Source organism: Phaseolus vulgaris, chromosome 2 (assembly GCF_051622355.1).
Source record: "Phaseolus vulgaris cultivar YP4 chromosome 2, ASM5162235v1, whole genome shotgun sequence".
Classification (NCBI taxonomy): Eukaryota; Viridiplantae; Streptophyta; class Magnoliopsida; order Fabales; family Fabaceae; genus Phaseolus; species Phaseolus vulgaris.
The window spans coordinates 24,634,277-24,706,365 of record NC_143499.1 but is presented as its reverse complement, the minus strand read 5'-3'; the positions used below and the strand labels follow the sequence as shown (position 1 = coordinate 24,706,365).

At 35.8% G+C, this 72,089-nt stretch overlaps 5 protein-coding genes across 7 annotated transcripts; 1 reads left to right on the top strand and 4 right to left on the bottom strand.

Annotated features, from left to right (window-relative positions):
• Positions 1–10,782: 10,782 nt before the first annotated feature.
• Positions 10,783–11,217, bottom strand: LOC150029065 (uncharacterized). Its single transcript, XM_090297913.1, has one exon. It carries the CDS (start codon positions 11,215–11,217, stop codon positions 10,783–10,785), a length of 435 nt encoding a protein of 144 aa, XP_090154039.1.
• Positions 11,218–21,437: 10,220 nt separating this feature from the next.
• On the bottom strand, positions 21,438–23,340 carry LOC137809242 (uncharacterized). Its single transcript, XM_090299408.1, has 2 exons — positions 23,005–23,340; positions 21,438–22,599 (listed from the first exon to the last, which is right to left on the bottom strand). The coding sequence occupies exons 1-2, from the start codon at positions 23,306–23,308 to the stop codon at positions 21,566–21,568; spliced, it is 1,338 nt and encodes a 445-aa protein (XP_090155534.1). The 5' UTR covers positions 23,309–23,340; the 3' UTR covers positions 21,438–21,565.
• Positions 23,341–38,492: 15,152 nt separating this feature from the next.
• LOC137811023 (ubiquitin domain-containing protein DSK2a) lies at positions 38,493–45,718 on the bottom strand. 2 transcript variants are annotated; one of them, XM_068612573.1, is made up of 9 exons: positions 45,118–45,713; positions 43,864–44,589; positions 43,493–43,707; positions 43,314–43,424; positions 42,803–42,861; positions 40,142–40,170; positions 39,659–39,748; positions 39,400–39,551; positions 38,493–38,836 (listed from the first exon to the last, which is right to left on the bottom strand). In XM_068612573.1, exons 1-8 carry the CDS (start codon positions 45,353–45,355, stop codon positions 39,403–39,405), a joined length of 1,617 nt encoding a protein of 538 aa, XP_068468674.1. In that variant the 5' UTR covers positions 45,356–45,713; the 3' UTR covers positions 38,493–38,836; positions 39,400–39,402. The 2 variants fall into 2 exon arrangements, with proteins under 2 accessions (XP_068468674.1, XP_068468675.1); XM_068612574.2 differs by lacking the exon at positions 38,493–38,836 and adding an exon at positions 38,964–39,235 and having other exon boundaries at positions 45,118–45,718.
• A 5,599-nt stretch (positions 45,719–51,317) lies between these two features.
• LOC137811020 (uncharacterized) lies at positions 51,318–58,783 on the top strand. Of its 2 annotated transcripts, none has more exons than XM_068612567.2 (14): positions 51,318–51,533; positions 51,648–51,738; positions 52,024–52,134; positions 53,545–53,642; positions 53,738–53,830; positions 53,984–54,120; positions 54,332–54,404; positions 54,491–54,536; positions 54,647–54,756; positions 55,036–55,143; positions 55,229–55,288; positions 55,789–55,850; positions 56,480–56,798; positions 57,573–58,783. In XM_068612567.2, exons 1-14 carry the CDS (start codon positions 51,459–51,461, stop codon positions 58,380–58,382), a joined length of 2,193 nt encoding a protein of 730 aa, XP_068468668.1. In that variant the 5' UTR covers positions 51,318–51,458; the 3' UTR covers positions 58,383–58,783. The 2 variants fall into 2 exon arrangements, with proteins under 2 accessions (XP_068468668.1, XP_090154529.1); XM_090298403.1 differs by having other exon boundaries at positions 51,319–51,533; positions 54,388–54,404.
• A 10,953-nt stretch (positions 58,784–69,736) lies between these two features.
• LOC150029064 (uncharacterized) lies at positions 69,737–70,222 on the bottom strand. Its single transcript, XM_090297912.1, has one exon. The coding sequence runs from the start codon at positions 70,220–70,222 to the stop codon at positions 69,737–69,739; it is 486 nt and encodes a 161-aa protein (XP_090154038.1).
• Positions 70,223–72,089: the final 1,867 nt, after the last annotated feature.

Genomic DNA, 72,089 nt, shown 5'->3' with positions numbered 1-72,089 from the left:
TATATATACATAAACACATCCACATAATAATAAAAATAAAATCTATTGCTGATGGGATTTAAATTTAGCAAAAGGGAATAATCCTACATTACAAAATTGGTCTAATGTGTCTGTGACAAGATGCAGACCTGAGTTCATCCATGTGAGATGAGATAAAACATTTTTTTTGTAAATATTAACTCAATTCAACTGATTTGGACTTAGCCATTTTGCTTCTCCTTCTTGGACATTTTCACTTAACAATATTTATTTTATATAAAAATAATTACAATTGATTATTAAGATTAAATAATAAATATTAGTTCTTCTCACTGTTCTCGTACTTTCAGTTCATTTGTTTTTTAACTTAAAAATATATTAAAATAATGTAAGAGTTACTCTGAACCAAGATCCATATTAAATCCAATAACTTAACACAACATAGGTATTAGTAGATTTGATCAATATGAGAGTTTGGATTAAATCAATAAATTTGATTTAGATTTTTAATTGTATTAAATTTTACTCGAACTAAATTAATCAAACCAAAATAATTGGTTTCCCTATTGAATTTGTGATTTACGCTTAATTATATGAAAACGTGTTGTGTTTCGCACCTTTTCATATGTCAAATTATTTTGATTATTTTTGTTTTTTACAACACCTAATAAAAAAATCAAGGGAATCGGGTCTGAAGATAATAACATTCCTCAATCACATGCTTGTACTTATTACGAAAGTGGACTTTAAGCCTAAGTCAACCCCATAAAACCGACTCATAGGGTTGAGGTTTGCACCTACTTATATACTATGAAAGACTCTCATCTCTAGTCGATGTGAGATCTACAACAGTACTTTGATGCATTTTTATATGTAATCATGGTAAATTGAAAATTATCTAAAACTATAAAATAGATACTTTTGTGTTTTTCTCATTATTTCATATAAATAATTGTCAATTTTCAGCCAAATACCATTAGACGCATGACAGTTTAAGGAATTAAAGTTCCGTTTCATTAAGTGATTGAAATTAACATAAAAAAATGTATTGAATACAATTACATTTTTATCTATTTTTTTTATCAGTTTCGTATGTGTTTTCAAGATTAAAAAAACAACAACGAATGGTGAGCACCATAGGAACAACCCACACAACTATTGAATAAAAGGAAAAATGAAAGATATACAAAACCACACTTGAAGAATTTAATTTTCCAGTATCAAAATTTAATGCTTTCAGAAATTTGAATTTCGAAATTTTTATCACTTTTGATATGAAAACATGTTTCGAAAATTGAGTTCCAAAACATAGTTTTCAGAGAGTAGTGTTGTATAATTACGAAATTGTATATATTCTGAAATTTCCAACATAACTTGTAATCCAGTTTCTAGTAATTCATCTGTGAAATTGAAGAACAAAAATATCAAAAGATCGAAACTCACCGACCAATAGGGGTATGAAGTGGTGCTGCAAAACCAAGGCAACAGAGAGGGAGAGAGCAGAAAAGGGGCAAGCTTGGTGCCAATGGTGGTGAGTGAAGAGGGTAGAAGAAGAGAGAAAGAGAGGGGTGGGAAGAAGGTGAGGGATAGAGGTACCTTTTAAATAACAATGAAAAAATAGGGTGTGGTGAAAGAAAAATGGGTGTAAATAGAATAATATTTTTTATAAATTAAACAATTTGGTTTATTTAAATAAATATCCTCAGTATTTTTATGAACATTATTATGATATTTCAATTTATTAAAGTGTTAAAAAACAATATTTATTGTCTTAGATACCATAAATGTATATTAAATGTGCTGATTGACATAAACTCAAACCAATAAATCTATCAAAGTTATATATATATTTTTTTTTATCAGCAAAAAATTAAATAAATTAAAGGGGATACATCTGGGGTATCCCAACCCTTATACAAACCACCACAATCTAGCCTACAAAAGCTTTAGAAAAGCAGGGTAGAGAAAAAACACATAAGACCCTATAAAACAACTACCCAAGCATAAGCTTCTATGTGAAAAAAAAGGGGGACACAACACGTATTAAAGAGCAGAAACATATGCCCACTTTCTCACCACAGCAGCATGGAATACAACCCCACTTCTCCACAACCACCATACGGGTCGACTCTTCTCATACCTTGGCACCTTGAACCATCCCGTATTACATGAGATAGTCTCATCCTACCCCAGACATCACACCAAACCACCACCTTCAAACCATCTAGGACCAGCTGCTGCACTGCTGGTATCAAGTTTGGTACAGCTCTAAACTTCAAATACAATTCTCTCCTTTCCAATTCACTCCTTCAAGACTTCCCTGCTTCGGCACTTACCTCTTAAGATTTCACAGCTTTAAGTAGCACACAAGAATTGAAATCAGCTCCACGTACAAGCTCACTTTTCACGATAGAACCAAGGTTCAAACCAACAATTACTGAACCCAGCTTTGGCACCTCAGCAGCAAAAAATAACCAACACCGGCGACCACCGATTACACATATAGTGGACGCCGCTTCATCGATCGGCGGTCATGGCGACCACCGACTACGCACGCATGGAGAACGCCTTTTTCGACGACCATCGACTCCGCACACATGGAGATCGCCCGTTGATCGACCGGCGATCATGTTGTCCTTGTAAAACTTCAGCACCCTCCGACTAGGCGATCATGTTGATCTTTGCATACCTCCGGCGACCACCGACCACGCACATGGAGATCGACCGACGATCATGTTGTACTTGTAAAACTTCAGCACCCTCCGACTACACACATATGGAGAACGCCACTTCTTCGATCTATCAAAGTTATATATTATTCATTTTTCTTTTTTTAAGTGTTTAAGAATGTTAGTTTATACAAAGAGTCTAACCTTTAAATTTACTTAAGACTAAAGTTATGCTCTATTTCAAAGTCTCACTATAAAATATATTTTAAAATGAATTACGGTAAAGGTTGGATTATATATTTTTTAAAGTTATATTATATAAAAATATGTTAATACTGTCTCTTATAAAATCTAGTTTTCCAATTTTCACCTGTCTTATGTTTTTAATTGTAACGAATTTAATTTTATATATATATATTATAGTTTGCATAAAATTCCATTAGAATAAGTAACCTATATAAAAGTTTTAATATAAGCATTTACAACTAGACAAACAGAAGAAGTAAGAGTTTCAATTAAGTTAAGTCAAACCTTAAAAATAAGTAACGCCAAACTCAAACTTCAAAATTTTAAATTAGGTCTATCTATATAATTTTAATTTTTTTAAAGCATGTTAAACATCACTATCATCCTAGACATATAAACTAGGTTGACATCTTAAGTAATAATAATCATTTGTCATCACATGAAAAAAATATTATTAAAAAAAATTACAAAAATATGGAAGTACTAGAACAAAAACTCATATGTTAAAAAAAAAAATTATTCGAAATAAATTTTTTCCTTGATATTTATAAGAAAATCAATAAATAAATAAAAAATTTCATAAATGAAAATTAATAATAAGTTAATTTTTAAAAAGAATATATATGTAACATTTTTATTCTATATAAATTAATTTTAATTTATTAAAAAATCATATAATTCTTTTGTTTTTTCTTTTAAAATGTTTAGGTAAAAAGTATGCCCAAACATATATCCTTTAACTTATTTTTATTACTTAAAATTTGGGATATTTTCCATTTTTAATATACAATATGCACCCTTGACTTTAGATTTTAAAAATGAAAATATAATAAAAACATGATGAAAATCATTTAACTCTCTTTTAATGAGCATTGGTTATTTAGCATTTAAATAATTAAAATAAATAAATAATTAAATAAGAAAAAATTAATAATTAAATTAATGTTCAAATTTAAAATATTAAAATCAATAAAATTTTCAATGGGCAGTAATTATTTTATAATAAATTTTATTTATATATTTAAGGTATTATCCTAAATATTTACCTAACATTATATTTTTCTCCCTTGCAACATTCATCCTGATCAGGCTAACTTAGAAGAGTGCAGAAAAAATGAGGTGGACCACAATTAGGACCCAGCAACATTCATCCTAATTTATGCACAGTTCTCGTGGCTAATAAATATATATATGATTTCCTAAATAATCTTACACTAATTAGGAATAATTTATTATTTTTTTTTTCATAACTCCAATTTAATATTTTTTTCACTTAAATTAACAACAATAATGAATGTATCATTTTTTGAAACAATTTTAATAAAAATAATATCATTAGCCCAATAAATGTATTACTTTATAAGATATTTCTGCTCCTTTATTTTAATTTTCAATTCAATCTATTTAAAATTAATTGGCTTCGGTTAAATTTGGTTTTTTATTTAACAACTCAACCTTATCGTGACTAAATTTATTTAGGCTATGTGAAATGAAAATATAAATTTGATTTGATGAGGAAAGTTGATGAAGAAAAGGAAAAAATGGGTTTGCTTTAAATTCTCATGCGAACACAAATTAATATTTATTGATTAAAAAGTTATCAAATTAAGTAATTTAGAAATTATAACTTCTTATTCTATAAAGAATTCAAAATAAATATTTTTAACGTTTTTTTTTTTAATTCTTATCCGTTACAAACAACACATACATTAACAATAATTCTCAAAATATTGAAAAATTAACTTAGTCAATGAAACCATGATACGACACTAGGAAACCGTTATTATTTAGATGTAAGTACACGTAGTAAAAAAATATTTACTCGTAGAATAATATTTACCTGATAAAACAAATATTATTTTAATAATAAGATTATTGATATCTTTATTTTTATGATATATTCATTATTTAGTTAATTTCTACTGACTTTAAACTAAAAAATATATTATTCAATTTAATTTTAATTCTATTTACTCTAACATCCTATTTATGAAGCATTTGGAATCAAAGAAATGAGGTGATTTTTAAAGGAAGGATAGTAGATCGGATGAAATTCTTAGTGTAGCACAACTACAAGCTTGATCATGGATGAAGTGGAAGATAACAAATTTTAATTTTGCTTTTTCCAATTGGATTCTTTATCCTCTAAACTATTTGTATTCTATAGGTTAGTAGGAACTTCTGTATGGCTCAAAAGCTTAAAATTCTACGTGTGTTGTTGTTTTACATAATTATGTTTATGCAGTTTATGTGGAGGTTGATAAGGTTAAGTTTAAAAGAATTGACTTACTCCTTAGTCAAGGAAGGAAAATGTTCTTGTTCTATTATTGTGGACATATGGCAGTTGAGGTTGTGTTGCAGGATACTAGTATCATTGGAGGAGGCTTTGGAGAAAAAGGTTACTGTTTGGACTCTGATTTGAGTAAACCAGGTTTGAATCATGCTGAGCGGAAGATTTTTGTCATGGGAGTAAAGGAGACTAAGAGGAATAAAGAATTGCAACAAGGTGAAGATCTATTAGGTAGGTTTAAGCACAACATGGATCTTTTTGGTTATGTGGTTCATTATTCACAAATCTCTTTAAGAGAAGGAAAGAATTCATTGAGGAGTAGTAGATTGGCGCAAAAGAAGTATTAGAGGAGTAGTTTAGACTGCTTTTGATGTTAGTTGTTTTGACCTTAAGTCCGTTGAGATAGCATCACTAGGATCAATCACTGCATCTGAAGTATTATCCGCTTTGGAGTTTTTGAGTTTCGTCACGATTTTATCCTTAAAAGGCGTCTCAGTGAGTTGGAGGACAAAAAATAGTATATAAATTGTCCTTGGTCTCGACTCATGAGCGATGTGGGACTATATTGGCGGTATCAGAACAATAGTCAAGTTTTTTTTATTAAGAGGTTCCTCTTGGAAAATACTTTTTGGAAGATGTTGCAAGGCTGCTACATGAGGCCACAAAGAAAATGCATGTTTGATGATTTGAGCAAAGTGTTTCCTTTTATCAGGTCGTGTTCAAAATGGCTAGATATATTGTAGTGTTTTGAGCTTTTGGAACACTTTGTAATATTGTTTTTGAGTTTTTTTGGTATGCAGGTTTAGTATGGAGACGGTATTATGATCTTATTGTGTAAGGGTTAGAGTACTCCTAAAGTGTTTCTTTTTAATTTTATTAATTTTTTTTGAAAAAAAATGACTTATCGTGTGGATAATGACTCACTAATATGGAAATTATAATATTATAATATACTTTACATTAAAAGTTGGTTTGTCACGTCATAAAAAAATTTAACTTTTTTTTATCAGCAAGAAAGAATAAATAAATATGGATTACTTCAAGGGTGATCTAACCCTATACAAAATATCAAAACAACCAGCCAACACAAAACCAACCAAACTACCTTAAAGCCTTCCAAACTACTCTAAAACAAGTAGCCCCAACCTAACGCCAGTCGAACAAATCAACAAAGAAAGCAAGACTAACATACCACTTAAACCATAAGCCCCAACAAACAACCACCTTACATGCCTGTCAAAGTGGGCAACATCAAAAAAAGAAACAAACCAAACAACCAAACACAACAACCGACTCAAATAACAACACCCCACCACCCTAAACTCGAAACAAACAAGTTAAATCAAGTATAAACATACAAAAGGTTCAAGACACTAATCTAAATAAGAAAAACAAGCAGAGGGAATTTTAGAAGAAATCCAAGACCAAACTTTCAGTTGAGCCAAAAAGAAAATATTTGAACGATCCACCACTCCACCATTAAATATGATTTTATTCCTATGACACCAAATCTCACTAACCATTGCAATCCAAACGTTCCCCAAGACCAAGTTGATAGAAATTGGTGCATTACACAAGTTGATATGCGAGAAATGAGAATGAGGATTAAGATGGTCAACCGACTTCAACCATAACCACGCATAACAGAGATTCCACACTAATCAAGCGAATTTGCAACCAAAAAACAAATGAAATAAATTCTCCTTTTTTTTTCCTGCAAAAGCAGCATAGGATTCTTTCGACCACAACCTCACGCCTGACCAAATTGTCCTTAGTAGAAATCTTGTTTTCCAACACCATTCAGGCAACAAAGTGAGCCAAAGGTAAAGCTTTAATCCTCCAAAAGGAATTAAACAATTGCGGATGATCCCCTTCAAATTCTCCTTTTAGAATATCGTAAGTAGACTTAACCAAAAACTTTAAACACATGTCAGCTTTCCAGACCCACTTATCAACTTTTTCCAAATCAAGAAAAGAGTCATGCACCATCTCTAGAAGTTGACTAACCTGGTTCTTCTCCCAATCAAAGAGTCTTCTTCTCCAACCTAGATTCCACATCCAAACATTGTTGACCCAAGCCCCACAAAATCCAACAAAGCTTCTTTAATAACACTAAGAGAAAAAAGCCTTCAAAATTTACTCTTTAAGGCTTCATTATCCACCCACATATCCTCCCATAAATTAGTAGACTTCCCATTACCAACTTCCGACTTAAAGCGGTCTTCGAAATTCCTACCATAATCCTTCAACTTCTGAATCGCCTTTACATCTCTCCACCATAGGGAATCTTTGTTGTTTAACCCAATCTGCTTCAAACTTCTTCAACCTCTATATTTAGACTCTAAAACCTCCTTCCACAAACCACCCTTGTTTAAACCCAACGCCAAATCCATTTACTCAACAAGGCCAAATTGAAAAACTTGATATTGATCATTCCAAGCCCTCCAGCTTCGCGTGACTCACAAACTTTTTCCCAAGAGGCCCAAGCAATCTTCCTCTGAAGATCTACAACCTTTTTCAGCACAAATGAAGGCAACTTAAACATAGAAAGATAAAAATGTTAGAATATATGGCCTTAAACAAGAGGGGGGTGAATTGTTTATGAAATATTTTTGAAAACTTTGAAGGTATAATGAAAGTCAATGAAGAATCACAGAGAAAGAAACTAAGGAAAGCAAAGCACAAAGCTGTTTTAGTTGATTTCCTAAAAATCAACCGATTGTTTTTGCGATTCAACCGATTGTTTTTATCATCAGTTAATAAAAACAAATTAAAACAGATATATGTAAGATCAGGGAAAGAGAGAATCACACAAATAGATTTATACTGGTTAACTCTTACCCCAAGAGCTGCATCCAGTCCCCAGAAATCACTGGGTAATCCACTATGCAATCAAAACCAGATTACAAACACCACACACCAAAGTAGTGACCTTGAACCCCTCAAGAAACACACTACCTTTGGCAAACCGCACCAAGAGTGTTGATCTTGAACACCTCAAGAACACACAACACTCCTTGGCAACGCAACTACAGAAATACAAAAAGATTGAGAAAGGATTACACCTGATCAAAGCACAAATGAAAAGTATACAATTGCAATCCTATTCCACTCTCACTTGAAAATCCAAAGCTTGATGTGAATCTTGAAAACTTGAGATCAAATTTGCCAAACTGAATTCTCAAAATTGTTTCTTACCTTCCAGGAGAGTATAACAAACTATATATACTTCCAAATGTTGGTTAAAAACATTTAAAGCATGAGCGTATTCAGTTAGAAATCATTTAAGACAGATTCATCAATCAAAACTGAATTCTGTTAGGATTTACAAAGACTCAATCGGTTGAAATCACGAAACAACCGATTGATTTCGTTTGACAACGTCAAACAAATTTCAACCTTTTTCAAAACACTCTAAGAGCAAAACAACCGATTGATTCGACAAAACAACAGGTTGTTTTTCACTTGGTTAGAAAAACATCCATTTTCAAAAAGGTTTTAATTCACATCAGTTTTAGATTCAACAAGGGAGTGAGTTACACTTTAATCTACCCAGATCCTACCCACAGACAACAGCAACTCCAGTCTTTCATCAAACACCTTGAATTTGGATTCTTCAAAGCTCTTGATCACTCTTGATCAACAATCTCCCCCTATTTGATGAAGACAAATCCCTTGTTGCTTGTGTTGATATCTTTGAATCTGAACATGTACATGAAAAACAGAAACTATGCAAACACAAAGCATATATAGAGGCAAGTTATCAAGGCACACTCACTAGTTTTCTGCATAATCAAAACAACAGAAAAACCAGTCCAAAAAGTGCCAAAAATAGTGAATTTAAAGTGAGTGTAGCTGCAACAATGCAGCAGAATTAATCTTCAAATCAGAGTTTGTAGTAGCAGCATACACAACAGATAAACCAACACCTCCTCCCTCTACTTGTCTTCACAAATATAATGAAGAAAGGGATAAAAAACAGAATTAAGAAAGAGTTTGTGAATCAAGAATACCTAACCCATTTCTTAAAAAGAAAAACCTGTCTTTTGGCAAAGGTTTTGTGAATATATCAACAAGTTGCAATCTTGTTTTAATGAATTTCATCTCACAATCTCCATTGTTCACATGATCCCTTATGAAGTGATGACGGATCTCAATGTGCTTTGTTATTGAATGCTGAATCTGATTTTTGGTGAGATTTATAGCACTTGTATTGTCACAAAGCAAAGGCACCTTGCTAATCTTTAAGCCAAAATCTTCTAGTTGTTGTTTGATCAAAAGAATTTGTGCACAACAACTTCCAGCAACAATGTATTCAGCCTCTGCAGTGGAAAGAGGCACACAAGCTTGTTTCTTGCTATGCCAAGAAATAAGACTTGATCCAAGAAGATGACAAGTGCCACTTGTGCTTTTTCGGTCCAGCTTACACCCTGCAAAATCAGAATCAGAATATCCAATTAAGTGTATAGGTGAGTGAGAAGGATATCAGAAACCAACATTGGTTGTCCCTTTGAGATATTTGAGAATTCGTTTTACATCCTTGAGATGAGATTCCTTTGGATTTGCTTGGAATCTTACACAAAGACACACGAAAAACATGATATCCGGTCTACTTGCTATGAGATAGAGTAAGGAACCAATAAATCCTCTATATTTGGTTTGGTCTACCTCTTTTCCAACCACATCAACATCCATATAACAACTTGATGGCATAGGTGTGCTAGCTTCTTTGCAACTTTCCATTTCAAACTTCTTGAGAATTTCTTTGCAATACTTTGATTGACATAGGAAAATTCCATCTTTGGATTTCTTGACCTACAGTCCAAGAAAGAATGAAAGTTCCCCCATCATAGACATTTCAAACTCACCTTGCATGGCAACCACAAATTCTTCACATAAACTATCTTTGGTAGCACAAAAAATGATGTCATAAACATAGATTTGGACCAAGATAATTTCAAAATTTGACTTCTTGATAAAGTGAGTCTTGTCAATCATCCCTCTCTCATAACCATTGGATAAAAGAAAGTTACTAAGCCTCTCATACCACTACCTTGGAGCTTGCTTAAGCCCATACAAGGCCTTTTTCATCTTGTATACATGGTTAGGATGTTGATGATCTTCAAAGCCCGGTAGTTGTTCAACATAGACTTCTTCATTGATGATTCCATTGAGGAAAACACTCTTAACATCCATTTGAAACAATTTGAATCCACTCATACAAGCAAAGGCCAACAGTAACCTTACAACTTCTAATTTTGCAACTGGAGTAAAGGTTTCACCATAATCTATGCCCTCTTCTTGATTATAACCTTTAGCCACAAGCCTTGCCTTATTCCTTATAATTACTCCAGATTCATCCAACTTGTTTCTGAAAACCCATTTGCATCCAATGATGTTCATCTGGTGTGAATTGATGCAGTTCCTCATGCATGGCAGCAACCCATTTATCATCCATGGGAGCTTCCTCAATTGACTTAGGTTCAACTTGTGAGCCAAAAGCTATATGCTTGCAGTAATTAGATACAACACTACGTGTAGAAACACCCTTTTGATCTGGCCAACAATGTTTTCCACTGAAAGATCCCTTGGAATTCTCTATTCCTTTGGCATCTCTTCCTGTTGCAGAATTTCAACAGGTGATAGCCATGACTCATCATGTTTGGAAAGAAGACAACCTATAGATGTAGGAGAAGAGATATCTAAAAGATAAACATTGTTGATCCTTTTACCAATCAACACTACTTCCTTTGAATTGGGTAGACATATCTCACAAGAGTTTGGCTTGAAGGTTACTTGGTAACACTTGTCACATAGCTGGCTAATGCTAAGAAGACTGTGCTTGAGACCTTCCACATAAAGGACATCATGAACCAAGAAGTTGTTCTTGTTTCCAATGGTGCCTCTTCCAAGAATCTTTCCTTTATTATTGTCTCCATAAGTCACATGACCTTCTTGCTTGAAATTGATGTTCACAAACTTAGATTTATCTCCAGTCATGTGTTTGGAACAACCACTGTCCAGGTAACACATTTCCATATTTTTCATCAAGCTTACCTACAAAATAGAGAATCAAGCAACAAGATTTGGTCCCCTTACAAATGTGGGTCCTTTGACATTAACTTTATTATGAGGAACCTCTGAATTCTTGGGAATCCATCTCATAATACCTTTAGGAACAAAATATTTCCTAATATTGCAGAATCTAATAGAGTGACCTCTTTTCATCCAATAAAAACATGTAACAACTAGTTGTTTCGATTTTTCAATCGGTTGTTTTTCTAGCAGTTTTGAAAAAGAATTTGAAAACTCATTTTTCTTGCTCTGTGGATTAAAACCTAAACCTGCTTTTCCAAAAACACAATTTTGAGATGCCAAGAAATTCTCAAAGTTGGATTTACCCTTTGAAAGCTTATCCACAGTTTTCACAAGGTAGTGAACCTTCTTTTCAAGAGATTCACAATTTTCAAAAACAAGTGAATCACACTTGCAAGAAGAGTTCTTGTAAAGCATTTCTAGATTTTCAAAATCAGTTTTTGAATCCTCCAACTCTTCTTCTAGTGCCTTGACTCTATTTTCAAGCCAATTATTCAACCCTTTCAATCGGTTGTTTAAGAGTGCCAAACGATTAGCTTTCTCATATGTTTCTTTAAAAGCTTGAAGAAGTTGACTATAATTTTCAGCATTTAAAGAAGAACACGAACTTACACTACTTGCATCATCCTCTTCCTTGGCCATCAAACACATATTAGCTTATTCGTCTTCACTTGATGAGGAGTTGGATGAAGAGACATCATTTTCATCCCAAACAATGTAGGCTCTTTTTTATTTTTCTTTCTTTTCCTTCTTGCTTGACTTCTTCTCTTTATTTGGGCATTCAGCCTTTATGTGCCCCTGCTCTCCACAACCATAACAAGTATAATTGTTAGCATTAAAATCACTAGTTTTCTTGTTGCCATACCTTTCTTTATTGGAGTTGCGGTTCTTTTTCAAGAACTTGCTCAACTTTTTGGACAACAAACTAAGAGTTTCTCCCTCACTCTCATCACTTGGAGCTTGATTCTTCTTGTGCTTGGCAACTTTTAAGACAATTTTTCTCACATGCTTATCTTCACTCTCTTGAATGTTGACTTTATTCATCTTCAAACTCATGCTCCCTAAGTTTTCCAAACAAGGAGGTTGTAGTCAAAGATGTCAAGTCCATTGATTCTGAGATAGCTGTGACTTTAGGTATCAAGACATTTGAGAATCTTGATATTCAACTCTTCTTTGTCAAAGACCTTTCCAAGACTCATGAGATGATTGACAATGTGAGTGAACGGCTTTTGCACATCTGCAATTGATTCTCCCTTAAGCATTCTAAACATCTCATACTCTTGGACTAGAGTATGTTTCCTTGCTCTCTTTACACCGTTTGTTCCTTCATGAGTTACCTCTAGATCATCCCATATCTCCTTAGAAGATCCGCATTGAGAGACCCTGAAAAACTCATTAGAATTTAAGGCAGAGGTAATAATATTTTTTGCAATGCAATCAAACTTTGCTCTTTTATTTTATGCATCAGTCCATTGGGACCAAGGTTTTTCAATAGAAACACCATCCTTTTCAAGTTTAGGAATAAAAAGGGCCATTTTCAATTGCATCTCATATTCCTTTATCAAGAGATTCAACAAAGATCTTCATACGTACCTTCCAAAATTGGTAATTCAAACCACAGAATAAAAGTGGTTTGTTTATTGATGCACCCTCCCCAAAGGGTAATTTTTCAGCCATAAGAAAAAGAGTTTTAGGATCAAACTTGAGTATTTTTCAAGTACCAAGCTCTTGATGCCAATTGTTAGAATATATGGCCTTAAACAAGAGGGGAGGTGAATTGTTTATGGAAGATTTTTGCAAACTTTAAAAGTATAATGAAAGTTAATGAAGAATCACAGAGAAAGAAACTAAGGAAAGCAAAACACAAAGTTGTTTTAATTGATTTTCAGAAAATCAACCGGTTGTTTTTGCGATTCAACCGTTTGTTTTTATCAGTAGTTAATAAAAACAACTTAAAACAAATATATGTAAGATCAGGGAAAGAGAGAATCACACAAACAAATTTATACTAGTTCACTCTTACACGAAGAGCTACCTCCAGTCCCCAGAAACCACTGGGTAATCCACTATGCAATCAAAACCAGATTACAAACACCACACACCAAAGTAGTGACCTTGAACCCCTCAAGAAACACACTACCTTTGGAAAACCACACCAAGAGTATTGAATGTATGACTTTAAATTAGAGAGGGTTTGAATGGTTTAAAGGGGTTTTCGCAAACTTTTTAGGATAGAATGAAATTCTTTGCAAGAAACCAGATTAAGGAATTCAGTTTTCCAAGAACAAAGCTCAAAACAGAAAAGCAACAAAAAAACAATCGGTTGTTTATATCAGTAAAATAACAACAACTGAAATTAAAGAGTTTAAGGGAGAGAGAATTGCACAAACAGTTTATACTGGTTCACTCTTAACCCAAGAGCTACATCAAGTTTCCCAGAAACCACTGAGGAATCCACTAGGTAATCAAATCCAGATTACATACACACACCACCAAAAAAGTAACCTTGATCCCCTCAAGACACACACTTCCTTTGGCTCAGCACATACACCACCAAGAATGTTGATCTTGACAACCTCAAGAGCACACAACCCTTCTTGCCTTTACAACACCAAAATGTACACAAATCTTAGAACGAATTACACTGTTACAAAATGAACTGAAATCAATACAGAGTAATCCTATTCCACTTCTCTCTTGAATAACCAAAGCTCAAGTTCAAACACAAAATGCTTTCAAAACTCCAATTTTTTTTTTGTCTTGTTGTTTGTTATAAAACATTAACATACTATTTATTGTATTCAAATCTTGGTCAAAGCATTTAAAGCAGGAGCGCATTCAGTTATGAAATCAGTTAAAGCTCTTTTAACAAACAAAACTGTTTTTCTGTTAGGATTCCAAACAAATAATCGGTTGAAATAGCAAATCAATCGGTTGTTTGGGTTTGACAGCAAGTCAACCATCCAAAACAGTTTTCAAACTTTTTCAAAAACACCTAAGTATAAAACAATCGGTTGTTTCGATAAAACAACAAGTTGTTTTTCACTTAGTTTGAAAAACACTTTAAACTTAAAAGATTTGAAAACACTTAAGCTTTAGATTCAACAAAGAGTGGATTACAAATATAATCTACCCCAGATCCTATTCTAAAGCACCTCACTTGGTTAGAAAAACATCCATTTTCAAAAGGTTTTTAATTCACATCAGTTTTAGATTCAACAAGGGAGTGAATTACACTTTAATCTACCCAGATCCTATCCACACACAACAGCAACTCCAGCCTTTCATCAAACACCTCTGATTTGGATTCTTCAAAGATCTTGATCACTCTTGATCAACAAAAACAACATGATATACAACAAAATTGACTTGATCAAGCAAATCCTCCCAGCCATAGAAATACTCTACCTTTCCATCTCCCCAATCTAGATTTAATTCTTTCAACCACACCAACTCAAAAAGTTTCCCTCTTATGGCACCCCCTACCGGCATTCCCAAGTATTTGAAAGGTGTTTTCTTCACATCACAATTAAGGATAACCGCAAAACCCCGAATCGTAAACGGATCAACCCCCACTCCTCTAATACTGTTCTTCAAAAAGTTCACCTTTAAACCAGATACCAACTCAAAACAACTTAAAATAACCTTAATGATAAACACACTTTTAGTGTTCGCTTGAAAAAAAAAATGTATCATTTGCATAGTGAAGCATATTAACCCTAACCTTTTTACTCCCAATCTCTAAACTTTCTAAACAGTCAATCTCGTCAGCTTTCTTAGAGACTCCAGCCAAGCCTTCGGCCGCTATAAGAAACAAAAGCGAGGCAAAAGGGCCACCTTGCCTTAAACCCTTCAGTGGAGAAAATTCCTTAGTCAGACTCTCATTAATAAGGACAAAAACCGAAATAGATTCCAATACAAGATTTAATCCAAAAAATCCACTTAGCACAGAATCTCGACCTACCTAACATATAATAGATAAACTCCCACTTCACATAATCATAGGATTTCTCATAGTCCACCTTGAAAAAGATACAAGTTTTCTTCTTCCTTTTTACTTCCTCTACCACCTCATTGGCTATAAGGATGCTATCCATTAACCCCATCCTTCAAGAAAAGTTGATTGCCTTGAGTCTATGACTTTACTGGTCACTTTTTCCAACCTTAAAGACAACAACTTTGAAATAATTTTTGTACATGCACCCAACCAGAGAGATGAGTCTGAAATCACCAAGTAGTTGTGGATTATCAGGCTTAGGAACCAAGCAGATAAAAGAAGCATTTGTCCCCCTGGGCTACTTACCATAGTGAGAAAAATCATTCACAGGCAAAATAATATCCTTCTTTATAACATCCCAACTAAATTTAATGAAACCAAAGTTAAAACCATTCGGACCAGGACTTTTCGAGCTATGACAACTCAAAACCGCATTCTTAACTTCCTCTTCCGAAAAAGATTCTACCAACATATCGTTATCAGCTTCAGAAATAGAGTTAAAGTGTACATTATCCAACCTTACATGAGGCCCAACAACTCTGTCAAATCTGGTCTTGAAAAAATCTCTAACCTTATCCTTAACCACTTCCTTGTCCTTGCACTAGAGACCATTAACAAAGATTCCATTAAAGCTATTTCTCACCCTTCTCCACTTTACAACTGAATGGCAGTACTTTGTGTTAAGATCGTCTTGTTTTAGCCATTTGAGACGTGCTTTCTGATGGAAAACAACTTCTTGTTTAAAAAAGATTCATATTTTTTTCCGCTAATAGGGTTCTCCTCTCCTCCCTACTTGCCGCATCTAAAGCACCCTCATCATCATGTGCATCCAAATCTTGAATTTTCTTTTGTAACGCTTCCTCTAAAAGGTTTACATTCCCAAAAATATCTATATTCCATATTTTTAAGTCCGATTTTAACCTTTTCAATTTTTCCTTTTGAACAAACAACCCTTTGCCTTGCACCTCATAACTGAGCCATTTATCATGTACAAAATCACAAAATCTATCGCCGCTTTCTAAATGATTTCGGCTCCCAATCATACATGTGTCTTTTAACAGACCCGTTAAGTTTATACCAGGTAAATTTTCTACCAATCATCAGAATATCCAACAGGTTTGATTTCTCAATAAAATTATTAAACCCACTTATTTCTCTATAGTTTTTTTTCCGTCAACGAGTCAGAGCAATAAACATTCACAATTGTAACTTGTATCCCACCACCAATCTTTCATTCCCCTTCAATAACAGAAAAACTACTCCCATTGTACGATCTAGATAATTTAAAACAATTCCTTCTCCACATCATAATAATCTCTCTTACATTATTGCTACAGTCATTAACTATCCATTCTATATCATTAGAATTCCATAATTAAAAACAATTTTCCACACCTAACTCGTAACATTTTGATTCTTGAACACAAATCATTTTTATATTACAAATATGTCGATTGTTTAAAATTTTAAATAGAAATAAACTAATTTTGTATGGAAGAAATAACATATTTAACTCAAAATAATTATATTAGAATTGTAAGTTTTGGAAGAACACAATCAAGTCATTTGAAATATAAACTATTTATTTTATTTATTTTCAGTATATATATTAATTATGAATATTCTTGTAGTGAAAGATTAACAAGTTTTAAAACCTGAACTTTAGATTATAAAAACAATCAGTAGTGTTATATCTTCCATTATATCTTAAATTGCTTTCCAACAAAAGATATATGAAATTGTAAACTTTTTTCCAATGAACAAATTTTATTCTAAAATGTCCTTGTTCTATTGTCTTAAGATGAGATATTAATTTTTAGTATGTTTGATTTTTTTTTCAAGTGATGTAATTTTTTAAAAATTTAAATTAGTTTATGTATAAGTTAAAATATTACTTTTATATAAGTTACTATGGGTTTTTTACATATTAATATTTTTTTATCAGCATTTTACATATATGCTATAGTTAATTTAATTTTGAAAAAAAATGTATCCCATAAGTTCGAAATTAAAGTTGATCTAACACGCGCTAACCTTTTTTATACATCATCTAAACATTTTCTAAAGAAAATATTTGAATACATCAAATTATTTTAAACATACAGTAATTTTCATTTTTCCTTATCAACAGTAAAATTATTTACCGTCAAGAATATGTATGAGCAAAAATAGTTAGCTTGCTGGAGATCACGCAGAAGAATTGCTCGGACAATTTCGGTAAAATAGAAAAATAATTAGATATATAAAATGTGTTTTTATAGGAAAAGAGAATAGTATTTTTAAAAATATGAACCAAGACATAAAATGTCAGTAAAGCAGTTTCAAAAAGTTTGCAACAGTATTACACAGAAATAATTACAATCATATATTGAAAATCTTAAATTTTTTATATAACTATATTACAACTCTTAATATTTTAAATTTGATATATAAATTTTAAAATTGTCAAACTATTATTTTTTATACAAACATTTTTGTTTTTGGAAACCGTGAAACTCGATCCTAGCATGGGTTCAGATCTATGATTGTATACATATTTTTCGTCAAGGTGTGTTTTTTTATGAGCAATGAATAAATTAAAATAAAAAGGATATTTTAGGGTATACCAAAACCTGTTTCTCCATCCACAATTACAAATATTTTCCTAGTTATCATAAAACTTACTTTTATCTTTGCATATAACTAGCCCATGCAAGATCCTCCAACCTTTCTCTGTATATATGGCTTATGGATTCTATTAGGTTAAACTACGTACCAATCAGAATATATGAAAATTTTACCTTAAAAAAATTGTTAACAATTCAATAGACTTTAACTTGTGCAACAATGAATTCTGCATGCACTTGGTCATTTTTAAAGATAACGTTATTTTTTATTTCATATATTTTATATAATGACTACCCATACACATCTTCATATCCTATTCCCCTCTTTGTCTAAAGTGACCATGCTAAAATTTTGCAACTGATCTATTGCTTAGCAATGAAAATATTATCCACTTCTATCCAAGCTTTACACATATTTCATACTTGGTTAGTCATCATACATGTGAAGAATATGTGACTTACAGTTCCCTTGACACATGTTACATGTTGTCGTGCCTTATAGGATATTTTATTTATTTAGGTTATCTTTTGTTGAAACTTTATTTATAATTACTCTTCATGCTAATAATAGTGTTGAGGGAAATTCTTTAATCTTCCAAAAAAACAATTGTACACCTTATTGTTTTCCCTAAAGTGATATTTTGTAACTTTCTTAAAATTGATCTGACTGTATAAAGATGTGTTATGTCCAACCATACACATTTATTCTTCCTCTCCTTAAATGTACTTGAATTTTTTCTCATTCAAACAAATTCATTCTCCACTCTAGTTTCCATTCCCATTTTTTATTTCTCCATTCTCCTGTTTATTTATGTTTCTGTTTTGAGAAAGAATCTTTGTATCCAATCTAGGATATGAAAGATTTATCCTCACTCCACTTATCCTCAAAGAACTTGATACCTTTCTCATCTCCCAATTTTCATCTTGTGCTTTCTTCAAATTATAACTCCCTTCCATATGTTCTCCACACACCTTATTCAAATCTCTCCGCCATGTTAATTTTGTCCCTGGACGAGTTTTTTTATGTCAAACTCCTTTCATAGTCCTCATTTCTCCATCCCTAACCTCCATTGTGTTATGTTAATCTATGTCTTCAACCTTAAGGCCACCTGCTTCTATTGTTTTGCATAGTCTTTCTCATTTCACTCATACTATGTTTTTGCCTTCGTTACTCCATTCCCATAATAATTCTTTTTGTATTCTCGTTATTTCACTTCCTACCTTAATTGGTATTTTGAAAACAAGAGATATAATACAGTGGCAAGAGAGTCATAACTGATTTAAGTAGACATAGTCTTCTAGCATATGATAGCTTCCTACCTTTCTATTTTGAGAGTTTTCTCTAGTTTCCTCATGACTAGTTGTCAAAAGTTATATTTTCTTATATTTTCTCTGGTACCTAAGTAAGTAAAAGGTATATATTGTGTTTTAATTAAGTATTAAAGAATTTCTTTGTATTTCTTAGGTATGTAAGCTCACTCCTTATATTTCACTTACTTTTATGTTTACTAGTTCAAAGCATCAAATAATGTTTTTGATAATAACAATGTTTTGTGTTTTGGCTTCAATCATTGTATAGCATTTATAAACACCTTTTTACTACCTACTTTAATTCTTTCTATTAAAATTTTTTTTATCAACAAAAAATAAAATAAATTAAACGGAACATTTCAGAGTGTTCCAACCTTTATACAATACAACAACATACATATAAAATACCCAAAACAGTACAACCAGAAAAGTTGGTCTATGATGATTATTACATAAGAAAAACAAGATGCAGGGTCTACCACACAAACACCCAAGAGTTGCAGACAAAATACAATTGAATCCTGGGCTTAAACAGTAAAAAAAACAAGTGAAAAAGAATGTTTATTGACGTAGCTGTTTGAGTTGGGGGAGTTGGCTTAAACTGGAAGTGGCCATCCTGGGCAGTGTGCGGCTGCTGCAAGCTGATAGCTTAGTGCTTTGCAAGATTGCAGCAGTAACCATGTCATGAATGAAGAAGGCAGAAGCAAGAGGGGATGGAATTTGTCTAGTAGTAGAGGTGGGGGCTGGTTTTTTGGCACTTAGGATGCTCAAAGAAGTAGACAGCTTTCCAGCTTAAGTCCTATAGTGTTAATGTTATTCGCTTAACTGTAGAGTGGTCTTATAAAAGGGTTAAGACACCCTTATGTGACTTTATTTATTCTATTAATTTATTGTTGATAAAAAAAAAATAATTGACACCTCATATAAAAACGGCTGAGAGAGACTTTACAAATGTTATGAGATTGACACCTCGCTCCTTCATTTGCAAAGGACAATTTTTTTTGTTAATGCTTGCCTTATGATTCCTCTTAATCCTTCATCAACAATTAGGTTCCCTTGCTTTGTTCCCCTTGTCTTGATTCTTTATTATGTTTTAATTTTTTAATTTGACTTCCATTAATAAAACTTTATATATATATATATATATTCTTTCTATAGATATAACATTAATCAGACTCAATGATTTAAATTTTAAAATTTAGTGGATAAAATTTGGTTACAAGATTAAAAATAAAATGTTTGAGTCAAAACAAAAAAAAAAAGTTCTTAACTAAATATATCTTATGATAAATACTGATTTTGAATTATTTAAAATCCAGAAATATAAATATTCAATAAATTAGATTAATTTAAAATCTAAAAAACAAATTTTGATATGAAATTAATTCATTTAAATGCACTTAAAATAATTTAGTTCAGTATGATAACAGAGTGAAATTCAATATTTGGATTCTTTTTGGCACCTTAATTGTAAGCCTAAAGCGATATATGGATATACCATTCACACACAATAAATTATCCAAGAATTAATCATGCCACCATTTACATAAAAAAAATCTCTTTAACCCTCTTTTATTAAAAAAAAAAAAAACAGCATTTACTTTTAGAGCATGCACACATAATTATTTTTCTTATTTAGTTGACTGAAATATATCTAATGTACAAGAATTCAATATTTGAGAGCAATATATAACCAATTAATAAGAGTCCAGTTTGTACCTAATGTAAAACTGCACACAATCTTATCCTTGATTCGATGAAAATATCTCTAGATTAATTAATTATCTGGGTTAATGATGTTTATATTATTGTTTTGATGTTCAAACTGTTCTATGGATTAAAACAACTCATGTATTTCATATAATATATATATATATATATATATATATATACTTGTTCATGATAAAAACAAAAGGTAAAGTCACTCTATTTTTATCATTTTATATTTAGTTTTTAAAATAACTTCTAAAGACAACCATTTTATGAATTTTGAGACATATTTTAATTTAAAAATAACCATAACTGTGCTTGACAAGAACATCCTCAACATCTCAAAACAAGAACATATGTATAAATCATATCCCAAAAACAATCTATGTAAATAACTAGTCAATATATACTACTTCTTATTGCTTGTAAAAGAAATAAACACAAACCCCAAGGGTTCATTGTGCTTTCTTTGGAAACCAAAACCACTTTTGAAAATGAACTGTTTTTTTTTTCAATTAAAAATACAACACCATCTAGAATTATTGTTTCTCTATGTCTCTAAACTAGCTTTTAGAACCTCTTCTACGAATAAAAAGTTTTAAAAACTAAAATACAAAAAACTGAATCAGTTCACCCATAGTTGATTGCTCAGGTCTATTTTCTAATCCTCCTCCATGGAAGGAAGTTCATTCAGGTCAAGATCAAAATCCAGTGGGCCACGCAATAACCCTACTTTCACTGGAGAAGATGTCTCCACTTCCTTTTCTCCTGTGGTTGAAGACCCCGCTTCATGTTCATGTTTCTCTGTGCAAGCCTGAGCTCCCACTTTCTCAGCAGCATCAACCTCCATTTCTTTATTTTTCTTCTTCTCCGGATCCACAGAGTGAGGCACAACTTCAACTTTCTCAGCAGCATCAGCTTCCACTTCTTCATTCTTCTTCTCTGGAGCCACATCATAAGGCTCAACTTCCATTTCCTCAGCAGCATCACCCTCAACCTCCACTTCATTATTCTTGTCTGCAGCATGAGTCTCAGCAGGCACAGCAGAACTCTTGGATTCCACTTCAGTATCAGAAAAAGAGTCGCATTCTTTGTTCAATTCGCAGTTAAGCTCCACTTCAATTTCATCCATGGAGGAAGGAGGCTCCACTTGTTTGTTCTCAGAAAGTGCCTCTTCTGTGTTCTCAACAACAGCAGAATGCTCCCCTTCAATTTTCTCTATTGCAGAAGGCACAACTTCCTCGTTTTCTGCAACATAGGGCACAACTTCTTTGCTTTCTACAGAATCAATCTCCAGTTGTGTTTCTTTTTCAACTTCAGTGCTAGAGTTCACTGTTCCTTCTCCTTGGCTTGTGTCCATCTTCGAAAGCCCTCCATGAGGTATGCCCTCGTCTTCTTCAGGGTTCTCCGTATCACTATCACCACTCTCCACTTTATCTTTTTCCTGATCACTGTTTGTGTCAACCACTCCCTCTTGGTTTAGGTCAAAATCCGAATGTGCTCCATGAAGCATGATGCCCTTCTTGCCTTCAGGCTTCACTTCAATGTTGACCTTAGCAACAGTTTCCACTTTTTCTTTGAACACATCATCATAAAGATAGGAATCTATTTCTTCTGGGCCTTGGTTCAGGTCTAACAAAATCCCTCTCTGAGGCATGTTGTTGTCACCTTCCACTTTCTCATTCTCTCCACCTTCTCAAAACACAATCATCTATGTAAATACCCATCCAATATTTTCCTAAACAAATTAAATTAACAATTTAACACCTCTCTATATCTAACACAGACGCCACTCATTGAATAACGAAATCTATAAAATTGACTAGTTTGTAACGAAATTCAATTCAAAAGGGTGTGCTTCGGAATGTATTACCAGCATTTCTCACAAGTACATAGATCCGACTCAATGAATAATAACAATTGAGATCTACAAAATTTAATAGCCTCTAACAAAATTCAGAAAAAGATTAACAAGTATTCAAAAGGTTCAGTTCTTCTAGAGCGTATACATTATCAGCATTTATCAGAAAACCAACTACTCATTACAAAATGGTATATTAGATCAATAAATTCATATATGACACTGGTTTTTGTTTATACCTTGAGGCACCATTTCAGCATGGTGTGCAACAGTTGGGGATGAAACAGAATCAGGAGAGTTGACACAATGAGGATCGATCTCTGATGAAGCCTTCCTCTTGTGACCAACCACAGCGAAGGGTTCCGGATCCAGTGAATCCGCTTCAGTGACGTCATCAGCGCCACCCTTAAGCTCCATTGTTTGTAAGGAACAAACAATTCCCTTTTCTCCGTCTCCATGAGACCCTTCTGTAGCTTGAATTGGAGTAGCAGCAGTGGTCATGGTGGTGGTGGCCTCCATCTTCACTGACTCAGAGTTCTGCATGGTTAAGGAACTGAAAATGAGAGCAATGTTAAATAAACTACGAAAACAACGGAGAAAACAAACACACAATATTAATAGCTTTATGTTGTGGGTAGGGTTCTTACACTGGAAAAAGGTTCTTGTATATATAGACTACGTAAGTTGACAATGTTTTAGGTGGCGAAAATTGTATGAAGAAAACGGCGCCGTATTCCACGCCATATTTTCCTGTAAGTATTTATTCTATTTTCTTATTTTTTTTAAATATTTTCAGGACAAAAAAAAATTAATAATCCTCCCTAAATTTACTTAAAATGAATCTCTCTATCTATTGTTTCAGATCTGAAAGTGGATTGTGAAATTTACTTCAATGAAAATCTAACACCGTGTTTGGTTGTTCAGATTGCGAGCCCCAAATTTACACATCACAGAAAAAAACTATACATTACTCATGGGTGTTGATAATTGACACCGTACATATTAATAAACTCATAATTCAATAAATTGATATTTTAATTATATTTAATTTTTTTAATTTAAAATATTATTATATCATTATAATGGATTGTGAATTATGAAAAATATACATGGATAACTTTGTTCCAATATACAACTCTAATTATTTTTTTAAATAAAATGATAAAAATATCCTTTTTATATCATCAATTGTAAGTTATCCATATATAAATATATGTTTGTAAAAAAATATTTTTACTCATTTTTAAACTCAATATTTTTCTAAACGCACTTAAACACTTTAAGCGAAACGCAGAGAACGTACTTTTAACGTGTGTTTTAGTTTCTTCCTTTAACGTATCTTTTTTTTGTTCTTTGTATGTGCTCAGTGCCAGCTAAGAGAATATACGTAATGCAAACACAAAAATGTAAATATTAATTCATAAAATATATTTTTTATTCCTATCCTTTTTTTCCTCCATCATTTATTGCATTTTTAATATATCGTAGAACTGGTATTTCTCATAAAAATATTTATGATGCCTTTAATGACACAATTAAAGATAATCATTTTAAATATATTGAAGAAATTAATGTTTATGTATTTTTCTGGTTTTGTAATAACTATTGCTAAAAGTCAAATGTCTTTTTAGTGAAATTTAAATTTCAAACACGCGCTAAAAGATATCTGTCTAAAAATATTGAAGTATTTTTTTTTTTCATTTTTAACCGATGTCTAATAAATTAAATTTAAAATGCTACTTCCATCTCCCACGTTAATTATAAATTTCAAACTGTTCTTAATTTTCCATAAAAAAAATTAAATATTTTTAAGTTCTTAAATTTATGTCAAAGTTTACTTTAGCTCCTTAAATATAAAAGTTATTGTTTTAGTCCCTTTTTAAATTATTTTTCTAGTCTCTTAAATTTATAAATATTTGTTATAGTCCTCTAATTAAAATTTGTTTTTTTTAGCAACTATAATTTAAATGTGATGTTTTAATCCCGTTAAATTTGTATATGAATTTTTAGTGTTTCAATTGAAAATGACTTATTACAGTTGACAAAGTTTTCGTTGTTAAAAGTTTCAACTTACTTTACGAACAATATATTTTCTAACAATTTTCGAAATAAGATTAATACTATTTTAAGCTTCCAAAATTTAGATTACCCATAATTTTTAATATAAGTTAATTCCTGGTTTTAAAGAACCAAAATCTAGTAAACTGAAAATGGAATAGTGTAAATCACTATATTTTAATAGAAAAAACTAAATAAGATAAAAGAAAAAAAAAACTTCAAAAACCCTATGCTAATAAAATCGCATTTTTAAAATTAAATCATATGCTAATTAAGTCAACAAACTTTTCGATAACATAGATTTTGAAAATCTAAGTAAATTATTTTTATATTGAAAGATTAAAAGGAAAACGTTTATATTTAAGGACTAAATTTTATTAAAAATTTAGAAAAATAAAACTATTTTTAAATTTGAGAGACTAAAATAACCATTATAAATTCAAAGAACTAAAAAATTCCTTTTAAATTTTGGATATCTAAAATAAAATTTGACACAAATCTAAGAACAATTATAAAGATTTATGGCAAAAAAATGTAAAATAGATTTTAGCATTAATTATTTTAGTTACACTTATCATTACTAACATACATTGAGAATAAATGTCACAATTATTTACTAAAGATAAAAAAAAAATCTTCAGAATTTAGGGGAAAACAGTTTTCAGTTAAAATGATTAAAATCGTAAAATCTCAAACCAAATTGGATTGAAAAATTACAAATGGCAACCATATCAATTTTAACCTCCACTATCATTTTTCAAAATTTCCAAAATTATCTTTTATACTCGATTTGAAAATTTGAAGTTTAATAAATAAAATTCAAAAGTGAAAATTACATTGTGAAAAAAAAATCTGAAAATGCATTTTGAATAAAAAATTTCAAAACTAAAAAATGTATTCTGAAATCCAAATCCAAAATATTTTCAGAAAAAGAATTTTGGAAATAATTTTTTATTCACACCCTTTTTTTATTTAAGATTATTTTCGTTATTTTATAGAAATTGGGTTATTTTCGTTATTTCATTATTTTCGTTTTCAATAAGAAATTGGATGCATGTTGAAATTCATACGAGAGGACCAACGATAAAAAAAAATACTCTAACACAATTAAAAAAAAAAATAGGATGAGAGATTTATTTAGAATCATCATTCACTTACTCCGTTTGGTATACATATTAATACAAAATTTAAAATCTTCCTTTTTACATGTCTTATTATATATATCAACCTATATTGTAGTTATTATATATATATATATATATATATATTTTATAATTATTCCAGCAATTTAATATTTGGTTTTATCACCCCAAAAAAGAAAAGAATAAGTAATATTACTCTAAATAAACTTTAATGCAAAACATGTATACATATTTCATTAAAAAAACCCAAAGATTTTAGTAGGGTTCTAATCCCATAAACAACTCTGAAATCGTGATATGTATTTACTTGTTTACCTAATATGTATTATTGTATGTCATTACATAGAGAACAAATACAAAAATAAGACCTTAAAACTATAATAATAGTACAGATCTTATGATAATTTATTTTAACACACTCATAAAATATAAAGTACAATTTATCATATTTTTATATGTATACATTACATACAAATATATCTATCGAATCACAAATGGATCCACATTTCTATAATATTCTCTAAAAGAATATCTACTCTTACAAGTGAAGAACAAATAATTTATATTTTCATCGAATTCACACAAACTACACAATATGCTACAAAAGTTAACACAGATTATCTTGTGATCAATTTCTCCTAAAATGACTCTCTATGCAAAATATATTGCCATATTCAATATATATTAGGTTTATTAGATAAGATGAAAAAACACATAAGCAATTAAATAATATAATAATATAAACATAGAATACACTCATTTTACGTAAGATCCATACAACATATTTATCCAAGGTAATATCTTTTATATTATTTATCTAAAAATATATTTTATTATAGATCATGATACACGCCCAATACAAAACCAATTATAACTGTTTGAGTTAAAAGTAGATAAATTTTAATCATTTGTAACCCTTTGTGTGGCTTTTTCCCACTCTTGTAAACTCTGTAGTTTTCAGAGTAAAATGATATTATAACTTATATGAAGTGATGTTTTGAAGTTAAAAGATCTGTAGTGTGTCAGTATTTCGTTGGAATTTCTAACTAGGTATTCGCTTGTATGAGTTTATCTCAACTTACACATAGATATGAAGCATGACAAATGAGATTACAATGATACCAAGTGTGACTAGTAAGTAGGATGCAAACAAATAAATAATGAGCGAGTTAAATATATTTTTATTTATGTATTATAATACAAAATTAGTTTTTATTTTTATTCAAATTTTGTGTACCGACCAGTCTTCGGGTATCGTTGACCGCTAGTAGTTAGGGGCTACGTAAGCTGGGTCCCACAAACGGCATGGGTCAGTGTCTTGCAAGGCACGTGCGCTAAGGTACCGAAGAGTGGTCAGACATCGATCACGAGGATGTGCTGATGTGTCCTCGACAATGCAGAGAGGTCGGACATCAGTGACTCGAACAGCAGAGCTGGGCCACGAGAGGTGGATCCCAGGCCACACACCAGTTGCCAGTTGGGGAGAAAAGCCTAGATCACGAGGGGTCCATGCATGTGGTGTGGATGACGCGTTCAAGCGTAACACAAGCAAAGAGCCACTGGAAAAGATACGACTTGTGAGGGTCACTTTCCGGGGGTGAAACTGCATGCATGACACGTGAACAGCTAGGGCACTCCCAGGAGGAATGGCCCCAGAGATTAGGTGCACAAGTTGGTACCCAGGTGATCATCCCGTCAGAGGTGCACTTCAGTAAGGGAACCTTACGCGCTAGATTGCCCTGAGAGTGGGTGATAGCGGCGCTAAGGTACACCCTCAGTAACCGTAATTGTGATTAGCGGAAACCGCGAAAACCCTAGAGTATATAAAGGGTAGAGTTAAACCTAATAAGATACGCATCATTTACGCGAATACTCACACAGATTACACAGAGAGCTTTTTACAACTTACTTTCGGTGTTTCCTAGCCTTACACTAACTTAAGCGTCGGAGTGCAAACGGCCTCTAGGACGCCCTTTTGTCCTTGTGATTTCAAGTGCTTGATCGAAGAAGGGTACGAACGAAAGCAGGGATTTTTGGGTGTGGGATCGTAGTAGGTGCGCAAAGAGAATCGAGTCAACCGGCAGAATCAAGGGGGGGAACATGATATGGAGGATCAAGAAGCCACGACACCACCCAGGGAATTCCCAATGCCATTTTCGCAGACGATCATGGACGTCGTGATATCAGCCACGTTTGTGGGGCCTAAAGCCACCTTCACGGGTGTAGAGGACTCAGAGGCTCACCTCACGGCCTTCCATACGCAGATGATGTTGGTTACGGGTTCTGACGCGGTGTAATGCAAGTTGTTCATGAGCACTCTGGTGGGAACGACGATGGATTGGTTCATCAGCCTCCTGATGGCCATATAACGTCGTTCGTGCAATTGTCCAAGTTGTTCAGGGAGCAGTACTCCCCCACCCATTTCTTATGATCTCTTTGACGTAAGACAGTACCAGGGAGAGTCCCTAAAGGAATTCCTCAACTGTTTTGGGGCATAGGTGAGGAGGTTAAACACCAAGGATGAAACAATGATGGTGCACGCGTTCAGAAAGGGCATCGTCCAGGGCCTTTCAGCGAATCACTCATCAGAAACCGCCCCAAAACTTTCGGCGAGATAAGGCGTCGGGCGGTGGCTCACATTGCTGCAGAGGGAGAAGTCAACGAGAAGTGCACGTGCGTTGCTCCCACGCGCCCATGTGGAGGTGCGTGGGCACTTGGAGCTGGACCACCTTCACAGATGGTGTTACATCTCGTACGGGGAACATCAGGTACCTCGTCGTCAATGTCTCCTTCGCTTATAACATACTTCGAGGTAGACCTACGTTGAACAGGATGAGGGCGGTGGCGTCGACGAGGCACATGAAGATGAAGCTGCCCGACTTGGGAGGAAAGGTGATTACCATCAAGTCGGATCAAAAGGAGGCTAAGAGGTTTTATGAGAACAAACTCAAGATGAAGAGAGGGGTGTTCATGGTTACCACCAGGGCACCATTTGAAGAAGGGGTCGCCCCATCAGAGATCACTCGGGAGAGACGACCCGAACCAGCAGGGGAAGTCTTGGAGAGCAAGATTAGAGGTAAGACGTTCAAGCTTGGAAAGTCGCTAGACCAAGCAGCAGAGGACCAGATCGCCGAGGTCATAGCACGGCATCTGGATGCCTTCACATAGTCTGTCTCGGACATGCTAGGCATAGACCCAGACTTCCTGTGCCACCACCTCATCATGGACCCCAAGGTCAGGCCCATCCGCCAAAGAAGAAGGAAGTTCAACGAAGAGAAGCGGCAGGTCATAAAAGAAGAGACGAAGAAGCTTTTGGGCGCTGACCACATAAAGGAGATCCAGTATCCTAAGTGGTTGGCCAACGTGGTCTTGGTGAAGAAGGCCAACGGGAAGTGGAGGATGTGTATCGACTTCACCGACCTCAAAAAAGCATGCCCAAAAGACTCCTATCCTCTACCAAACATAGACGCTTTGGTAGACAGTGCCTCGGGCTGCAAGATGCTCAGCTTCCTGGATGCTTTTTCCGGGTACAACCAAATCAACATGCACCCCAAGGATGAGTGCAAGACAAAATTCATGATCGGGCTGTCTTGCTACTGTAAAACAGTGATGCCCTTCGGGCTAAAGAACGTGGGCTCCACCTACCAGAGGTTAATGGACAAAGTGCTTGCGCCCATGATATGGCGAAATGTGCAAGCCTAAGTGGATGACATGGTGGTGACCTCGTAGGTGAAAGATCAGCATGTGGTGGACTTGGAAGAGCTATTTACGATAATAGCTAAGTATAGACTGAATCTGAACCCCAAGACGTGCGTGTTCGGGGTGGAAGTAGGTAAATTCTTGGGTTTCTTACTCACCGAGCGTGGGATAGAGGCGAACCCCGAGAAGTGTGCTGCAATCCTTGCGATGAGAAGCCAAATCTCAGTGAAGGAGGTGCAACAGTTAACAGGGCGGATGACCGCTCTGTCCAGATTTGTATCAACTGGAGGAGACAAGGGTCACCCTTACTTCCAGTGTCTGAGGAGGAACAACAGGTTCATCTGGACCAGAGAATGCGAAGAGGCGTTTCACAAGTTGAAAGAGTACTTGGCCAGTCCCCAAGTGCTTGTGCAAGCCACAGTTAAGTACTCCACTTCGCCTGTACTTCGCTGTGACGGAGCGGGCAATTAGTTCGGTCCTCGTGCAAGAGCAGGATCAAGTGCAGAAACCCATATACTTTGTAAGCAAAGTATTGCAAGGGCCCGAAATAAGATACCAGGCCCTGAAAAAGGCGGCTTTAGCAGTGGTATTCTCAGCGAGGAGACTTCGCCATTATTTCCAAAGTTTTACAGTGGTGGTGATGACAGACCTGCCTATTCGTAAGGTTCTACAAAAACCAAATGTAGCGGGAAGAATAGTACGATGGGCAGTGGAACTATCAGAGTTCGATGTCCATTACGAGCCCTGAAGTCTTATCAAAGGCCAAGTTTACGCAGATTTTGTGGTAAAGCTCTCCTCGACAGATGCACACCAAGAGGAAGCCAACTTTTGGTGGGTGCTCTCTGTAAACAGGTCCTCCAACAAGGCAATGGGGCAGGTGTCATCTTGGAGGGACCAAACGGGCTTTTGATTAAGCAGGCTCTACGGTTCGCCTTCAAGGCCAACAACAATCAGGCGAAGTACAAGGCCTTAATCGCTGGCATGATGTTGGCGAAGGAGATGGGAGCATAGAGTCTGTTGCCAAATAGCGAGTCCCTATTAGTCACGGGTCAGGTGACTGGAGATTACCAGGCCAAGGACCCTCAAATGGTCGCATACCTAGGATATGTCTAGATTCTGATTCTGAAGGGATCACTCGCGGTGTTCGAGTTGGTGCATGTCCCAAGAGAGCAAAATGCTCGAGATGACTTGTTGGATAAGCTCGCCAGTTCAGGCAAGGGGGACAAGTAGAGGACGGTCATATAGGAAACCCTGAAGACACCTCGAACATTTACCGCAGATAACTGGGTGGGGGCGCACCAGGTCAGCACGACAAGAGGAGGGGCGATGAGTCATCAGTCATTGACCCAGGAGACACTGCAGACCCCAAAGATAAGCATATATCCAATCCTGGGAAAGGAGTCAATGCAGGTTTGCCTAGTCGAAGGAGGAGAAACCTGGATGACGCCCTATAAGCGCTACCTGGCTGATGGGATACTTCCATTGGAATCCGCAGAGGCCAGGAAAATCAAGAAAAATTCTGCCAAGTATACTCTCATTGATAGAGAGTTGTTCAGACACGGGTTCATCCACCCAATCTTGGTATGTGTAAGCGGAGACCAATGCGCATGTATAATGGCGGAACTCCACAAAGGGATATGTGGGAGTCACATTTGTGGACGATCTCTAGCATCAAAGGTCATTCGTGCGGGATATTATTGGTCAACCGTAAGGGAAGACTGCACGAGGTATGCACAGCAGTGCAAGAAGTGTCAACAACACGTTGACTGGCACAAGGCACCGCCAGAGGAGCTCAGGTCAATTTATAGCCCTTGGCCATTTCAAACATAGGGGATCGACATCCTGGGACCCTTTCCTTTGGCGATAAGGCAGATGAAGTACCTCGTGGTCGCCATAGAGTACTTCATGAAGTGGATCGAGGTCGAGCCAATGGCGCAGATGACGGCCCACAAGATCACGCACTTCGTGTGAAAGAATATAGTGTGTCGTTTCGGGGTACCGAAGCGCTTGGTGTCTGACAACGGCACACAGTTTGCAAGCCAACAGTTGGGTAAGCTATGCTCAGAGGTTGGAATAAAATAAGTGTTTGCGTCAGTCGAGCACCCTCAGACGAATGGGCAGGTCGAGTCTGCCAACATAGTCCTGCTCAAAGGTCTGAAGAGAAGGCTTGAGAAGGCCAAAGGGACCTAGGCAGAGGAGGTTCCTAGAATTGTGTGGGCATACCACACCACTCCCTAGTCCACCACCAGAGAGACACCCTTCAGCTTGGTGTATGGGTCGAATGCGATGATTCCAATGGAGATCCAAGAGAGCTCCCCATGCTTCCAGAACTTCGTGACTGAAGAGTCCAACGAAAAAAGGAAGGTGAACCTGTACCTACTGGACGAGGTCAGGGAGGAAGCAAGAATTAAAGCTGAAGCATTGAAAAGAAGGGTGGAGTACAAGTATAGCTCGAAGCTGAAGCCTCACCAATTCCAGGTCGTCGACCTGGTGATGCGGAAGGCCCACCCATATTAGCTAGAGAACAAGCTATCCCCCAAGTGGATTGGTCCTTTCAGAGTGATAGAGGCCCTTGGGAATGGAGCATACAGGCTTGAGACACTAGAGGGAGGTGCGGTTCCTCGTACATGGAATGCGACCAACCTCAAGTTTTATTTCAGTTGAACAGTAACATTGTACATTGTTCTTAGGGGACGCTCTTTTTCCCTTATAAGGATTTTTTTAACGAGGTCGCCCAATAAATTTCGAATGAAGTATATTCACGAATTTTTGTACAATTCAATTACGAACTATTCACCTTGTGTTAGAGGTCTCGAGAGAGGAAAAGGTAGGTTTGTAGAGAACACCTCCCCCCTCGAGTGAGAACGCCAAGGTTGAACGAAATAGTTCACCAGTTAAATCTTCCTCGCCTTTGAGCGAAGACGAGGTCAGTTACGAACTGTTTACCTTGCGTTAGAGGTCTCGAGAGAAGGAAAGGTAGGTTCGTAGAGAACACCTCCCCCATCAAGTGAGAACGCCAAGGTTGAACGAAATAGTTCAGCAGTTAAATCATCCTCGCCTTTGAGCGAAGACGAGGTCAATTACGAACTGTTCACCTTACATTAGAGGTCTCGAGAGAGGAAAAGGTAGGTTCGTAGATAACACCTCCCCCCTCGAGTGAGAATGCCAAGGTTGAGCGAAATGGTTCACTAGTTAAATCCTCCTCGTCTTTGAGCGAAGACGAGATCAGTTTCGAACTAGTTCCCTTGCGTTAGAGGTCTCGGGAGCGGGAAAGGTATGTTCGCAGAGAACACCTCCCCCTCGAGTGAGAACGCCTAGGTCGAACGAAACAGTTCACTAGATAAATCCTATTCCGCCTTGAGTGGATTTGAGGTCAGTTATATGTTGTCCCTTGAGTTGGAAGTCTCGAGAGTGGGAAAGATAGGTTCTCAGAGAACACTTCCTCCCTCGAGTGAGAACGCCAAGGCTGAACAACCCAGTTCACAGCTAAATCCTCCCCTGACTTTGAGCAAGGGCAAGGTCAGATAGAGGGGTCAGGGTGAGTAAGCGTGCTACCTAAGATTCATGTATTGTCAAAGGCGTTGTTAAAAGCGTCAGCGCGAGGTCCAACAGTTAATAGTCGAAGACAAGGAGCACAAGTTAAAACAAGTTATGCGCAGAGTTTGAGCAGGTCAAGATTGAGGAAGTTAAAGCACTTGAAGATTTAAAGCAGGTAAACAGCTCAGAAAAACAAAGCATTCATAAATAAGAGAATAATTGTTTGCTTGAAGACCAAGTACAAGCTAGGATGGTGGAGCCCTTGGCACAATCTGCCCATCCACAACGTGGTTAGACGTTGTGAAGGGTGAGGCGTCCATCTCAGGATGCGTGCAGGAAACCTGAGCAAGGGCGTCCTCGAACCCTGTGGCATACGTGTCGGCAGCATCGTGAATAAGTTCAACCTCCTCGGATTTCTTGAATTTCTCAGCCTATTGAGTGAGTTCAGCCTCCACGCGACAAAGTTGCACTTCTTGGTTGGTGACTCTTTCTTCCAGCTTGCCCATCTTAGCTTTGGTCTCCACAGCCTCCTTCTCCAGCTCCACCGCCCAAGTGCGCAAGGACAAGACCTTTGACTCGAGATCAGTGTATTCTTGACCTTTGTCGTAGAGCTGTTTCTTGATCTCTTTCTCAGTCTGGCGGAGATTGCTTTTCTCTTGATCCAAGGCAGTTTCCCAATTGGTAAAGATCAAGACCAGCTAGGCTAGTTCCTTCTTCTTTTTCTCCTCTGCCAGTACCATGTCCTCTTTAGCCTTTTTCAGCTCGTCTATAGCTTTGGCCAATTCTTCCTCAGCCTTGGCCTCCACCAGGGCCACTTGCTCCTTGACCCTCACCATAGTCCTGCTTATGAGGCGTTGGATTGGGCGAGAAGCTCGCCGAAGCTGAGACCCAGCCTTGCCCTCGCGGCGTCTTCATCCAGGTCTTCTGCCACCCCTCTTTGGAAGCCCTTGAGGGTGTGCTGAAGGACAGCAGGCAGTTCGGGCGGACAAGGGGTGTGCTCGGAAGCAAGGGCGCTTTCGCCGCCACCTTCGAGCACAAGGAGGCCGTGGGGAGATAAGGCGCTTGGTGTCCGTGGGTCGAAGAGTGGGAAGGCGTCACCACGAGTTTCCTTCTCCTCTTGAAGACCACCCCTTCCTCGGTGTCCTCATCGTCATCAGACTCTATTACCACCACACTCATGGCAAGATGAGCTGGCGTAGGCGAAGCTTGGGCACAGGCAGGGGAAGCGACGATAGTGGGAGGAGTAGGGGTTGGAGTGGATGAGGCAGGGACCACGGCAAGGGGAACCGTGGCAGTAGGGGCGGGGGGTTTGAGCACCCAGCGTTGCAAAGAGCCCCTTGGGGACGAGCAAGGACATCAGCCAGCCTTGCCCTCTTTTCCGCGTTAAGTACCATGCCTGCGCCAAAATCAAAGTACAAGAGATCAACAAGGCAGTACGATCAAAATACAAGTAAACACCCAAGCATGAAAAGGCAGAATATACAAGGCATAATAGCATGGGAACCGGCATGACAAAGTAAGACAAGAGAAGACCGGTACCAATGTAGCCCTTGAGGGCCCCAACGTCGTACTCATGCTTGACTAGTTGAGTAGTGTTCATCCCAAGCTCGCAAAGACTTAGCACACCTCGCGATCGTGGGGGGGAAATTCCTCAAGGGACTTGGGCTTTTTGAGCTTCAACTTCCCCACCCAGTACAGGGGAGCCCATCCAGCAGGGCGGGGTCGTAGTCGTTACAACACACTTTGAAGAACTTCCCTTTGAAGCCCTTATACGATTGTTGAAACAGGGTGAAGAGAACTCTCCCTGCCACCCCGTTAAAGCTTACCCAAAGCTTCTTCCCTGGACTCTTAGCCTCGAAGAAGTAGAGGAAGACGTCCATAGAGGGGGGGTGCTCGAAGTGGTTGCGGAGGATACCAAACGCCCTCACGAAGGCCAGCTGTTGGGATGCAGTTGTGCAAGGGCCACGTTGATCTCAGTCAGTAAAGCCCGCTCGAACCCCGTGAGCGGCAAACGAAGTTTGATCCGTTTGAAGATGGTGGCATAAAGAAAGAAGAAGGGTTCCCCGTTGTTTGCGTGTTCATCAGCGCACACGGGTTCGCCCACAGCGCAGGGTTGGACGGATACGTAAGCATCGCACTCTCGCCCGAACACACGAAGCATATGGGCAACCTCATCCTCCCTATGTTTCATCACATCCTTACTGGAGGTGAGAGCGGAGGTCTCAGCAAGGAGGTCCTCGGAGGCCCAAAGGTAGAGGGCTCTGTAATCTACTTGGGGAGGAGGGTTGGATGTTGTTTTCGTTCGAGCCATCTCGAAGAAAGCTAAAAAGCAAGAAAAAGAAAGAAGAAAACAAGGGTTTAGAAGAGGGTGATGGTGTAACACAAGAAAACTAGGAAAACCCCACACTCGAAGAAAACCCAGAAAAATAGAGGAACGGAGAAAAAGCAAGGAAAGCTTAAAATGCAAGAATTTAAACAGGCCCAGACAGTTATCAAGCAACAAAATCGAAGAACAAGGGCGATCAACGGATAAAAATCATACCTTTAATCGACGAGAGTTGAAAGTTCTGATTTTTTTGCAAAGGGAACTGAGAATGCTTGAAGAAGAAGAAGGTAAAGTGTGCAAGAGGTTTCTGATAATGGAACAGTGAATGGGAACGCGCATTTTCGAATGCTTAACGTAAACTAAGAAGCACAAGCGACGTTAAGTCCTAGTCGTTGGATTAAGACACATATACGCAGGTTAAAACGAGCACAGAGAAGCGTCACTTCGGTGCATTGTTCACGTCCTGTCACACAGAGCCACACAGGTCGCCAAGGCGAGGACTTAATCTCTTCGCTGAACAAGTTACAGCTCGAGACTAGGGGACTTTTGTACCAACCAGTCCTCGGGTATCATTGACCGCTAGTTGTCAGGGGCCACATAAGCTGGGTCCCACGAGCGGCATGGGTCAGTGTCTTGCAAGGCACGTGCGCCAAGGTACCAAAGAGTAGTCAGACATCGATCACCAGGATGTGTTGATGTGTCCTCGACAATGCAGAGAGGTCGGACATCGGTGACTCGAACAGCAGAGCTGGGCCACGAGAGGTGGATCCTAGACACATACCAGTTGCCAGTTGGGGAGAAGCTTAGATCACGAGGGGTCCATGCATGTGGTTTGGATGACGCGTTCAAGCGTAACACAAGCAAAGAGCCACTAGAAAAGATACGACTTGTGAGGGTCACGTTCCGGGGGTGAAACTGCATGCATAGCACGTGAACAGCTAGGGCACTCCCAGGACACAGAGATTAGGTGCACAAGTTGGTACCCAGGTGATCATCCCGTCAGAGGTGCACTTCAGTAAGGGAACCTTACGCGCTAGATTGCCTTGAGAGTGGGTGATAGCGGCGCTAAGATACACCCTCAGTAACCATAATTGTGATTAGCGGAAATAGCGGAAACCCTAGAGTATATAAAGGGTAGAGTTAAACCTAATAAGGTACGAATCATTTACGTGAATACACACAGAGAGCTTCTTACAACTTACTTTCGGTGTTTCCTAGCCCTACATTGACTTGAGCGTCGGAGTGCAAACGATCTTTAGGACGCCCTTTTGTCCTTGTGATTTCAGGTGCTTGATCGAAGAAGAGTACGAACGAAAGCAAAGATTTTTGGGCATGGGATCGTAGTAGGCGCGCGAAGAGAATCGAGTCAACCGACAGGAACATTTTATATCATCTAAGTACTTATAATATATAAATTATTGAAATAAGTTTTTTTTATGTAAAATAAATTTTAATTTTACTTAAAAATTGTTAATTTTTAAAAAAAATTATTGTTATTTTGATTTCAAATTAATATCCATTTTAACTACTTCGAATAAATTAATGAAATGAAACGTGAACCAATTTCATATTAAAAAAGACTTATTTCAATAATCTTCCTAGAAGTACCTTGGTACCTGGATGGATAACCCATTGGTGAAAAACATAGTTAAATACCTTCTAAATTTTCACCATGTAAAAACATTTAATTATACACCACTTAAAATTTAATTTAATTCTATGACTAAGCACTTTTTTATTCTTAAAACCGGTTAGACCGATAATAGTTACAATGAGTAGAATATCATTAAATATTAAAATACTTTAAAGTCTTATAAAATTCACATTTTTTATAATTTTTTAGTTACACTTTAACTTTTTACAATTTAAAAGTTAATTTAATTATATAATTAAATACTGTTTTTAAGACCATATCTTTATATAAGACTAAGGTATCTTTATATTATATTTTATAAAACTCAAATTTTAAATTTCATATTTTAACCAAAATTTTCCATTTAAAATGTTCTAAAGTTTTTAATAACAATAATTAAATTAGTATATAAGAATAGCATTCAAATATTTCCCCTCCTTGGTAAATAAAATAGTTAACGAAGAAAATTAGTAACAGGAACCAAAATTAATTTTTTAATAAAAAAAAAATCAAAAAAATAGTCAACCCGTAATCTTAAATACAATTTGTTGTTGTTTTACAATTGGATCAAAGAATCCTACCAATTTAATTGTAAATTAATACTCCTTCCATGTTTTTTATGTGTTTTAAGGCTATTTTGCAAAGTAATAAATTTCTTTTATTGAAATAAATTGGTAATATAATTTCTTAAATTTATCCAACTCTCTTTTATCTAACATAATAAATATATGTATAAATCATCGAAAAATTATTATAAAAGTAAAAGTATAATAAGAAAAAAATATAACTAAAATCGATTGAGAACAGCTATATTTCCCAATTGAAACAAATAAAAAGAACGCAGAAATTAAATTTTAGTGAATCAATATGCATATTTATATTTAAATTTTTAACATCCCTCAAAATCAAACAAGGGTTTTATTTGCCGTTTTAACAAAATGAAATAGCTAGCCATCAATTTATTTATTAAAAAGTATCAACATTTTTTAACTTAAATATTTTCATATACATACATATAGTAAGTGTCGTTTACTTGAAAAAACCAACAGGTCCGATTGAGCTTAAACGGTTGTTTAACAAATATGAAACGCCCTTAAAAAAGCATCACTGATTGCGAGGTAATTACAACTATAAATCACAAAACACCAAAGAACACATCTTGCACAGCTTTCTTTTTCCTTTCAAAAGAGTCGCTCATACAAATATTGTACTTCCAAAATTTTAAAAACCTTATGATCAACATACATTTTGAAAAAAGATTTATCTGTAACTCTTTCGCCACTTTAGTCATTAATATCACTACGGGATTTACAGCAGGATTAACAACTAAAATGACAAACAGAAGTTCATAATTATATATTTAAATTCATGTTCCAATATAAATCCCTTCTTTGGAGAGTACCTATGAACCCAACCCTTGCAAACAGGCAAGTTAGAATTACATGTATATGGTACAAAATGCCTTGTACTTTCTTGTAGCTGAAGGTATAATAATTAATCATTGGACACTGGAGTATTGGATTTAATACTAAATTCTGGATATCATGTAAACGAAAAAAAAATCAACAGATTTGTTTAAACATAATTCCATGCGAAAATCGAAGCTAAATGGACAAATATCTCACACCAGATTCTAGCGTTTGGGATTTAATTGCTAGTCCTGTGTCGCTTACCACCTGCCAAATCAGTAATAAGTTATTAAAGTGAGAAAAAAAAAACTACACTAACATTGTAAAATAAATTTATACTATCACTCAAGCATGAATCACCAGCTATGACATGTTTATTAGCATTTACACAAAGTGCCTTCAAAGTCACACCAATGATGATTTATGATTTAATGACAACGTAAAATTGTATTACATAGTCACATTAAACTGTTAGTCCAGATACTCGTATAACCAAAAGAATATTAATACAGTACATCAACAGTATTGAAATAAATTCAGTTGAAAATATTTAAGCAATGCTGCCACGTGTCTGACACTAGTTTTGATATATGTACATGAAGAAAATAACAGCCATTAGAACTCGAAAGGAGATAATTGATGATCAGAGTTGGTCGAACGAATAACCTACATCACCATGTCAGGACAAAGTTCAGACCATTTTAATTTGGACAGATTTCTGATCTTATTTAAATACCAAACAAGGTGCTTGAAAACAACAGAATTCGAAGGGACCAAACTCAGCAGTACACACAGAAGGACCTCCATGAAACCAAATTAACCAACATTACCTGCTACTGTCCAGAGTTCCCCAAAAGCCGCTCAACTGCTGCATGAACGTTCCCTGATGTAGCAATAAGAGCTCTTATGTTCTCTTGAGTGTCAAAGAAACCCATCTCTTGAAGCTGAGAAAGTTGGGTGGCATACAATTGCTCTGGTGGCTCTGGTTAACAACAAAGTCACACAAGTTAGGGAGGACGTATAAAAACTATTTGGGCAGAAAACAACAACGTTAAAATCTATTTAGAAAATTATGAAACTATGTCTAACCATTTGATCTGTTAGGAACAGCAAGGCTACCAGCTCCAAGTCCACCAAACATGCTCGATAACATCTCCAGTCCCATGTTGTTCATCGGTCCTACCATTAAAACAATTCAATAGCAATTATTTATAATATACATTAACTTCTGCATGCAATCAAATGGCAATTGCATCACCCAGCAGCCACCCTAGAACCTAAAAGTTCCCTTTTCATCGCTATTCTATAGATGCATGGGGCCCTTAAAGAGATTGCAAAGAACAAGTACAAAGAGGACACCTGATCACATATTGTTCCACCAATTCAAAAATACTATAATTCAAACTAAATCAAGTACTAGCAGGCAGCATATGATATTAATGATAGACAAGAAATTTGAATTCCCAATGCAAAACCACAGCCACAAAAAAATTAAAAAAACCTACTTACAGAGCATAGTTTCTAGATCTAAACAGAAACAAAAAAAAAAAAATGCAGAGTTCTCTTACATACCAGTGCCTACACCTGTTTGACCTGGTTCCCTGAAAACGCATCCAGTTTAGAAGATTAGACTAGCAACAAACATGAAACAATAAAGTAAATAAAATTCAAAAGCAATAACTACTCATTTTGCCCCCAAGAAAACTTCCAATTCAAGGGCATTGAACACACCAAGAGAAAGTTTAAGGTGAAGGAAGGCTCTCCACAACTCAAATCACCAATCTCAGCAATGATATTCATGTGGATTCAAATTCTATTTGGCAGAACTCTGGACTCAAACCTGAGTCATGCAATTGTTATGAACAAAAGGTCAACCATGTGGGCTAAACCCCAACTGGCTGTATTGTATGCAGATTTTGTTAGATACTATACTTGTATAAAAATTATGACTGCTTAGTAAGAAAAATTGCATCTATTAAATGGAAATAAAGCAATTAGTTAGGATAATTTAATTGAATAATTAGTTGGATGGTTAGCTAAAATTAGAGAGAAGATGATTCATTCTGTTTTGAGATATGAAAACTGAGCATTAGCTCTGTTGTAAGACAGGTAAAACCTTCCATGACGGGGAACTAATTGAAAGGAGGATTCTCTCCTCAGATTCTTTATAATTCAAAGAACATTATCAAAGCCCTAAAGGGCACTTGCTTTGGTACGGAAAGTTTAGATTAGGAGAAGGTTGTCCCGTTCTCATGAGTGCTATTTGACAGAAATCCCAGAATCTTATATTTCAAGCATAGCATCAGACAATAATGATTAGCAAAAGCAAAAACAAACACATTAAAATAGTCCTCTTTAAAAGATTGTAATTGGACAAAAGCTAGCTTGGGAGACAAGCACAAGTTTCCACAGAAAGACATTTAATCCATGGATACATTAATTTTAAAATAAGTGGATAAGATTTTTTATTTTTTCTTATTTTTTAAAATGTGCTCCTCGATAATCCCTTTCTCTCTTTCACAACACAACCGGCGGCAAGGAAGCTTCCACTCCCTCCAGCTACAACACTAAAGCCACATTCACCCTCATTTTCAGTCCTTCTTGTCTCTGGCATACACAAATATTCCAAAGCCCCTCTCTTTATTTCAATGCCTCAAAACCCCATAGTAAAAGAACACATCACCACTTGTTGCATACAGAAGATTCAAGAGGAGATCTACAAAAATTGATAAAAATTCATCCAAAACACCTACAAATCATTATTCATATCCATTCTTCTAGTTTGAACATGTGCAACAATGGAGAGAACAGCAGTAGTGGTGATGCCACGAAAGAAGGCAAGGAAAATCTGGTAGTTGAAGAGTTCTCCTGACCACTACAGCAGTGGAGCCACACTGCCACATTCTACCCTTCCTCCCCCTCTATTATTTCTCCCTCAAACATTTTCTCTCACCATTGTCTCGGACTCCTCAATCATTAACTGAGACAACCTCTCAAAGCTTCTCCCACATTTCACACTTGTTGGTGATGAAGGAGGAAAAGTAGCATCAGATGTGGATCAAGGGAGGAGGTAACATCGTGAGGTTTTGGGCATGTGGGGGAATAGGAGGAGCCTAAGAAAAATTGGGAAAGTGACCGAAAAATAAACAAAAAGCATATCTACCACACTACAACTGTTTCCCATGGTGGAGACATCTCAGTTCTCCCACCCTAAGGATCTTGTTATTGGACAGGAATAAAAAATCTGGTATTTCAAGCATAGCTTCTGCCAATAGTGATCAGCAAAAGTACAAAACAACAACAATTACTACAGATCCATAATGATAGGACAGTTAGGCCATGAAGGAGGAAAAGTAGCATCAGATGTGGATCAAGGGAGGAGGTGACATCGTGAGGTTTTGGGCATGTGGGGGAATAGGAGGAGCCTAAGAAAAATTGGGAAAGTGACCGAAAAATAAACAAAAAGCATATCTACCACACTACAACTGTTTCCCATGGTGGAGACATCTCGGTTCTCCCACCCTAAGGATCTTGTTATTGGACAGGAATAAAAAATCTGGTATTTCAAGCATAGCTTCTGCCAATAGTGATCAGCAAAAGTAAAAAACAACAATTACTACATTTCCATAATGATAGGACAGTTAGGCCAAAGCATCTTCCAATAATGATGAACAAAAAATAAAAAAGTAACAACAATGACTATATATGGAAAATTATAGGTCAGTTCTATGAACATTATGGCAGTTATGTGTGCTTGATTAGTCATTTATAGGGCAGTTTTGTTCTTTAGAAACCGTTCTACAGTCATGCATGTCACTCATATGCGTATGGTGTGTCAGGGACATTGTATTTTGGGACTCTCTGCTAAGGCTGGGCCTGTGTATTGTGTATTAAGAGTGGTTACATTGAGGAACTCTTTCCTTTCCTCTTCTTTTGCTGTCTGATATCAGTTGTAACTTTCTTCTGATTCAATTCACAAAAAATATAAATAACATTACCAGAATTTTGTGTATAATTCTCAAGTCAGATTCTGTCTAGGCCTAAGCTCAGTTGCAATAGGTGTACTAGGGATAAACAAATAACACTATTTCATCAAGCTATAGGATTGAAGCATTGGCACAATATAGTACAAATCCAGTTAGCAGTACTAAGAGGATGCTATCATTTTTATTCATTGAGTAAAAAACAGAAGGTATGTAAAAATAGAAATGCAATGATTGCTTCATTTCTTACTGTGTTGATTGTTGCTGACCAAGCTGAGACATGAGAGCTTGCTGGAAAGACAAGAGTTGCTGCCATTGCAAATAAGACCATGTCATTGTGAGAAAATTACTTAAAACAAGCATCAATTATATAGGCAAATATAATTATATAATAATAAAACCTCTTTCACATATTAAAACACGTTTTGTATAATCTAAATTTTCAATGCAAAAAAAAAGCATACTTAATCGTGGATGTCAAACTCAATTTTTTCCCCAAATCCTTAGCTAGGAGAACATCATGCAATTCTCAGTCAAGTTAGATCAGATGCTCGTTATTATAATTTACCACAGAAGTGACAAAGAAAATAACCGTCACAAACATTCATAGTTGTCATTATTCATACACTGTATATAAGCATGGTTAAAGGTTCTAATATTCAAACACATAATGCGCACAAAGACATGTATGCAACAGTACAATTGAGGATATTGGATCAATAAAAAAGTATCAAGAGATGCGAAACTTTGAATCTGTCTACCTGCAGTGTCTCAGGTGAGGAGAACAGTCGTAAAAACTCTGGGTTTTGCATCACCTCCCTTAGAGAATTCATATCAGGCATGCCACGCTGCTCAGAGTTGACCCCAAGAATCTAAAAAAAAAATGTTAAGAGATAATTTCAATGACAAGAACTCATTGGCACAGGCAATGAGTAATTACCTGATTCATAGTCTGTGGATTGGAAAGGATACTTTGCATCATTTGTGAAATAGCTGGATTTTGCATTAACTGGGTCAGCATAGCAGCATCCGGCATTCCACCCAACATGCCTTCAAGATCAGGCAGTCCAAGCCCTCCTAAGCCAGTGGGTGCCTGCTGTCGAGCATCCCCACCAGTAGCAGTTGGCCTTCTGGTGTTATTTTGGCCACCTCCAGCTGCAATATACAACATCAATCAGACCAGCAAAAATCACAAGCCAGTAAACAATATAGCTAACCGCTAAAGAATAGACCAAAATATTAGAAGTGAAAATAAATTAAAAGAGGCATTCAGTCACTATCTGAGGAGAAAATTATGGAAAGAAAACTTACTTCCAGTAGTAGCGGACCATGGATTAGGAAGTGGGTTCGTATTGGGTACAGGAGAAGTTGCTTCAGAATTAGCAGTTGAGGGATTAGTTGAGTTCCTAACCGCTGCACCATCATTTCCGGCATTACCAGCCATTGTAGTGGCATTTAAAAATGGTTCTTGAACATTTTCATACATGCGTCTCAGCATGTTGAATCCCTCAGGAGAAGATTCAATGTTGCTCATTGCTCTGTCTGTATTCCTCATCATTTCGCGCATGATCTCAGGGTTCCTCGTAGCTTCAAGAGTCTGACGAAGAGTGCTGGGATCATTAAGTATGTGTGCCAGCTCAGGGTTTCTATCCATTAACTCTTGCATCTGTGGATTATTCATTATAAGATTCCGCACGATCTCCGGATTATTTATTAAATTCTGCATAGCAGGTGTGTTCATTATATCTCTCACTAAATTGGGGTTTGACAAAAGCGGTTGCTGCATTTGTTCAAGATCCGGAAAGCCCGCTCCAAATAAGCCATTGAGGCCACCGCCCCCCATCCCATTGTTACCACCAAGTCCGGGAAACAGTGAAGCCCCAAATCCTGGCCCTCCCAAACCCCCACCCTCATTAGCACCAGCACTCCTCGTGGTATTGGCTGTTGTGGTATTGGCACCACCAACATTAGTCCCACCAGTGTTGTTAGAAGGAGCAAAGCCACGAACCAAATGGACAGTGTGATCAGCCTCCAAACCTATGAATACAAAATGGCAAATCAGTCACATTCAATCAATTAAAAGAACTACTCTACAAAACACCATATAGTCTTCAAGTAAAGAAATATTGACTGCGTTAAAAATTATTTTCCATTCCCAATTAAGATGTAATGTCCTCACTTGAGGATAACTAAGCCATGCAACATACAAAATTCCTGTAACGCCTTCCATAAACACGACCCGCCCCTGCACAAAAACTCCACAAATTTCTCAACAAACTAACCCTACATTACGGCTAACATTAAGCCACACAAATGCAAATAACAGCGTCCCATTCATTACTTTCGCAAAAATCCCTGGAGCAAATGAATAAATTATAAGAGACTTGAGTACATGAAATTCACAAAATCATGGCAAATTAAAAAGTAAAAAATCAGCAGACCAATATAAAAACACACAATAGACATATTTCACAGGAAGAAAACCAGGATCCAAAATTTGCTGCAAAAAAATAAAAGTCAATACGAAGGGAAAATACAGGAATAATAACAAGATCAGGAGAATACCGTAGCTTTGGAGGGTTTGATCATCCTTGAGGATCCGACCCTTATAAATCAATCGCTGTTGATCAGCGGGGATGTCACAGTTGCGAGCCACAACGTCTTTGAAAGATCTGACCAGGGAATCCAGACTAATCTGGACGGAAAACTTTGAGCCATTGGAGCAACGAATGTTGATGTTGACTCCGGCGGCGGTGTTGGACTCTGATGTGGCAGTCTCAGCGGTGGTAGCGTCACCTCCCATGGCGTCCTCCGTCCAAAGCACGACGGGAGGGGAATCAGGTGTGCCGCACTCCTTGATAATAATTAAATCGAGGGAGAAAGGATCGAAACCCTAACCCTAGAACGATTGAAGCGAAATCCGAATTAGGGAGAAAGAGGAAGGTGAGGATTGGAGAGATAACAGAAAAATCGTGAAGAAAAAAATAATTAGGAAAAAAATGAAAAGTGGCGACTGTTGTTGTTGGGCTAATGCTATGGCTATGAAATCGGAAAATAAAAATAAAAAAGAAAATGAGAATGAGAATTAAAATAAATAAATAAATATAAATAAAAAAGGGAGAGAGAAAAGCAAGAGAGACCCTACGCTTCTTAACCCACCTAAGCCGGAAAAGAATTGATGTTGCTCTTTTTTCGTAAACTTGGATCCACGTGCTCTGCCCCCGCGTGACTAAAGATGGCAACCGCCTCTCTGCACTGTTATCCTTTCCCCATCTCTATACAACCTTATTTAAACCCACACGCTCTTTAACAAGCGCGTCACCGTTTTTAAATAGCCTTCAATACCCACCTCATCAATTTTTTAGATTACGCTCAAATAATACCAGAATACAACAATTTTCTTATTTAATTTACGCTATACTTGTTAACATAAGACTATAGAAGTTTCATATGATAAATGTGATTAATAACAAAATTTAATCAATAAAATTATAATATTACATTTTTGCCTGATTAAAGCATCATTAGGTCTATCAAGTTAGTTTAATGCAAAATTATTGGAAATAAATTTCAATAAAATTGAATAGATATAATTATAAAAATTTAAATAAAATTGTAAATTTTATAAATTTAATAATAAAAATTCAACATCAAATAAAAATTAAATATAAAATAATATAATAATTAAAAAAAAGAGTTAAATTATAATAACAATCATATCATGAGAGCAATCTAATATTGACAATAAATCTAAAAATATAAAAAAAAAATATCTTCGTAAAATTAAAATTAAATTATTATTAATCACATTTTTATTTAATAAATTTATTTTGACTATTTTATAATTTATTATTATAATTGTTATTTTTATATATTATTGTTTTAAAAAATTATTTTGATTATTACTATAGTTTTTAATATTGTTATTATATTTATTATTTTATTATTTTTTACATATTATTATTGTTTTATATTTTATAAACTAATTTTAAATATTATTATTTTATATTATTTAATATTTATATTCTTAATTTAATTTTTTATATAAATATATTTATATTAGTATTATATTATATAATTATAATTGATTATTTATAGTATAATCGGTTTTGGATCCCCTTCAAGGAATGTCTCACCACCTTGATTGAGCTCCAATATGCATGTTATTGCTCCTCATTAAATTAGAGTAGCAATTTCCTTATTACAGTTCTGAAAAATCTCCTCCTGAACTGGTTATTGTTTGATACGGACGCACATCATTAGTTAATCTATCTTTGTGTAGTTCTATTTTTGTTTTCTTTTTTTTCTTTTTTTTTTGCCTCTTTTGCTTTTACATCTTTCATCCACCCAAAATATTTACAACAAGTTTTAATTGTAGCATTTGATACTATTAATACACTACTTATTGAGATATAGTAAATACAATTAAATATAATAATATATTCAGTTTAAAATTATTAAACTCTCTCTATCTTATGATAATTTTGTGTATGCTTTAATTTTCTCATACTTAGATAAATTAAAATTTAATTTGTGAATTTTATAAAGTGATTGCATAATTTATTTTGTTTTGTTGAGTGGCGAAAGATTGATTTATACCAACTTTTTGAAATGTTATGATTGTTCTTGTATGTTTTATTTGAAAGAAAAGAGTTTAAATGTGTAGTTGTTCGTTGTTGATGGTTTTCAGTAGTGATGATGGAGACAAAGTTTAACTCTGATGAAGTACGATTGAGGTTGTGGTGATGTTTAGAAGGAGGTAAAAAACGATGATTAAATATGATTTGTGGAGTTGAATGATAAAGAGATAACTTTTTGAAATTGTCTTCCTCATAAACCTTTTGGAATAAGCAAACCAAAAGTTATTATAGTGTATTGTGTAATGGAATTCCTCATTGCATCATAAATTTCTTTACGAAAAACAAATTTCATAATTAAAAAGCCACAAACTCACTTTTCTTTCTTCCTTGACAAAAGCAACCACCAAACATCGAAGAAACATGGACAACAAATGCAAATGGACCTAAAAAGCACTCACGTCTTTCACAAAACACTAAAAGCAATAAAAAAAATGCACAAAGAAAAAATGAAACAAAAAATCAAATCCTTAAATATACTTAAAAAATGACTTAGGGTATTTTTGCTATTTTTATTATAGTGCAGGTCATAAAATGATATAGTAGTATTTTTGAAGACTTCAACATCCTCAATATAAAGCAACACAAAAGACTTTCCTTTCAATCAATCTTGTGAATATGTTTCTAGTTCGTTGTTCATATAAAGTAATTATGGTGAGGATTAACATGTTTCCTTATGTGTTAAATGCACATCGTAAGGTCGCAGTAGATTTGAGAATGGTTAACACCTCTCAAGTCATGTTTGTAAGGACATAAAAATATAAGTTAGTTTACTTTCCATTAATTTAAAACGAAAAACCTAGCTGACTTGATGTAAATTTCGAGATTTTCTGATGGATTGTGCCTTCATGACCGAATTGATTTCTTGAATTTTTGGAGGATTTGTGGAAGCTTCAATGGAGGAAACGTGCAAGGATGGCTCTCATGGAGCTATGGATTCCTTGAAGGTGCATGATAGGTAGGAAGAGTGATTGGTTGGGCCATATCACTTAAGTTAGGTGAAGAAGAAGATTAAAGTGTTTATTCTAGAGAGGCAAGACAAGAGAGTGAGATGGCTAGCAATTTTGGCAGCAATTCACTCATTCATTAATCTTACAAAATGAGAGCCAAGCACCTCAATTTATAGGACAGAGGGTTGAACATTTTGGAGCCAAAATTTTAAAATTCAAAATAAAACTCTCCAATGAGAAGGTGTCATGTGGAGTCATGCTTTCCATGTTTAGCTCACACCTTCCATGCTAAATCCTCTCCACTCCTAGGTTGCCATGTGGACGTCCATGTGCTCCATGCCAAGGTGATTTTCGTCCTCCAATATACCCTAGATGTTTTAAGGTTACATTGGGCTCGAAGAAGCCTAACTTTTTACCCTAACTAGTCACTTTTAACCCTAATCTATAGCTATTTTACTATTGGCCTAAATATAAGCCCAAAAACATAGCTACTTTGCCCAAATATTTGGTCCAATTATTTTATGCTACTAGGCCCAATACATGGCCCATGAATTCCTAAACAACTTTATACAATTTATTTAAGCTAAAGCTTGACCTACAAATAATGTTAACTAGTCAACAGAAACTCAGTCTTCTCGTGTTCTTGTGGCCAAAACTCTAGTTTATGTTTTGATGATTGGAGGTCTTCTTGGATATGTTTGAACATTCCTTCACTCTAGAATTGTTCTCTTGATTGGGCCTACAAAAATAAACAAAAGCTCAATTAGACCCATATTTGCAATTAAATCAATAAACAACCTCTAAGTCTTCATCCTCCATATTATGGGGTTGTGTGTGGCTAGACGGTTTTCATCATTTTATTTCAAATATTTATCAAACTCTAATATGCAATCATATTTACACGCAATTACTTGTAAATAAAAACTCATGTCATCGGAATCATCATTTTCATTATCTACTTGTGATTCTTGTTGCTACTCAGTGAACACTCTTCAATACCTAAGTATTGTTCATAAAGTCCTTTAAAAGATGACAAGAATCTTGACTTCAGTTGACTAGTCTGATCAAGTTTAAATATATTATCAATGAATTAGTTAATATAATTAAACTTGTTCCCAAGATAAAATACAACAAAAATCAATAACACCAACATTTCTTCCATATTTATTATATTTATCCTTTGTATTCAATGTCATTCGATTTATACTTTCATCATTAATTTTAAAATAATTTTTTTCCAATGCTAAATACTTCATTCATACTTATGACTAGTCACACAATAAAAGTGTAAATACCCACTGTCAGTCGTGAAACATCTTTAAAAATGATAGGATTAACTTGGCACAATTCCAATAGTTTTTGTTGTAAAATTAATCTCAAGTTTGGATATTAAAATGTTTAAGACAAACATCACAATAAAATTTAAAAACAACAATAAAGAGTGAGAAGGAAAGAATAATGTTAATGAATTCTAATCTATATCGACAAATTCACTAAGAACAAAATTTTCTCACTTGGAGATTTACAAAAGAACTTCAACTATTACAATTCAAACATATAAACAAACTAAAAAACGGTGGACACAATTGTATATATAAGACGACCTTCCACCAAATGAGTGTACATAATGTTCTTCACTAGATGGGTGTACATGATAATCTTTCATTAGATAAGTGTACAAGACGACTTTCATCAAAAAGATGTATCAAACGATCTTCACAAAATGAGTGCATCAAATTATATTTACAAAACATGTGTATAAGATATTCTTCACTCCGTCAATAAGACAATCATTCAATGGACGACCCACAAAAAGTGGATGACCATGTATTATTAGATGATGTTGTTCAACTAACAAATTTTGAACATATTTTTATTAACCGATCTCTACAATTTTTATTAGCATAATGTTATTATTTTTTGACAATTCAAAACCAAAAATTTAATCTTGCATATTTAACAAATTAAAGTCACATTTCAACTTCAAGGTTGTTCTAACATTAGGTGAATTGATGAAAAATGATATTTGAAAGAATTTTGTTATTACTTTACACATGTCTTGGACTTAGTGAGTTGAACTTTGATGTTGAGGAAAACATGATTTTTTTAAGAATTTTATTATTACTCTACACATACATTGGACTTAGTCAAACTTGTAAGAGAGAGTTTCACATTTTTATTTACTCTTTTAAATTCTAAAGACTAAACTATTAATATTTTTTTAACACATCCTTCTTAACCAACCATGTGTAACACATGAATTTATTTTCATTTCAAGGTAAGACAATTATACATTAATACTATTCTTTTTACGAATTAAATCCAACATTATTTCAAGTAGCATTATGGACATTGAGGCTAAGAACTCACTTCAGGTCTATAAGTTTTGCAACAATTTATCATGTATGTCTTAATATTTAAGTCAAATTCAAAATTTTGTTTTTGAAGTTGTAATCATTATTAAAAAAACATGTCATGAAACTCACATAGTTCATATTTTGAATTGAGGATCATGTCCTTCTCATCAAACTAATCCTCTCAATATAATGTTTTGATAAATTATTTTTCAATTTCCTTTTTTCTTTCTTATAAATTTTTAAAATTATCTGCTCAATTTAGTTTATGATGGGACATGGATTTTGACAAAAAGAACTATATAAGTTTAGAAAAGTACTTATCACATGGTAACAAACATTTTAATATTCATATTCATTTTTTATTTATTATTGATGTTATCATTTATTGAATTGACTTCAAATAAAATTGTTCAAGATTGTAGTTCATCAAATAATTTAAAGCCAATTTAATTTCATTTAAAATAAAAATTCTCAAACTTATGAAGGACAATAAATAATGAGCAAGTGGACGTGTGACGCACTAATTTTAATTACAATATAATTTATATATTTAGAAAGTATATTTGCACTGAAACACATTGGCTTATACGTAATGTATGTCACATTTCTATTAAAAGAATATAATTTTAAAGATATAATAAATATATAAAAAATAGCAAAAACTGAACAGTTATTTTTAGTTGAAGAGTTATTTAGTTATTCTTTAGTAAAGATAATGTAATTATTTATTTTATTGTGTAATACAATTATTTTAATCTAATAAAGAGTAAAATTATTTTATTGGAATTATATATAAACGATAGCTGCATAAGACAAACCTTTATTATGGGAGATGAGGGTAAAAACACGAGTTAGTAAGGTATAGAACCGCGACCGTGACAGAAAACTTGAAAGATACTGTGGCGGTCGAAATGAAGGAAGGTGGGTTTCAGTGAGAGGTGAAGTGGTTGATTCATGCTCTAATGGCGGTTACTTTCAGAATGAACAACAACAAACATGGCGTGCTCGCTCGTTTGAAGACTCTCGTCAACTCTCAGGTGCACAAACACAACACCACTCTTTTCCTTTGGTTGAGGCATTTTCTCAAACACATTGCGACACGTGACATCTCTCTCTAAACCCATTGATTTTTCTTTAATTCTTTGGTTTAGAACTTTCACTCCGCTGATCCCAAACTGGCCAAACAACCAAAGCAAGACAGTCCGTCTCCAAAAGGAGACTTGGACTACTCTATTTGCCGAGGTAAAATTACTTCTTTGTTTTTTACCTTGCTCAGCTTAGCACGGTTATTGGAAGATTTGTGCCCTACTTCTGCTATGGCTTTCATATTATCTGAATTTGTTTTCTCGTTGAGCCACTATGATAACATCAAACAGAATGCACGTAAAAACATATGAAAGTCTCTATACTAAGTGCAAGTGGTCACCTAAAATCAGTTTCAGACCTTCTTTTGTATATGTAGAAACCCATAAAAGACTTTGATTACTTGCATTTGAGACATCGTTACACATTGAAGCTATTATTCAGATCGCATAGGCATCTCAGAAGGGAAGACTTTGGATGCAAAGGAGTTTGGTGTAACTAGTTCTATGATTTCACACTCATCTATGTTTGTCCTGAAACTTCTTCGGAGCAAAGGTGAGAATTTTCTAATTCCTCGTGACACCTTAATATTCTTGTGTGCCACTGAAAGGCTGGTAAAATTTGGTATGCCCAAATAATGGCCAAAGAAGAGCATTGCCTTCCTTGCCAGCTTATTTTCTTTGTATCTTGATTTTGAAAGTTCGATCTTAGTATTTAGTTATTGAGTATCCTTTCTGGTTACTCCTAATACTGTAGATACCCGAAGGATAATTTACAGGGGAGCATTCTTGCAGCTTTGAGCTGGTGGAAGTGCTAGTCAACAAGGTTAAAGGATAATTCTATTGAATTACAGTGCATTGGTAAGGATTAGAGTGAAAGAATAATCAATATGAGAAGTTTATATTGATGTGATAGGTAAAATGATACAAATACTGACATAGCGCTCCCATGTATGCTAGTAATTAGGTACTATGGTAGTGCTAACAGTAAAAGCACAAACCATCAATACAATAAGAAGAGTAACCCTATTTATGCAAAGATATGGGAGAGGGCCATTGTGTAGTCTTGCCATTGCAATGGTAAGAAGTTTTTGGATTTGAACCCATGACCCACCAGTTACCAAGGCACAACTTTACCATTGTGGCATCGTATGCAACCTTACTTTGCACATGCAAGAGGCTGTTTTTGGATTCAAACCCATGATCAACCGGTCATCATGACACAACTTTGTCAATGTGCCAGGACTCACTCTCAAATAAGAGAGCAAAGCATAAAATAATAAACAGGAGGCAACTAAAGGCTTTATGAGATATTACAAATATAATATTATGAAGATAGCTAATTCATTTTATAACACTCTCAACTCAAGACAATTTGAGATATACTCCGTGGTTTCTTTGAAAAGGATGCTCAGTTGTATGACACCTTATTTGTTTGGGTAGGAATGAAGTGGAAATAAATATGATGGAAATACTACATTTCTATTGTTTACCAGAAAATACTTTCCCTCCCCTAAATAAAACTGGCATGGAATGGGAAGGAAACGATCTCCCTTTTTTTGTTTTGTTTTTATATCTTAACAATTAAATATTTTTTATAACAATTTTTAAAATAACAAATAAGACTATTTTAAGAAAGAAAATTGGAGAAAAAATATTTTTTAATTGGTATGAAAATATTTTTCATATAATTTCTTTATTTATTTCAACTCTATTTTGCACTCATCCAAACAAAAACAAAGATAAATTCTTGTACTTTTTTCTTTCTTATTTCCATCCATGCAAACAACACATATTTTCCACTTTATTTCTATCATTCCTAGTTCTTTCGTTTATATTTCACACCTAATCCAAATAAATATTAATGCATTTCTACTATACCTGTTTATATATATATTAATGAATTTCGTTATACCCATATTTTCTTTTATAATAACTATATTCTTTCATCTGTTATGAATTGCAGGATTTGAGTCCTACTTAGTAGGGGGGTGCGTGAGAGATCTAATACTGAATAGAACCCCAAAAGATTTTGATGTCATCACCACAGCAAAGCTTATGGAGGTTTTGTGACAATGACTCAATCTATGAACTATAATAGAAGCATATGATACTAGTCAGTTTTTAATACACTTTTTTTCTTCAATGATATCTAACAGGTGAGAAAGCAGCTTCGTCGTTCAGCTCATGCTGAAGTTGTTGGACGTCGTTTTCCAATATGCTTGGTTCATATAAAAGGTTCTGTAGTTGAGGTTTGTCCATTCAGTAGTTATACAAGATTACCTTTGCCTTTATTTTTCAATCTACAAAGTACATGTATGATTAATCTACACTCATTTGGAGGTTCTACTTTCAATAATGTAATATCAAAATATTAATCAACCTATATATTTATATTGTGTCAGGTAACTAGTTTTGAGACAGTGGCACAAACTTCCAATGGGAAGGAACAATTTTTGTACTCTCTGTTGCCCAAATGCAGTAACAAAAAAGACTTGTTTCGCTGCAAAAACTCCTTGCGCAGAGACTTTACAATTAATAGGTATTGTTGGAGTTGTTTTTTTCTTCAATTTTTTTATAGCTTGTAGCGATCTATTTGTTTTTGCACATAGTTTATGTTTTTACTTGCTCTTTAAAACGGGATTTTGGATTATATGTTGCAATGTAGGAAGTTGCAGTAACAAGTATCAGTTTTAATCTTTGATATTTAATTTTTATTTGTGTCATTAATTCGTTTCTGATTCTGGAATCAGTTTATTTTATGACCCCTTTGCCAATAAAATCTACGATTATACCAATGGAATGGCAGATTTGAAGACCTTAAAGGTAACTCTCTATTCAATGTGTTACTGCATTTTTACAACCCCAAGTATGAGTGCAACTTGTAATTACGCTTGGTGATGTGGATTCAGCTAGAAACTGTTATCCCTGCACAGCTGTCCTTCAAAGAGGATCCTGGTAGGTAGCATCATACTTTCATCAGCATCTTGAAATAAGGCATTCTGAATCACATTTATTTGCATTTACTATGAAAATGAAGTCACATGTAAGAATTTGTCTGTATGTAGGAAGAATTTTGCGTGGCTTCAGAATTACAGCTCGGCTAGGTTTATCAATATCAAGGGAGATTGAGGCTGCAATCTGGACATATTCTTCACTAGTTAAGACTTTGGACAAGGTACATTCAATTGAAATTTTATGATGGTGGTGTGCTGCTCTGATTTTGGCATAAGAGCTTTCTATCATCTTCTAGTTTTAATGATAATTCTGCTTGTCATATCTGTTGTCCATGGGTTATATAGAAATGCTCCTTTTTTTGTTGCACTTCATTGTTGACATTTGGAAAAAGTATATTGGTTCATTACACAACATACTCATACGTTTTTATTTTTTGGATATCAAATTAATTATAGTTTTAGTCTCATTATTCATTTTGCCTTTTCAATATATATTTCAGAGTAGAATTATGATTGAATTGAAGTATATGCTGTCTTATGGAGCTGCTGAACCATCTCTGCGTCTACTTTGGAAATTCAAATTGCTTGAGTTTTTACTTCCTGTACATGTAAGTGAATCTGAGTTACCGATTTTAGTCTTTTAATAATTTGCCTATCAGCCAAATACAGTTGTTACTAATTGATTGGTTACAGGCAGCATATCTAGATGAACAGGCTATTGAAGAAGATGCTCAGGCTTCCAATATGTTGTTAGTAAGTTAGCTTTGCAAATAATATGATTGACCAGTGAACTTGTTGGAGTAATCGTAAATTATTTGCACACATATCTAACTGAAATTCCATGTGAAAGTCACGAATCCTAAGGACAGAAGAATATTGTTACTATCTACTCTTCTGATGATAAGATTTTTCTTTTTATGACTAAAAACAAACTGGACAGTAGGTTAGATAAGGTTAACATAAATTTAAAAAAAGCAGTATGACTATGAAGAGATTTACATATTTTGATGTGTGCTTGTGTGAGTAAGCAAAAAATTGGATATGTATAGACACAATAATATGTACATGAAAGGGATATATAAAAGATGTCAAGGTATAAGGTATTTAGTGTGCAAGTACTTATTCCTTTTTGCTCCTCATCTCCACCTTCTTGAACGAGTGTGGCCTTAATCACAATCACAATCATAAAAGTGTACATTTGTTATCAAACTTGTATGCTTTCACTTCTTATGGTTCTGTTTTTACTTTTGCAGAAGTTATTCTTCCATCTGGATAAGTTGGTTGCATGTGATCGGCCTTGTGATTGCACTCTGTGGTGAGTGATTGTAAGTTTTGTTTGTTACAAGAGTCCTCTCTCCAATAAAGAAAACAATGTTATCCCTAGAATTTAGGTATAGTTTTCTGTCAACCAGGTTTTAGGATCAATTTTAGGGTGTAGTTTTGAGTGCGAACAAATATCTAATAGCACATTTATGCTTGTATAAATAAGTAGAGCTATCTTCTGAAACTTTGCTCTCAGATTGAGGGAATTGAAAAATTATTATTGAATCTAAGTTTCAAATATTAGATGCTTGTGTAAACTGAGTTTTAAGTGTTTAATACCATATATGTTATTGAAACTATTTGAGTTACATATATCATGTCATTTTTAGTCAACTATTTAGCTGAGCTGACCTGTTTTCTGATATGGCAAATCAAGATCCGTATGAATAAGTACTTTTCAAATAAAGCTATCTACTTTGGCAAATAAAAAACCAGCATAATGGTGGACTTATTTTTCAAGTTTTTATGGGCGGAAGTGGTGAGGAGGGAGAATTATTGGTTTATTTTCTGCTGTAGCTGGAATTTACTTGGCTAAGGTTTGGATGGATGTTGTTTGTGAATTTATATTGTCTAAGTGATGTGTTTGTGTTTGACACCATTCTAAATTTGTTTATGTTACAGGATTGGATTGCTTGCATTTCACCTGGCATTAGTAAATAATCCTCAAGATGCTATAGTGGTGTGGGCTTTTGCATCTGTTCTATATCATGGAGAGTGGAAAGAAGGTGTTAAATTTGCTAAAGAACAGGCCAGGATGAGTGTTAATTTTGTACCTGAAATAAGAAAATCTAATTTATACAAATCAGATGAAGAAATTGCAATAGCAGTTACTAAATTGGCATCTTTGGTGATACACTCGATATCTCCGTTGGTTGAGAAAAATAGTCTTCGTCAGTTCCTGAGCATTTCTAGATACCCATCTTTTCCACAATCTGGCATGGTAAGTAAATCTATTTCATAAAGTTGCAACAGGATCAGGTTCTATTCTAATTGATTAGGCTATTCAAACATGCCGTAGTTAGGGTTTATGATACTTCCTTTGTTCTACATAGACCTTGTCAACTATTATAATTATTTTGGGATCTCAAATTGAAGTACCTCTGCTATCATGTAAAGAAACTGTTTTTAATTAGGATTTTTAGAATCTGGACTTGAGCCTAACAAAATCCCTCAAAACTGACTTATAAAGTTATTGGCCTGGAGCGTGGCAAATGGATTTAGGATTGACTCTAATACTATTTTAAAATTTGGGCTTAACCCCAAAAACTAGATTAAAAGGTGAATATTACCTCACTTATTTTGACTTTATTACTAATCAGTGTAGAATCTCTAACATCCCATTTCTGCTAATGACCAGATATTTTGACAATATTATACACATGCACTTTTAATCATTCAACCAGTTATCCATTTTCCAGGACTCCCTCTAAGATGAACACCAATCCGAATTTTAAATAGTTGGTCAATAGACTTCATGAGGCTTACTGGAAATTGAAACATATCAGTGGATCATTTTGTATTTTTACTGGGATGTTTATCCTTTCTGCCCTTGTACCAAACTGGTATAGTACCTGATTATAAAGTTATCCCATAGGTTTAGTCAAGCCATCTTTTATCCCTTGTAATTTGTAAATAGATCATTGTGTCCATTTGAAGATGTTATTTTGTGGTAACTCATAAGGCTCCAATTCAATTGAATGATTGCGGATTTCAGGTATTTGTATCCAGGAAAGCAGGGAATCTTGCTCATGCAATTTTCAAAAAGCTGGCCAGTGATGGTAAATTTTACAAGAGTGGGAGAAGAACAGATTTGAAGATAAATTATGACATGCTTGGGAAGGGTCAACTTTCAGAGACTGGATTTGTTTTGGGCAAAATTGTACTTGAAACTATGAGTAGTGGAATTGTTGGGGATGGGAAGGATCCTGAAGCTGGACAATGTCACCTAAAGACTAAGGGCACTGAAGAAATTGGTCCATCGCAACATCCAGATCTGGTAAACCATCAAGTGGCGTCAATGGATGGTGAAGGACAACTTTTATCAATACCAAATTCAGCATGTGGGCAAGAAAAAAACAAGAAACGGAAACTGGTTGAGAATAGGTGTGTTGCAAGGAAGAAAATGGGCTCAGGGAACCATGAATTGTCTGAGAAATTTAAATGCAAGGAAAATAAAAAAGAGCAGCAGAAGCTAGTTAAGATAAACCAGAAGGTTGATCAGTCCATGAAGAAGGACTCCGCAAAAAGGAAAATTGATCACAGAAAACAGCTGATAAATGATAAGAAGAAAATAACCAGTGCCAATACAAGTTCTCTAGACCAAGCTATGCTAATGAAGACGGAACACAGCACATGTACGGCATCACAATCTGCAGTATCTGAAAATCATCGGGTGATAGCTTACAACTTGGACATGGATGCAAAAACAACAAATAACAACTTGGACGTGGATGCAAAAACACCAAATGAGTCAGACATGAAGAAGAAGAAAATGCGTGTATCACTGGTCGAACTCTTTAAGTGAACTAAGACTGAAACCGCACAAAACACAAGCGAAGTCTCCACTCAGTCTCTTCAAGCGATGAATAAAATTTGTTGGCAGCAGCAGATGTTTTCTTTCCTCCTGCCTGTCCAGCATAGTTCAGAGACAAAAAATCAAGCAGATAATTCTAGCTATGCTTTTGGCCAGAAAGAGTTAGCTTCCTACTTCTCTTTTCCCCTTAAATCTTGGTGGTTTAAAACTGCATTGAGTTCCTCTATGCTTATATTTTTTAGGCTCTATTGGGTCTATATTTTGTCACCATTGGAGATATCCCTTCCCTCCACTTTTTATTGTGGCAAAGAAGCGAGGGAAGCTTGGTTTGTTAGGTATCTTTATGAGATACAACGCTTTAGGATGGGAATTTAACAAAACATTACTGTATAGTTGATCAGAAGATTCATTAATAACTTAACTCCAAAGGATGCAAACCTAAGGAAATGACGAATGAAAATCATAAACAATTGTATAGAATTAGGTATCAAATATTTAAGTTTTTTAAGATAAAAATTTCTGACCCAAACAAATATTATGAATGTAAAATGCCTAACACAACTAGCATTAGTTCTTGTTGAGCTTAATAATTAACTTGATATGTATATATAAAGTAAAATTCTCAATGAATTTGAACCTAAAATGTAATCGAAAGCATTTTTTTTGGAAAATATAAATATTACGAATTCAGCTCTAAAGGAATAGCTTCAAACTTCAAATTGTCACGTAATTTTTTGTATAACTAAATAAAAGTTAAGCAAAAATATTTACATAGGAAAACTAGGAAGAGATACCTTTCAATATTCTCTCAATAAATTATTTAGTCTTTTGTTCTTTAACAAATAAAGCATAAGTTGGATTTCACAATACATTTTGTTATTAGAAGAATATTTAAAGTTTAGTGTTAAAAAAAACCGTTTTTATCAAAAATTGTTTCTAATGAATATATACTGATACCAAAAAGTGGTTGGTACGAATATTTAAGCTCTCTAAGAATTTGTTCAAACTTGAGTTTTGTGAATAGAAAAACCAAAGTTGAGATGACCACTAAAGGTTCTTCTAACAAAAACTTTATAATCGTCTGCACTTATTTACAAAAAAATTCATACAACTTGTCTTGTTTGTTATATATTTTTTAAGTTAACTATCAAACTATTTGTGGAAACAAATAATTTGTTCAAACTTGAGTTTTGTGGATAGAAAAACCAAAGTTGAGATGACCACTAAAGGTTCTTCTAACAAAAACTTTATAATCGTTTGCACTTATTTACAAAAAAATTCATACAACTTGTCTTGTTTGTTATATATTTTTTAAGTTAACTATCAAACTATTTGTGGAAACAAATAATTTGTTCAAACTTGAGTTTTGTGGATAGAAAAACCAAAGTTGAGATGACCACTAAAGGTTCTTCTAACAAAAACTTTATAATTGTTTGCACTTATTTACAAAAAAATTCATACAACTTGTCTTGTTTGTTATATATTTTTTAAGTTAACTATCAAACTATTTGTAAAAACAAATAATTCTCATATATATATATATATATATGATCAAGAAATAAAAAAAAATGAATTATTACAGTGTAAAACATGAAATTGTACATGAACCGTTATTTTAACTTATACAACAAGTATGGTATTTCGTGAGGGTTTAATTTTGTTAGGGTGGATATTTATTCTACCCATAATATTTATTTACATCAAAATATCTATAAAATACTTTAGGTATAATTACCTTATTCGTCCCTACATTTTGGACCAATAATCAATTTAATGTAGTGGTTTTAAAAAAAATCAATTTGGTCCTTATGTTTTTTAAAATGTATCCAAATTGGTCATTTTCGTTAAGTCTCAGCTTACGACATTAAGTGATGCTTATGTGGCAGAGAGAAGTGCTTATGTGGGAGAGAGAGGTGCTTTTGGTTAAAAGCTTCAGCAGCAGGCCCACTCCATCCTCCTCGATTGTTAGCTTCCCGTACTGCTGGTTGTCGCTTGCTGCGAAGGGCCTTACACCGGCGTGTTCTGATTGACGGTGGTGTTGGCTCAACTTTTCCTTCATTTCCTCACACATGGCCAAATGGTCTTTGAGGGTGCAGATGCAATTGTAGACATGGCCGTGAACAATGATCCAAGCTGAATCGGGGTTGTTGTGTCTTCTGACTTCGGAGAGGGAATAAGATTTGGTGGTGGTGTTCATGAATGGGGAGGAGACACTCTTCTTATCAAATCCCAACCATAAAAACCCATTCATTACTATTCCTGCCGGTTGACTCGAGGGCCTTCGTACGTCTCACGATACTCCCACGCCCGATTCTCTATGCCTTTGTTCGTGCCTTTCTTTCGATCAAACACCTGAAAGCACAAAGCAAAGAGCACTCTAGAGGCCGTTTGCACTCCGACGCTCAAGTTAGTGTAGGGTTAGGAAACACCAGAAACTGTTAAGCGTAAAGCTCTGTCGACTGTGTGTGTAGCGGCGCAAATAAATAGCGTACCTTACTAAGTTTGTTACTTCCCTTTATATAGCCTAGGGTTTCCACTGTTTCCGTTACCCAAAATAGGCTTCCTGAGGGGTGGGCCCCAACACCAATGTTACCCACTCTTAGGATAACCTAGCGCGCGGGGTTCCCTAACTAGAGTGCAACCTCTGACAGGATGACCACCTGGATGCCTCCTCGTGCACCTGATCTCTGGGGTCACCCGTCTGGGGAGCGCCCCAGCTGTTCACGTGCCATGCATGCAACTCACCGCTGGAACGTGACCCTCAAAGGTCGTATCCTTTCTAGTGGCTTTATATTTGTGTTACGCTTGAACGCGTCATCCACTCCACACGCATGGACTCTCGTGACCTAGGCTTCTCCCTTACTGATAACTGGTGTGTGGTATGGGATCCACCTCTCGTGGCCCAGCTCTGTTGTTTGAGTCCCCGATGTCCGACCTCTCTACACTACCTAGTGGCACGTCGGTCCATCCTGATGACCGATGTCTGACCACTTTTTGGTACCTTGGTGCACATGCCTCGCGAGACACTGACCCACGCCGCTCGTGGGACCCCACTTACATGACCCCAACATTACTAATGGTCAACGACGCCCGAGGACTGGTCGGTACAATTATGTTTTTAGGGAGAAGAGAAGAATCTGATCCAATTCCAAGGCCATTTCATTTTCATATTGCTCCTTCATTTAACCTCAATAATAGCAACTTCTTTTTCTTTTTCAAGCTGAGTTGTAACTTCATCATTAAGTCTCTTCCGTTCTTCTTCAAAACGCCTTTGAATCTCCACCTAAACTGTACTGGTACGACCGGGCGACTCAGTGAGTCAGTCAGAATCCCGAACCATCTGGCCACTCGACCACGATAAGAAGGTCACGTGACAACATGTGGCCGACCGACCCATGACGACGAGTCATGGGTTGACCAAGTCAGCAGGGCTAACCCATAATTAAGAGTTGCTTAGCGCAACCCTAAACACAAACCAACCTCCTAATCCAGCCCACCAACAAAGGCCCATTAAGGTAATATAAATAGCGCAAATTCCAAGAACCAGGTACGTCATTATCTACAGTACTCTGACAATTGAGTGCCGACACCCTGACTGATCTGATCGTCGGAGTACCTTCTGGAGGCATCATCCTAGCATGTTCTGCCAGACGACCGATAGGAGGAAGGTGAAGCAGGAAACTAAGAGAGGTAACGATCGACCAAGTGGAGGAGCAAGGCAATCGTTCTCTAGGCCCCAACACCTGTTCGAGAACAATTGGCGCCCATTGTGGGCCGAAAGGATAAGTGTGAAGAAACGTTGGTAGATGGTATCAACCCGAAGCATGACAAGTGAGAGGATGTCGGAAGCAGATGCTGATGGCCCTACTGAAAGACTTGGTCGAGATGAAGAGGATGCACGAAGAAACCACCAAAAGGAACGAGGACGGGATCAGGAACCTCAGAAAGAAGAATCAGGAAATGAAGAAGCTCGTAGATGGAAGACCGTCTGTGGACTCGACCAATCAGATCGGTAGGTCCTTCGCCATCTCTGCCGGTCCCCAGACTGAGAGAGAATCGAAGAATAAGGTTCTTACCTTGGAGATGGATGGTGAATCCCACCCTAATAAGTCGTTGAACATGATCGGAACTGCAATGACCGGTCGTCGCCACCCTTTCACTGATTTTGTCATGGAAGCTCCCTTACCGGACAAGTGGAAATGGTTCAACAGGGATCGTTACGATGGGACGACTGACCCAGACGAGCACATGGATGCGTATACCACTCTCATGAGTCTGTATACCACTGATAACGCGGTCCTATGCCGGGTCTTCTCCACTTCTCTGAAAGAAGGTGCTTTGAGTTGGTTCACGAAGCTCCCTCCTAATTATGTTGACAGTTTCGAGACGATGGTGGCTAAGTTTGACGTCCAGTTCACAACTAGTTGGCCCTATCACCTTACGTCCATCGCCCTGGTTGGCATCCGCTAGGAGAAGGAAGAATCACTGAGGAAATTCATCGACCGGTTCGGGAAGGTTGCCATGAGCATCCAAAATCTCAGTCCTAATGTGGCGATGCACCACATGCTCACGATCCTCCGACCGGGTCCTTTTGTAGATAGTTTGTGCATGTAACCTGCTGCAAGCTTGGACGAACTTAGGCGCTAAGCCACTAAGTTCATGCAGCTAGAAGAACTGCGCAAGTTCAGAAACCAAGCTCGGGCATAGGCAGGTGGTGAAAAGAAGGATTATAAGGAGTGATAAGGGAAGTCTGGGTCTAGAAGAGGAGACCCTAAGCAGGATAATTGCGGCCCCCGATTGTCACGGTATACACCTCTCAATGCCGATAGTGGGAAGATTCTGCAAGAAGCCCTTAGTGTAGAATTGATGCCACCACCCAGAAGGGCCCTAAGTCCTGATAATGCGGATTGCAGCAAGAAATGTCGGTATCATCAAAATACCGGTCATTCGACTGAAGAGTGCCAGGCCCCGAAAGACAAGATAGAAGAGTTGACACAGGTCGGGCACTTGCGCTGCTTCGTGCAAGGCGATCGTACTACGAGGCATTCCCCGCGTAGGGAAGAAACATCCAAAAAGAGAGACCACACACCCCCGAGGACGAGCGAGGACGATCGATAATAGGAACGCCGCACGAGGAGGGACAACCCTCCAAAAGATGACCGAAGAAGGAGGGGCCGAAGTGATAAACACCATAACTAGTGGATTCGCTGGAGGAGGTAGCTCGAACAACGCCAGGAAGAAGCATCTGCGCACGGTGCACCAAGTCAATTCTGTTGGCATCCGACCAAGGATGCCCCCCATCACGTGTAATGACGAAGATTTTAAGGGTGTAGACCCCTCCCAAGATGTCTTGATGATGATATCGGTTGACATTGACAACTTCACCATCATGAACACCCTGGTGGACCAGGGGAGCTCGGTCGACATCCTCTACTGGAAGACCTTCAAGGCCATGAGAATTCCAATAGAAGAGATGACACCTACGATGACCACGTAGTTGGCTTCTCTGGAGAGCGAGTGGGCACGTAGGGGTACATCGACCTATACACGACCTTCGGCCTAGAAAAAGCGAGTAAAACCTTGAAGATTAGGTATTTGATTATCGATGCGAATACCTCAACAAGATGCTTGGACGGTCGTCTCTCAACAAGCTTGGAGCGATTGTGTCCACCCCATATCTCGCGATGAATTTCCCATCTCTGTCGGGCGATATCTTGACGATCCATGTGGACTAGAAGATTGCAAGGGAATGCTATGTAGAAAGCCTGAGAGTGGAACCCATTCGTTAGAAGGTGATTGACAGTCGGTCACCCAGGCGTAAAATGCCTGGACAAGGGAGGTGATGTATTGTATCTTCATGAACAGATTCTTTGATTGAATTTTGGAGAGGATTAGCGGAAGCTTCAATGGAGGAGGCGTGCAAGGAGGCTCACATGGAGCTTGTGGTTTCTTTGGAGGTGCGTGATAAGTATGGAGAGTGATAGGTGAGGCCTAATCACTTGAGCTGGGTGGAAAGTTGAAGACTAAAGTGTCTATCCTAAATAGGCAAGACAAGAGTGAGAATTGGCTCAATATTTTGGCAGCAATTTCACTCATTCATTAATCTTCAAAATGAGAGCCAAGCACCTCAATTTATAGGAGAGAGGGCTGAACATTTGGAGCCAAAATTTGAAAATTCAAAATAAAACTCTCCAATGAGAAGGTGTCATGTGGAGTCATGCTTTCCATGTTTAGCTCACACCTTCCATGCTAAATCCTTTCCACTCCTATGTTGCCATGTGGACGTCCATATGCTCCATGCCAAGGTGATTTTCGTTCTCCAATATACTCTAGATGTTTTAGGGTTACATTGGGCTCAAAGAAGCCCAATTGTTACCCTAACTAGTCACTTTTAACCTTAACTAGTCATATCTTACTATTGGCCCAAATACAAGCCCAAAAAACCTATGCTATTTGGCCCAAATATTCGGTCCAATTATTTTATGCTACTAGGCCCAATACATGGCCCATGAAATCCTAAACAACTTTATACAATTTATTTAAGCTAAAGCTTAGCCCAAAAATAATGTTGACCAGTCAGCAAAAACTCAGTCTTCTTGTGTTCTTCTGGTCAAAGCTCTAGTTTATGTTTTGATAACTTGGAGGTCTTCTTGAATATGTTTGTACATTCTTTCACCTAGAATTGTCCTCTTGATTGGGCCTACAAAAATAAACAAAAGCCCAATTAGACCCATATTTGCAATTAAATCAATAAAAACCTATAGGTCTTCATCCTCCTTATTATGGGGTTGTGTGTGGCTGGACGGTTTCTATCATCCCCTCCTTCTTGAGAGGATCTGTCCTCAGATCTACAAGGTTGATCTCGAACAACAATCTTATTCCTGCTTTGAAAACTATGCTCATCCTCCAGGATCAAATGTCAATCTACAGTAAACATTAAACAAACATGAGATAATTTTTTTTTTAAAATAAAATTAAAACAAAAGAAAATTAAACAAAAATAAAGCCCTTTATCTTTAAAATTCTTGTTAAATAAAAACATAAGACCCCTTTCATAAAGAAGAATGAGCATTATATAATTGAAAAGAAGAGTTCAAAGTATTGCAATCCCCTTTTAAGGATTCTTTCCCAGCTATGCTTTCAGGGGATGTCATAAAAGACTCTTCTTCCTTTTCAATCAAACATTCTTCTGTATTTTTTGTGGAGGAAACATTTATATCTATATTTGTTTCAACTCCAAACATAGATTTTTTTGTAAGCACATCCTCACAAGGATTTTCTAGAGAAGATAAAATGTTATCGATATCTAATTCAACTCTAGAAAAAGAGTTTTTTTGTATTTTCCTTTCCTATCATCACTTTTTCTCTCTTTTCTTTTTCTTCTCTATCTTTCCTTTCGTTCTCTTTTCTCCTTCTTTTCTTTCTTTCTAACAAGAGCTTGAAATTTTTCTTTGAACTCTTGCATATTCTTTTTCTCCGTATATAAACTTTCTTCCTTTTTCTACAAGCTCTTTCATTTTTTTTTTCTATATTTTTGGGAGTTTCTTTGGATATATATTTTGAAACACTATCCTCCCTTTTATACTCTTACTTGGGATAAGATTTAGAGTAACAACTTTCCTTGCGACTTGATCCTTTTCTCAAATTTTGTTGTTCAACTTTGATACAAAGTTTGATGTGAGTTTATATTAGGTTGGTTCATTAGAAGACACTTTCAAGAATTAGGATCAAGATTCTTAAGCAATTATGAACGCAAGAACAAGAACAAAACTAACCAATTGAAATAACAAGATAATGAACCGATTAGAATCATGAAAGGAAGCATATGAACCGAACAAATCAGCCAACAAACACATTCAACCGATTAGAATCAAGAAGGGAAACATATGAACCAAACAAAACATCCAGCAAACACATTCAACCGATTAGAATCAAGAAACAATAAGATTATACCGATTGAAATCAAGAAACAACAAGAAACTACCGATTGAAATAAAAAACTAATGAACAAGACATATTTTAGAATTTGATATGGAATGGAAATGGAAGAAGAAGATGAAAGGACAAAACACTTATGTGGTTGATGTAAGGGAAGTGATTCACGCCACTTGGAAGGTGAATAGATTCCGAGATGAGTGAAGAATGTCACCACTTGAGAGCTCCCAAAGACTCACAAGATAAGACTAAGAGAAGGAGAACAAGTCTCACAAAATCTCACTCAATATGAGAAGAGTAACTTTACTTCAAATTCAATGTGTCTTTACAAGAGCCAAACACCTCTATATATAGTGTAGAGGGTCTGTCATACATCAAGACAAAGGAGGAAAATGAAAAGGCATTTGAAATGTCGCCCAAACAAATGTGTCTTTTCTACTACTTCTCATAATTCCTATTCTCCTATTCATACTTCCCTTTTTTATGTTCTATTTTAAATCTACTTTAAATATATTACAAAAAGAGACATTAATTGATGCTCCTCTCCTAATGCTTGTGCCCTACTTCTAGTAATCCTCTGAGGCATGATCGATGAAGCAATAATGGGTTGGGCTTGTGCCTCAGATTGGGCTTGGGTTTGTTGGTCTTAAGCCTTAAACGTCCTCTCTCTTTGGTCTACATCATGCTCCCAGGTGAGAGAGAATTCGTCCACGAATTTTTAAGATCTGCAGAGAAAGGAGTTAGATAGTTGGTATTAAAAGAATGACTACCAAGGTATGTATCAGACATATCTAACTCATAGGCATTATCATTAATCTTTTTGATGACTTGAAAAGGGCCATCATCACGTGGCATAAGCTTTGACTTCCGTTGAGTAGGGAATCTATCCTTCCTCAAGTGTAGCCAAACCAAATCCTCGGGTTCAAAAATTAATGCCTTGAGCCTTTTGTTGGCAAGTTCAACATACTTGCCTACCTTTCTTTCAATTTGTAGCTTGATGTGATGGTGCAAGTCTTTAATAAAAGAAGCCTTTTCAAAACCATCCTTGCACAACACCTCATCAAGTACAGGAATTGGAAGGAGGTCAAGAGGTGTGAGGGGATTAAACCCATAAACAACCTAAAAAAGAGTATGGGTAGTGGTAGAATTTAGTACTCTATTATAAGCAAATTCAATATGAGGTAGTAAATTTTCCCATACCCTTGGGTTCCCGGAAATAAGGCATCTTAAGATTTGATCCAAAGTTCTATTAACCACCTAAGTTTGACCATCAGTTTGAGGGTGGCAAGCAGTAGAAAACAAGAGTTTAGTGCCAAGTTTTCCCCCACAAAGTCTTCCAAAAATGGCCTAAGAACTTTGAATCTCTGTCGGACACAATACTTCTAGGAAGCCCATGCAAACGAACTACTTCCTTAAAGAAGAGATTTGCAATAAAACAAGCATCATCTACTTTGTGGCATGGAATAAAATGAGCCATTTTAGAAAATTGGTCCACTACCACAAATATAGAATCCATACCCTTTGATGTCTTGGGAATACCTAAGATGAAATCCATAGAAATATCTACCCAAGGCATTGTTGGGATGGGAAGAGGGGTATATAAACCATGTGACTGTACTTTAGATTTAGCCTTCCTACATGCTATGCATTTATCACAAAAGCTATGTAGCGCATGTGTGGCCAAAAGAAATGTTCATGCAATGTATCTAAAGTTTTAGCTACCCCAAAGTGTCCCATAAGTCCTTCCTCATGTGTTTCTCTAACAAGAGATTGTCTTAAAGATCCTTGGGGAACACAAAGTCTTTTTCCTTTGAAAAGGAAACCATTATGGATGAAAAAGTCTTTGTGTCCTCCTTTGGAACACTCTTGGTAGATAAGAGAGAAATCATGGTCATCATTATAAAGTTCCTTTATGTGATCAAAACCTAAGTATTGAACATCCAAAACATTTAACAAGGTATACGTCTAGAAAGAGCATCGACAACCACATTTATTTTACCTTGCTTATGTTTGATGACATAAGGAAATTGCTCAAGGAACTCCACCCACTTGGCATGTCTCTTGTTAAGCTTGCTTTGGCTTTTTAAATATTTAAGGGATTCATGATCACTATGTATCACAAACTCCTTTGGAAAAAGGTAATGTTGCCAATTTTGCAAGGCTCTTACAAGAGCATAAAGTTCTTTATCATAGGTGGAGTAGTTGAGATGACTCCCCTTGAGTTTCTCACTAAAATAAGCTATGGGGTGACCCTATTGAAGGAGAAAAACCCCAATGCCTATATTAGAAGCATCACATTCTATTTCAAATGTTTTAGTAAAGTTAGGAAGGGCTAAAATGGGGGCTTTAGTCAATTTTTCTTTTAAAGTTTCAAAAGCTTGAATTTGGTCTTGTCCCCACTTGAATACCACATCCTTCTTTACTATAGCATTTAGAGGTGTGCGACAATGGTACTAAATTTTTGAACAAACCGCCTATAAAAGCTAGTAAGTCCATGAAAACTTCGTACCTCATTAACATTGGTGGGTGTTGGCCAATGTTGAATTGTTGCAACCTTTTCTTTGTTTACATGCACCCCTTTTGAACTTACCACAAACCCTAGGAAGTCTATATGATCTAGTGCAAACATACACTTAGCATGATTAGCATATAAACTTTCCTTCCTAAGAGTTTCTAAGACTTGCGTAACATGTGACTCATGATCTTCTAAAGACAAGCTATAGATAAGTATGTCATCAAAATAAACTACTACAAACTTGCTAATGAAAGGTCTAAGGACATGGTGCATGAGTCACATGAAGGTACTAGGAGCATTAGTCAAGCCAAAAGGCATGACCAACCACTCATATAAACCAAATTTGGTCTTAAAAGCGGTTTTCCGTTCATCCCCCAGTTTAATACGAATTTGATTATAACCACTTTTAAGATCAATTTTGGAAAATATTTTAGACCATGTAATTCATCCAACAAGTTATCTAATCTTGGGATGGGATGCCTATACTTGATGGTTATGTTATTTATAGCGCGACAATCTGTACACATCCTCCATGTCCCATCCTTTTTAGGGACAAGGATCACAGGCATAACACATGAACTCATGCTATCTTGTACCCACCCCTTAGCAATTAAACCCTTTACTAAGCGATTTTCCATTCATCCCCCTGTTTAATACGAATTTGATTGTAACCACTCTTAAGATCAATTTTGGAAAATATTTTAGACCCATGTAATTCATCCAATAAGTCATCTAATCTTGGGATGGGATGCCTATACTTGATAGTTATGTTATTTATAGCACGACAATCCATACACATCCTCCATGTCCCATCCTTTTTAGGGACAAAAATCACAGGCATAACACATGGGCTCATGCTATCTTGTACCCATCCCTTAGCAATTAAACCCTTTACTTATTGTTGAATTTCTTTTGCCTCAGTTGGATTGGTCCTATAGGCAGGCCTATTTGGTAAAGAAGCACCAGGTACAAAATCTATTTGGTGCTCAATGCCCCTTAGAGGAGGCAATCCCTTTAGAGGGTCTTGAAAAATGTCATTAAATTCCTTTACCAAATTTGCCAAACAATGAGGACTATCCAACACTAACTTGTTCTCAAGGGTCCTAGAAATAGCTATAAACATATTCTTTTGGGCTAGCATTACCTTTTTGACCTCTTGGTGAGAAACGAGAAGGCTTCTCTTTGAGCTCTTTTTTTCTTTTTCGATCTCTCTCTTTTCCTTTGTCTTAATTTGGTCCTCATGGACTTCCTTTAGTGAAAGAGACTTGAGTGTGACCTTATGCCCATGGAAGTTAAAAGAAATTTTGTTGGTAAGGCCATCATGTATTGTTTTTCTATCAAATTGCCATGGCCTACCTAAAAGAATGTGAGTGGCTTCCATAGGTACAACATCGCATAAGACCTCATCCTTATATTTGCCAATTAAAAGGCTATAATGACTTGTTTATTTACTATAATCTCCCCATCTTCACTTAGTCATTGAAGCTTATAGGGCTTGGCATGAGAGATAGTAGACAAGCCAAGTTTATCTACTACTCTTGTGCTAGCCACATTTGCAAACTACCCCCATCCACTATTGGAGAACACAACTTATCATTGATGAGACATCTAGTATGGAAAATATTTTCTCTTTGACTTTTATCAAAGGGTTTCAAAACTTGGCCTAGCATTTGTCTCACCACCAATAAGTCGCCTTCACAAGGTATCTCACTCTCATTTTCACTTGAGGATCTAGAGGTATTGGGAGACTTAGAGTGTTGGGAACTACGATCACTAACAAATACCCCTTCATGCACCATCATGTTTCGCTTAGAAGGACAATTCGAAGCAATGTGACCATAGCCTAAACATTTAAAGCATTTTCTATTTGAAGTTTTAGTTGGAGATTTAGGATTAGAAGGTGAAGGTTTAGAATCTCTAGTTTTGTAAGTGGACTCTTTAAAATTTGAAGGAAAATTTGAAGAAGTTTTGTTTTTGTTTTTCCAAGAAGAGTGGTAAAAGCCATCATTGTGAGATTTTTGAAAAGAAGTTTTCTTTAAAAGTTGGGATTCTACCTTGATGGCAAGGTGAACCAAGTTTTCTAAAGAAGATTCGTACAATTCTACCACATCTTGGATATCTCTTCTTAAGCCACTTACAAACCTAGCCATCTCTGACTCTTCACTTTCATGCATATCAATATTAATCAACATCGTTTCAAGCTCTTTGAAATAAGCATCTACACTTAGCGTGCCTTGATGAAACCTTTGGAGTTTCAACAAAAGGTCTTTCCTATAGTGTGGAGGCACAAATCTAGCGCACATGCATTCTTTTAAATCCTCCCAAAAAACCATGGTTGGTCTCTTGTTTAAACCAATGTCCATGAGAGTTTTGTGGCACCATTGCATGGCATAGTCCACAAATTCTAAGGAGGCTAACCTAACCTTTTGGTCATTTTGGACCTCATGTACATTAAAAAATTGGTATTCTTTAGCCTCCCATCCTAAATACACATTAGGATCACCTTCTCCACTAAAACTAGGTAATTTTATATAAGGTAGAAAAGGCTTTGCCACATTTTGGCGCTTCATATTGGTGCCTCCTCCATTCGACTTCTTCTTCATATCCTTGATAATTTCAAGAACTTCTTGAATCATATCTATGATGGTGCCTCCTTTGTCTTTGGGGTATTTCATTCATCATTTCCAATCTTTGTAGTCTTTCCTCCACTTGTCTCATTTCCTCCTCTTTTTGTGCAATGGTTCTTTTTGTTAGAATGTATGGCTTTAAACTAGGGGGGGAGGAGGGAGGGGGGTGAATGGTTTAAAGAGGGTTTTCACAAACTTTTTAGTCTAGAATGAAATTTCTTGGAGAAAACTTGATTTAGAATTCAGTTTGCCAAAAACACAAAGCAATTTAGCACAGCACCAGAAAAACAATCGGTTGTTTCGCAGAAACAATCGGTAACTGAAATTAAAGAGTTTAAGGGATAGAGAGATTGCACACACAGTTTATATTGGTTCACTCTTAAACCAAGAGCTACATCCAGTCTTCCTAGAAACTACTGGGGAATCCACTAAGTAACCAAACCTAGATTACTTACAACACCACCAAAGAAGTGACCTTGATCCCCTCAAGACACACACTTCCTTTGGCTCAACACAAACACCACCCAAAATGTTGATCTTGACAACCTCAAGAGAACACAACACTTCTCGGCCTCACACACCAGAGTTTACACAAAGTACAAAAGGATTACACTTGTTACA

Coding starts and splice junctions, on each gene's coding strand:
- LOC137811023 (XM_068612574.2), bottom strand. CDS start 45,355: ATGGGAGGTGACGCTACCACCGCTGAGACTGCCACATCAGAGTCCAAC. Junction 43,708..43,863: donor ATGGTCCGCTACTACTGGAA/GTAAGTTTTCTT, acceptor TGTATATTGCAG/CTGGAGGTGGCCAAAATAAC. Junction 39,552..39,658: donor TGTTCCTAACAGATCAAATG/GTTAGACATAGT, acceptor GTTGTTAACCAG/AGCCACCAGAGCAATTGTAT.
- LOC137809242 (XM_090299408.1), bottom strand. CDS start 23,308: ATGCAGAACTCTGAGTCAGTGAAGATGGAGGCCACCACCACCATGACC. Junction 22,600..23,004: donor TGCTGAAATGGTGCCTCAAG/GTATAAACAAAA, acceptor TTGTGTTTTGAG/AAGGTGGAGAGAATGAGAAA.
- LOC137811020 (XM_068612567.2), top strand. CDS start 51,459: ATGGCGGTTACTTTCAGAATGAACAACAACAAACATGGCGTGCTCGCT. Junction 52,135..53,544: donor GAAACTTCTTCGGAGCAAAG/GTGAGAATTTTC, acceptor TATGAATTGCAG/GATTTGAGTCCTACTTAGTA. Junction 54,537..54,646: donor GTCCTTCAAAGAGGATCCTG/GTAGGTAGCATC, acceptor GTCTGTATGTAG/GAAGAATTTTGCGTGGCTTC.
- LOC150029064 (XM_090297912.1), bottom strand. CDS start 70,222: ATGGAAGCCACTCACATTCTTTTAGGTAGGCCATGGCAATTTGATAGA.
- LOC150029065 (XM_090297913.1), bottom strand. CDS start 11,217: ATGTGTTACCTGGACAGTGGTTGTTCCAAACACATGACTGGAGATAAA.